A 59,693-nucleotide genomic window follows, 5' to 3' on the forward strand; every position below is an offset into this window, starting at 1 on the left:
CACCGTGGGAGGAGAAAACCAGAGCGCATCAACCGCTGCACTGATAGACCAGACAGACCCCACACTTTACTTTGCGATTGGACACTTGTATCAATTGAGAGTGTGCAATTTTAACTCTTTATACGAATTAAATTAATTTATTACGCCATAGAAGCGTCTCTTTCGCTTTTTTTTCCCCTAGACATACTTACCTCAAGTGACTCGCAAGACTACTATCAAGAGCAGCAGCACTTCTTTCTTGGCACCCGGGAGAAGGAACGGCTTAGTGATTAAAGACACTGTGCCATTCAGAGTGTGACCGTGGGCAAGTCACTTTATCTCCCTGTGCCTCAGGCACCAAAAAAAAAAAACAGCATTGGACCTTTTGTATACTTACTTTACTGTTCGGTGCTGCTATCACTATCTGCACACTCATGGTAACCCATGTATAGCTGTTGGTAATCTAACCTATACCTTATTATCAGTTACACTTCCCTCATTAGAGATTGTAGATATAGAGATGAGATTATAGATAGAGATGAGAGATACAGATTAAAGAGCTAGATAATAGATATAGATGATAGAGATGTAGAGATGAAAAATTATGGTGCTAGATTAGAGATGATCAAAATATATATATACACACACACACACACACAACTTTAACCCATCTTCAACAGGACTGATATATAGTTAAATATATAAGGACAACATGGCCCAGTTAGGCTGTGCTTATAGTGCCGGCGACGTCTGGCTACGGTCACTGGAAAAAATCAAATTAAGATGACTTCCAGCCGATCGCGACCAAGCCGCCGTGCCTACTATAAGTGCACGCGACGGCGGCAATGCATTTGTTTTGACGCGACATCGCATCGCTGTCGCCGGCACTATAAGCGCAGCCTAAGTCTGAACAATATCAACTGCAGTGTCAGGAACCCTTTCTTTTTTACCTCTGTTTCCTTTTGCTTATGCCAAGCATGGTTGTGTCCTGCACTTGGTAACACTCATTCACCCTCGTTCAGTTTAGTGACATGGTCTCACATCCAGGCCTCCCAATTCAAAAACACTGAACAAATTAGCTGGATCAAAAATCAGCAAAGAAATTAATCGGCTTTTATTATTACACAAAATCAGTGTATTGATAGAAAAACTGAATTGTGAACAACATAGCAATAAAAAAAATACATTATATTTGTTCACGGAGAAATATGAATTTCAGATAGGACAAACTAACATGGAAGTAAACTTGCCATTTCAGAAAAAAGTAGAAAAAAAGAAAAACATGCAAATTCACAACAATATATTTCCTGAGAATTACGGAAAAGCTATTTTACGGTGTCAGGCTGTGCAAATGTGGATTGCAGTAGGTCAGAAATGGTCAAGAAACAGTCAATAACAAATGCGGATGAATTTCCAAGATGGTTTTTTTTTTTTTCTTTTTGCAAAAAGAAAAACTATTACAGAAAAGTGAAGAACTTTGAAAGAAGTCATGTAGAGATGTAATAGAAATCCCCCCTAAACAGCAATAACCACCGATCTGAAGCAACTGATGTAAAAGCTGACAACTAGCATACACATTTCTCTTATAGGTAATTAAAAAGTGAAATAGCACATAAAAGGATCAATTTTACTTTTGTCTTAGGTAAAGCTTTCTGGTCAACATGGAAGCAAAACATGGGACCTGTTTTTTCCCAATTGCATTAGGATCGAGGCAGTTGTAGACGGAGCGCTGGGACACTCTTCTATTCACCAGTGTAAGCACTTCAGTCAGTTCCAAGGAAGAGCCGTGCAGTTTAAGAGCCTCGCATAAATCCTGTATGTACCAGGAGCCGTTCACTGTCTCTCGGTGAGAATAGTAGCCTGTAGCAAATGCAAAAAATAAAAAATGAAACGTGGGGGGGACGGGAGCGGAAGCCAAAAGGGTCTGAATCTTGAATGCCAGAACTGATAAAAGATTCAGGTTATGAGTATCTGTGTTATTCCCACAAGTGCATCTCTCTTCATTTTTATAAGTCAGAATCTTACCTGTATAGACACATTATTGGAAAATAAAAAAGTGGATATAATCAAAGCACACTCCCCGTTAAACCCCTACTGGTTCGGACATGCAATGCATTGCAGGATCATGGCTACGTACAGTGTAGTAACATACTGTACAACTGAGCACAGTTAACCTTGAAACCGTTGGCATCCAGTGGGCCCACCAATGCACTGTACTGCAATACTTCTGGCAGAGGAACAATTAAGCTGTATGTATTAGAGTAATACAAGTATGTATCCTCTGTATATCCTCTCTCTCATGATATTTCTTCTATCAAGCTAATCCCTATAGACGGTTTGTGTGAGGTGTTTTATTTATTCATAGCGTTGTATAGGCGCCTCAGTTTCAGACAGTAGACTGTTTGTATAGCACGATTGGTAACTGCACAACCAGAGTACTCAGTCTCACTCACTCCCACAATAAAAAGGTCCTGGAGGGATACAACAGACGCTCATCGTTTGCTATAATTAACCTGTTTCTTTCTTGCAGATGTCCACAGTTTAACATATTCATCAAAGAGGCATAATGTAAAAAACAAGAGAATGGGACGTCGCTCAAACCATAATATCAAAATAGTGTATAGAAAACCTGGTGCACGGGGAAAGGGCAATAATATAATGAAAGAAAGTGACAGAGGTCACCAAAGTCCCCTATTAGTTGCACTCACAGCAAAACGAGTGACGTCACTCGTGGGCGTCTGAGAGCGGGACTACTCGTGGAGTAGAGCAGCATCTGTTGGGAGTTACCTCTGGTCTGGGCATACACAGCAACATTAGGAGCACGGTTGTATCATTTTCGTTTGCCTACTACTTATGTTATTTATACCTTTGGGCCTATAAGGAGCTCTTTGACTGGGGATCGCAGTTATTTGTACCTTCCTAAGGCGGACCACTATGTATATACATAGATACATCTGGTACCTGACGAACTGATCACTGTATACTTACCTATTTAGGCTCCTTATTGTTCAAGTGTTTACCTTGACCTACCCACAGAGCTTGCACAGCTTCGGTAGCAACACTAGGGATACCATGAGATATATATACATTATTAATCATAATTGATTTGGTATTCCTCACTATATTGGTTGCTACCCCCCTCCCAGCCGCTCCCCTACAGGGGTATTTTAACATCACAATTTGTTTTATTTCTATGTCACTTGCTTTTCGGCGTTATATATGGTTCATTAAAGTTTTTTATTTTTTGGATTTTAATAGTGGATGTCATTGTTATACTTTAGGCCATTAGACATTTTCTGTGGACATATGGTCCTTTTATGGATTATGTTTATTTTTCTTTCAGACATTAGTCTCTGTGGATACTGTATCCTCTAGCATTTATTTCATTTCATCTGGGACTTTGAGTCCATACTGAAGATATTTATATCTTTTAGTTATGCAATTTGTTTTTGCCGTGAGTGCAACTAATAGGGGACTTTAGTGACCTCTGTCACTTTCTTTCATTATATCAAACAGGCAGCCAGAAACTAAAATAAATAAAACTAAAAATCAGTAGTACCTTCTGCTACAGAGTAACACATGAGGAAGTCCGCACCCGCGGGCAGTGTGTGTACTGCAGCAGCATCCACTTGGATTTCATTCGTTTCAGTATCAGAGCCGTCGATGGCATCAACAACAGTGACTGGTGCATCGTGTTTATCTCCTCGACAAGCCTGCAAGAAAGAGAGAGAGGGCAGTGCACGAAGGTCCAAAACTAGCCTTGGCCACTTAAAAGCAACAAACTTTCCCCCCACCCCCTTTTTTTTAACCTGAACTGGAAAACTCAATTCCCAGATATTTGTAATTTTTGTGTCGGTTTCTATTAGAAAAAGCAATGAACCATGCACTGATGAGACGCAAAAGGTTGAAACGGCTGTTTGCGAGTAGGTTTACTGGCTATGCTGAAAAGCTGTGTAATGCGGTAGGCATACGCTCATAGGGGTTCATGTTAAAATGGATGGGAAGTAGAGTGACACACTGTGCTGATTTGCATGCCATTACCCAGAATCCCTGGCTGCAGTGGAAGCACTGTTTGCTAAGCGATATTATGGAAAGACGGGGCTGCAGACCTGTCTGAGACTTGCAAATGCACCACAAGGGGTATTTTCATTTACTTTACACTGTATGATGGAGGGTATGTCACTTTTTTACCCATCATTTTCTTAATATAGTGTATAAAATTAAAAAAAAAAAAAGACAGCCAACATATGGTTGCGGGATCACCAATGGAAAGCTGGAACCTCATTTCCCGATAACGTTGTTGCTTTTCTTGGTCTCCAATATCACAAAAGATAATGTCAAATATCTAAGGAACAGGGGTTTTTTGGATGACGGGGACTGCAGAGCAAGTTCGGTTTTCTAACAGAATAAAAACAAAACTGAGCAGTACAAACGGCTGCTTTAATGGACACATGTTGGTAAATTAATGGTGTGCCCCCGAATGTCAGGATATCAGAGTACATTGCTTTTTCTATTTTTCCATCAGTAGTGGAAATATGAAGCTAGTGAAGTTACAAAGAACACATTTCTGTGTATCTCGCTTTCAAACAAGCTTCACTGTAGGGAAAATGAGCGGCTCAGGCTTCGTCCAGGGTGAGAGTGCGCTCGCGCGCAATCAAAACAATGGAAGTAAAATTCTAGCGTCCATGCTGCGCGTGTGCGTGCACGTGGGGAGGCGCGATGCTTGCAGACAACTTTTTTGGTATTTGTCATGCTTGCCCTGGTCACGTGCGCGGTTCAGCCAATGAGGGCGAACCTCTCACATGACGTCACGGGCACGCACGCAACTAGCTGGCCAGCAATCGCCCGGGCAAAATGAGCGCCTGATGTCACGGCGTTGGTTTCACCCTGAACAAGGCCTATGGACACTGATGTACCTCATACTCATTACACCACACTCACTCAACTAGCTGCCTGACCTACGGCTGCCATCCTTGGTGTAATTTGGCACAAATGATCTAGGCCAAGCAGTATATATTTGAACAAATAATTATTCTGTCTACTTCACTAAAATGAGGGACTATTTACTTGCTCCACCAAATCGAGTACAAGGATCCTATGCCAAACAGTGTACCAAGAAAAGTGGAAACTAATTACTACAATTACCTCCTTATTTGGAAGATTATCCAACAGGCCCACTTTTTCTATACTGAGACCATTTGCAATTAAGTCGCTCCATAAGCAAGTATATACACTGTCGCTATCCTAACAGATGATACATTCCAGAAAATAATTGCACTGGAAATTTTTCAACTCTTAAAGAAGTTTGTCATTAGCAGGTGATGATCATGTTTTCTTATGAAGTTAAAAAAGTACTGTCCCTCCAAAACATAATGTGAGGAAGACAAATGAGAACAGTATTCGTGCAAATATTCACCAAAAATGTCTCTTTAGAATTGATGACATGCGTGCTGAACCATCAACAAAATCATTAGTTTCTGTAGAGAAAAAGGCAGCCATTCTTGTCTATCCTTTAATATCTAAATAAATACAAACATATAATCACTGGAGCTCTTTAATATAAAGACATGCAAGCATAAAATGGGACATGCCCTTGGTGTGAAAGGAAATAAAAAAAAGAAGCTTACCTGGATTATGAATATCTTGGGTTTTCCAACCAAGCTCTGGCATTTGTCTCCCTTGAATAAATTGGTCAACTTCTGAATTTCAATTTTAGCATCGTAAGCATAAACGTGGTTATCTTCTCCGTGGCTCAGAAAAACGCATAGGAAACAGTCAGCATCACTGTGGTCTCTCACTGAGGCTGGGAAACACACATTGTTTGGGGTCACATATTAATGTTTTCATATTGGTAAGCTACACCCCAGGAGGAGGTACAGTGACTGCTTTTCACCCATTCAGTCCTAGAGTAGCCCCCCACCCACTCTCTCAAATCGACAAAGCTTGAAGTCAAAAATTTGTTTGTGCTACATTTCATTTGTTCATGTGTAATTCACTCAGCTCGGCAAGCACAGAAGGAAGTCTCGGGAGGTAACCTAATTTGGGCTAGGTGAAGTGCTTGGGAGCACTGGGGAAGTGCATGGACTCAGGTCAGGGGAACGTGCATTTGAAAAGCAGAGCCATTGTTCATATCCAACTCGGAGTGAGGTATGATGCTGAAACTGGGAACCGTGGCCTGGATCCTATCCCTGCGGGCTCGATTCCCATTGGTCAGTTTGAATTTCCCACTCTCCTTAATCCCGCCTCTGTGGGCTGTCCTAAAGTGGTCACCTCCCATGGCCCCGATTGGTCTGTCTAAGGCAAGTCCTCGCTCTCTGATCGGCAATGGTCAGCACGCATGTTTCCATGGTTTCAGATGGAGGCCTGTTTACTCCTTCATTTTGTCTGGTGCTTCCCGGTGTAATCGTCTGGTCTTCCATGATACTGGTCTATGCCAATTAGTAATTTTCTCTTTCATTAACCTAATGGTTTCTGATAAATGACTCATGCAAAGCCCAGACATGCCAAACTCCCCTTATAAAGTAAGGCTGCGTTGAACAATTAATTTGGATAAGCAACATTCAGAGGACACTGACACCCATGGGATATCTTTATTGTACCTTTTCTATGGAGACAAAACCTCTTGCTGCTGTAAACAAGTCAGTGCAGGTCCTGCTAGCAGTCATGTAGAGAGTGAGGATAGGACACCGAATCAACCTGTTCTACAGAGTTTCATTTGTGCTATAGACAGTGGCGCAGTCTTTTCAGAGTCACTGCTCTGTGGTGTCTCGCCGTCCTTCTCACATTCCACGCATGCTCTCAGTTCCAGGAAAAGAGCTGTGTCATCTAACATGGCTGAAAATCTTGTGACTATGTGACATACTTCAGAGTGGTGGAGATTAACAATACCTATAAAAAGCTATAGAAAATGTATACCGGTGGCTCTGTTGGGCAGACTGGTTCACAGCCTCACTAAATGACAGCTGTTACTGTTAAAGAGAGTTATCCTTGGCTACCAAATGTGCTGGTTTACGCAGGCAGTCCATATCTCTGACCAAAATACAACATGGTTTATAGCTCAGACAGAATACTTAACAGTTTTATTGGAGGGGCAATTTACACAACTAGAGAGAACTTGGAAACCTTGGTGTGATTTCTCTTGTTACCAGGGTGATTTCTCGTCTTTTTTCAGTTACTGGGAGGCCCAGTGGCAAACGGTTTAGAACAACTGCTATATCTTTGCAGGAATCTTTTATTTTGTCTGTCTGTCTGGTCTTACCCTCTCTCCCTCTCAGCCCTTAGGCCTGGGACATAGTGCCCAGAACAGTGCAGAGGCGCGCTGAGGCTCAGGGAAAGCGGTGCTTTCCCTGGCCTTACACAGCGCGCCGTCCGTGGACGTGTCGGGGGCGGGCCAGTGACGTCACGGAGCTGGTTCACCCTCATTGGGCGAACCGCTCACGTGACCGGCCCTGCGCTCCGGTGAGCGCCGAATTTCAAACCTCCGTCAGACACACGCTTCCCCCAAGCGTGCGGACGCGTGCGCGAGCCCCTGCTAAAGCCGCTCTCATTGCGGCTGCAGGGGCCCAGTCCCGAGCAGCAGCACGGGTCAGCTGACCAGCGCTGACCATGTCCGAGGCCTTAGATTCTCTGGGAGCTACCAACTGTTGAGCAGTTTGGTTCAGACCTGTATCCCATGAATGTTTGCTGTGGATATGAATCTGGGTAGTGTATCTTTTTTTTAAACATGAATCTATTGTTCAGTTATGCATGGTTTTCCAATTAAATTTGTTGTATTTCTTCTACATTTACCCAACTTCCTTTATTCTTTCTGTATCTCATTATTTCACACAAGTACGTCCATACATGTGTACTACGCATATGTCTGAGACATAATCCCTACATACCATCATGGATCTTTTGCAGCACTTCCTCTGCCTTGAGGTTCTCATAGCAGTGAACTTCAAAACCTTGTTCTGTTAACCTGAAACAAAGGGGGAGGGGTGATGCGGGATGAAACTGCGGCATGCACATAGAACATGATTTTTGTAACAGGCCCTACAATTCATGAGAAAGCAATATAGTGCTCGGAGTATATATTTCCTGGTTAAAAATGTGTAACTAAATTAAATGTTATATGCAACAATGAAGTAGCTGAAATAGGTAAAGTAAAAGTGGTGACAGTCAATATGCCTCCAATGTTACTGCGCCAGCCTTCTATGGATTTCTTTCCCATTTCAGAATAAGGTTGAAGACATGATTACGTTAAATTAGGAAACAAGACTAACTGGAACCTGGGTATAAATGGACTCTAAGGGGTAAACGCTATATGTGCTAATACGAAAAAATATTCCCATTGACTTGAATTGTGATTTTTGGCTTAAATTTTTCCATCCAAAATGTTACATTTCAAAATATTAAAGATATCAGGTAGAAGCTTTCTTTACCATAATTCCACCCTACATGACAAATATATAACATGTAATTACCATAAAGACATGACTTCTCCACAAATATACCTGGATCCAGGGAAGTCACAAAACAAACCTCACGTATGCCATCAGTATGACTTCATTTCCCAGAGCAGCCTATTTATAACCTGCGTTGGTTTCCCCCGGAGAATGTGAGCAAATTACTTGTCAGCTTTCTAAATCATAAACAGCTAAAACATGCACCTGTGCCCTTACTGTGAGGGAGGAGAAACCATGAGGAGGAAGAAGTACCCAGCAAGCTACACATTCACCCTTCCTTTACCAATGCCTCGAGAGTCTGGTCTTGGTGGTTATACAGAGAAATGCAAATGATGGACTAAGGCCCAAACAGATATAAAAGGTTTAGAGTAGATTTTAGAATGCATTTGTATTAATTGTTTTACTATGGAGGTGTGATATGTACCATTTGTTTTCTTTGCTAATTAATCCCGTCTAATCCACATTAGGCAAAGGATAGAAAAGCATAGCTTGTTACCCAAAGCATAAGATAAAAAAAGAAGGGCTAAGAGACATCACATATTAATCTGACTGTGCAACACATCCTGACCCAATGAAAAATGCTGGAATTTCAACAATGTTTACAATACAGTACAGAAAAGTGTTACTTTTGGTCAGTGTACTCAATACTGAACCGAAACCGGTTTATCTGCACTTACTGCTTGACAAAGCAAAAGCAGCGTCAGTTACGTATCCACTCGTGTAAGATTGACGTCTGTGCAGGTAACACCTTGTGAGTCTGTATGAACATAAAACCCCTGTAAACTGAAGGATATCTTTTGTCTACTCCCGGCATGAATGCCAAAAGCAGAGTTACCAAACAATTCCAAGTCAACAAGGCAAGACACCCTGCTACCTGCACAAATACGGTAAAAAGAAATATAAGAAACCATATAGCTGTATATAATGCCACTTACTGAGTCACTCGTCTAAAATAGGGGCAGCAGCAGCTATTTTGTAAAATAAATGGATTTAGATTTTTTTTCCCCTGCTCTTCCTCACCTTTTTCTGAGGTTCTCTCTGTCAGCGTTAGTGCCACGTCTCTCTGGCATAGTTAAGAACCAGTGGAACCATTCGTGGTTAAAGATCAAGGCCAAACCTCTCCTTTTATTGTTCATTTTATACTCTGCAGTTGGATCGAGTGTTTCAATCCTTTAGGAATAAAAATAAATTAAAAAGTAATGCTGTTAATACAGTGCAACCTTTCGATTGCTTTAGAATTCATGTCATCCAATCAATTACATGGTTTCTAATTATATGAATTATTTCTACAGTACATCAACTGGTATACCACACTTGCCTTGCTGGCAAAGAATCAGTTTCCATGATGTTGACATCTTGATCTAGGATAAAGAATAAGCAACATTAAACAAATGTGCACAGTGAAACTATATAAAGATTGGACACATAATACTCTGTGCAACCAATCACACACCGTTTTCTCAACCCACGTCAACTGATCAAGAACCAGAAGTAAAACAACCAATATTCATTCATGTCCAGAAGTTTTGCTAAATTAAAGCAAATAATGTGACGTTACCTATTCTGAGTCCTGCACATTGTGGCAAGTGGTAGAGACAAGTAGTTAACTCGCCCCCTTTAGATGCACACTGAGTCCTTCTTTCTTTCTGTTCTTTTATTGTAAATGTCACGGTAGCTAGTAACGGTATAATATACACCAAAATAACTGGGTTGAATTGAACACGACTTAGATATAATAAATATAGTTTATTCCTTAAAGAAGGTGAACACACAAGATATACAAATAACAGACAAGAAATTACACTGGTGGCATTGAGTGCAAGTCATTGGAGAACAATTTACTGCACCCAATCCCTCCTTGCCACCTCACTTGAGGGGCACCATAATACCTGCCCACTGGTGGATATTATTCCAATCAGGGGCTTATTTCCCTAGCCCCCCTCCCACAAGCCAGGCGTCTGAATGTCTGCTTTGGCCAGGAAACCCTTTGTTCCAGGGTGTGAAACACAACACTTATCTTCAAGTACCCACGTCCTGCTTTCTTTTGTGCTAGCATACACAAGCAGGGCAGGGACGCCTTTGATCAGGAGTTTATTGTAGACCACTTGTCTCCCCCTCTGCATTAACTTACCATATGGGCTCTTGCTTTTTCTACCAGACCCAAAATACAATACATTCTTTAATATCTACACATATTAAAATAATCCGTTCTGTGGGTCTGAGCAGGCTGAAATTTGCCAGGTCCTCATGCCGGAAGACCTTTGCCAAAGTGGCCAAGTTTCAGCCTTCCACGACCCCCAGAACCAGAGATACAAAAACAAGTTTAAATCCCCTATTAACTTTACTGCAGGATTCTCCGCTATAACTAAAATAAATCTCTGCTTTTTACTCTCCCATTGAAATCAACGGGCTCCGCCGCTATAGGCTTTCAATGGAGCAACTCCGCCGTTGAAGTCAATGGGCTCTGCCGCTATAGGCTTTCGATGGAGCAACTCTGCCATTGAAGTCTATAGGAAAACCACAATTTTTCACATTTGCCCATACTCCGTCTGGTTGATCAAAGAGGGCTGGAAATGGCAATGCAGTCATGCCGGAACAGTGACTACATGCGACCCAAGTCCCAGCCCTCTGGTCCTCACAGAACCGGAGATATGGGCTTACACATTTTACCCTTTTGGACTTAGCCGTGTTAAAGCCACGTGGCTTTTCCCCATTGGAATCAATATGGCCGGCGCCGCCATAGGATTCAATGGGACCTCCGCTCCGCCATTAGAGTCAATGGCGCGACCCTCGTGGCGAGCGCGACCCTTTACGGGGTCCTTCATTCCCGGACCCGGTGGTGGTCAAGTGTGGGGGTTCCTAGGGTCTAGGGGCAAAAATAATTTTATTTCTGGGTGCCCTAGAACCTAAGTTTCCCACGCCAATTGTGTTTGAACTTGAACTCAATGTGATCAAAGCTCTCTTTCAGATAATGTTTCCGCTCTTGCGGTCTGCGGTTTGGATGGCTGCCAACCCGTTCCTGGAGGTCGGCGTTGAGGAATCCCCATTGAAATGAATGGCTCAATTTTCTCCTTCATATTATGACTTGGGGGAGTTCCCGATTAAATACCTACTGCGCAGAAAACATCCTATGTGGGTAACCACAATTTATCTCATTTTCACAACGTGAGTGTGAATTTATTGATTCACATTTTCTTACTTGTGTGTGTGTATATCTGCACCAATTTATTTTCCTAGCGGAGAGTTTGTGCTTTGGAAGTTGGGCTTAACTTCTATTTAAGGGTTGTTGAGGAACACTCCTCTACCAGCTGCACCTCTCCCATAGGGTGATTATATAGTTATCACCACAGTGTTCACTATTCACTGTTTTTCACGTCAAGTGATTAGGTTTGTGCCTATTTCTATGTTGCAAGTATTTTGGGAAGCAGGAGGTCCCCGAAGCTGAAATTATTACAAAAATAAAATAAAAAAGGAAATGCAGCCTGGACTGCTGCTTTAACGGCGTTAACATTATGTTCCTTTAGTGGATAAGTGCTAGTAATAACGCAACGTTCATTTATATTAACATTATGCTAAATAGCTTGGTGCATCTGGACATCTGTTTTGCTCAGACACTTGTGACAATAAATAATTTAATGTCCACCCAACACATACATTTGAATGTAGCGAGGAGTGCAGAATTATAAATCGGGGTCTTTGACCTATAACTATGTGTGTTGTATTTATCATTATATATCACAAATATTATCACAGTTCTGTTATAAAACGAGGTGTACGGTTATAAAAAAAAAAAAAACTAACTTGAATTCCACACACAATCTTATGATTTACCAAATACAACAAAAACTCGGATCAAACAGAACAATACAGAGTATAGGGTCTTTGATCTTGTGCCAGAGTTGCTGTTTAAAAGCGCCCCCACTGATTTAAATGACTTGATTTAGATGATGCAACTTATTCTTAGTGAAGAATGGAACAATGCAGAAATGTGTGAGACTATCAAAAAATGGCTACACAACGTTCAAACGTGTCCCCTTATTCAGCCAATACATGCAAACTGATACTACACGTGAGGAAGCTATATACTGTAACTCAATACTGTACAGGGCAAAGTTAATCAGATGCTGTTACCAAAGCAAGACAGAAGCATTTTTAGCGGTGATATCAGCTCACATCGAATTTTGGGACTGGATGACAAAAGCAGAAAAGTGCCTGGATGTTGATGACAGCACAGACATAAGGCAAAGGCTGGTGGGGGCAAAAAAAACAAAAATGACTAGAGACGTTTTTAAAATGCCGATCCATATTAAAAAGGAGTAGCCCAATAAAAAAAAAAGTGTTTATCACTAAGAATCTCCTCATAGTAATTATTTAATAATTAGGACTGGTTCCAGGGTACTATGAGAGTTTCATGCTCTTACTGTCCCATTTCCTTATTTAAAGCTGGATTATTTATTGTGGTTTAGATATAAACTGAAATATATTATAGAACACTGTCGCTAGTTTCTTCCTCCTGTGCGTAGGTTTATTGCAGGTCGTAATACATTTCAATAGAGGTGGTGAGTGAGTCACCTTTCCTGCCTTACAAAATACATACTGTAAGAATGAGGGAGATGTATTTTTATCTGTAGCATATAGTAAACAAAATAATTTACCTTTGTCCTGGGAGACCTGTCTGCTATCCACTTTCTGTTGACCTGTAATTGAAAACACTGTTCAGGGTGTGTAAATAATCTTTACAAAACATTACTGTTTACCTTGGTACCCAATGGAAGAGATGTTCTCAGCTGGACAGCAAATGTCGGAGAGACAGATACCGCTTTAGCAGAATGCGATCACGTGTTATATTAGTTTGTGGATAATGTTATGTTGTTTGTTTTAATGCTATTTATTTGTACCTCCCATTTTGTGCTGTGGAACTCCGGAGCACCCTAAAAAGATCATTATATTAATAGTAAAACTGTGTCCAAGATAGACTTTATGAAACAGGAATTAAAACGTTTATCACAATAACACTCATGAGAATGTGGAGGCTTTGGTAGATGCCTGGGGCTTGTAATTCTAGTTGTACAGCACTGCCATAGGGGGGCTGGGTCTTGTCATTCAATTCTTCTGGTAGCGGAAGGGTAGTTGGACACCCTGGTATAGTCACAGTAGAATACTGATAAAGACTAACTGCTTAGATTGATAGATAATAAAGCGTAAATCAAACATTAATCCAGGGGGAAATATGGCCACCAAATCTCACGTTATCTGCCAGCCAATAAGAAGCTGCAACATCATCTGTTGCGGCTTCCTATTAGTCAGCGATTGCAATCATGAGGAACACCATAATGTTTGGGAGAGGGAGTGGGTCAGTGAGTAAAAAGACACTAACTGGCACTGAGGGAACCTGGTTCAATTCCCGTTGTCGGCTCCTTGTCACCTTGGGCAAGTCACTTTATCTCCCTGTGCCTCAGGCACCAAAAACATAGATTGTAAGCTCCACGGGGCAGGGACCTGTGCCTGCAAAATGTCTCTGTAAAGTGCTACGTATAACTAGCAGCGTTATACAAAAACATATTATTATTATTAACACCAGCGTCTTCACAGGTATTTATTCCAGGAACGGAGGTATGGGAGGCTCTGAAAATACCGTCCATCAGCACCCTGGGGGAACAAATAAAGGCCCCCCGTTCTGCGGAATTGGTACTTTAATTAAAAAATAGGTCCATTATTTAACATAAATTAAAAAGCCATGTTTTACAGCAGAGGTAAGAACAACGAACCAGTAAATATTAGGCATGCCTGAACTCTAGGCTTAATTACTTGTGAACATTTTTATAGTACCCAAGTCTCTAGTTCCAAATGGCAATTATATTAGTGCTTCGCATGGATGCCTGCTGGTTAAAGCAGAAATAATAATAATAATAATAATAATATTGCTCTCATCTAGTGCTCACAATGTGCACCACATACACAATGGGACATTTGCACTATCACGATCACTGAAATTGCTTGTTGAGTCTAAATTGGAGTGCTAAAAAGAAGCACAAACCTTAATAACATTTGCACGTGTGTAAGGTTATGTAACTTCTTACATATGACGCAAAGTTCGCTGGCTTTAATATTTGTCGCATTGCATCATGTTGCATACCCGATTGATACACAAATCCTGTTTTAACTTAAATGTTATTTTTTTTATTTCATGACCAATTTAAATATCAATTATTTGTGTAATATATTTGATAATAGCCATACTATGTCAATATCACATTTAATGTATTTAATGAAACGTTAAAAAAAAAACAAAGTTGATATATTGCAATTTAAGCCCTTGTAATTCTGCACTAACAATATAAGACAGGATTAACGCCAGTTTCAACATGGCGGAATTTGTCACAGGTTCAGCTATGTATTTGGCACACAGAAACCATTTTCTTATACATGTGCATCCCATTTGTTTCAGCTAATATATTTGACTTAAAAAAAAAAAAAGAAGGAGGTTAGAACACAAGAGCAATAGAAGTTCTGATTTTCATGTGTCAACATAACCCCAAATATTACATTTGCGACTCTTCGTACATAAGCCCTAATGAGTCTCTGCCCGGAAAAGAGACAAAGTAACCTGCCCAAGGTCACAAGATACAGACATTGGTATTCAGACTGGGTTCATCGCCTGACCACTAAAGCTATAAGTTACACATAACTGCAGACATAACATAAGTTACTCAACATTTATTTTAGTGCATCAGTTCCTTTCCACCTACTCTATGTATTACAACTAATCCATGCACTATACTTCTCTTTGGCTGTGAATGTAGATAAAACCAATACATTATACAATTACTATAATGAGGGGAAATTATTGGATGATTTCCCAGTGAAGTTACATAGTAGATGAGGTTGTAAAAAAAATACATCCATCAAGTTCAACCTGTGCTAAATTTAGATGACAGATACTTATCCTATATTTGTATTTACAGTATTTTGATCCAGAGAAGGCAAACAAAAAACAAAGAAATAAGCGGGAAAATGAATTCCTTCCTGACTCCAAGAATTGGCAAATCGGATTAATCCCTGGATCAACATCCTTCCCATGTTTATTATTTGGCATAGCCCTGTATACCTTTCCTGTCTAAAAAGATGTCCAACCTTTTTTTTGAAGATATTTATTGTATCTGCCATCACAGTCTCCATGAGTAATGAATTCCACATTTTTACTGCCCTTAGTGTAACCTGCCTTACCTCCTCCTTGGTGTGCGCCCCTCTCCTTACCTCATGCAGCGGAGTCACGTGACCCACGGTGTCATTTTACGTCACGTTACCATGGTGTCATTTGATGCCGCGTTGCCATGGTAATTAGTCCTGGAGCTGGCTGAACCTCGGTAAGTAGAGGTTGCAGAGGCCTCGCGGGGGAGAGCGCGGGACCTCTGCAACTGCTCACGCCCCCTGCCACCTTGTTTGCCACCGCTGCTGTAAAGAACCCTTTCCTTTGTTGCAGGTGAATTCTCCTTTCCTCCAACCTTAAGGGATGACCCCATGTTATTTGTACTGTCATTGGGATGAATAGTTATTTTGAAAGCTCCTTGTATTATTGTCCCCGAATATATTTGTATATAGTTATCGTATCCCCTCATAGACTGATCTAAATTAGCTAGCTTCTCATAAATCAGATTTTCCATACACTTTATTTGCTCTTCTCTGCACCTTTTATAGTTCCATAATGTATTTTTTATGGCCTGGTGCCCAAAACTGTACTCCATATTCAAGGTGTGGTCTTACAAATGCTTTATAGAGGCGCATAATTATGCTCATCACCCTTCCATCCTCCTGTTTAATGCAAGATAAGATCTAATTTGCCTTTGCAGCTACTGCCTGACATTGGCCACTATTACTAAGGCTGTGCTTATAGTGCCAGTGACGGCGCGTCAAAACAAATGCATTGCTGCCGCGTGCGCTTGGAGCGACGGTTTGGTCGCGATCGCTGGAAGTCGTCTCAATTTCATTTTTCCAGCGACCATAGCCTGACGTCACCGGCACTATAAGTGTAGCCTTTAGTCTGCTGTCGACAAGCAATCATTGTGTGTGATCAGGACCAATGAAATGAAGTGATGGCAATATTTAGATCTGCTAATTTACACACATGCAATTGTGGTATGACACACTTTGTAGTACACATGACTATACTACGTTTGAAAAATACAGAAAGTATCAGACAAACAAAAAAGGGAAGATGGGCCGATGATGGGTGTTATCCAGTCTGAACATCTATTTTATGCCTTTTTATAGCAGGTATCAGAACAATGTGTTAGGCAGGTCAGGGATAAAGGCTTTTATTGCTCAGGCAGTTTTCACACAACGCGTTTTTACTTGGCAAAGTCGTTGACTGAGCCATCTATGTGGAAGCTGGGATATGCTTAAAACCTGTTGGGGGGGGTCTAAAGGACTGGAGTTGAGGACCACTGAATTAGGGTAGTCTGTGTGAATACAACATGTAGAAAATCAAAAGTTGCTTACATTATAGTATAGGTATAGAAAGCTAAAAAGGTCCAGTTTTACCTTTTCTCGGGTAACACATAGGGGCAAATTGATTGATGACGCGATGCGGAGGGGGGGGGGCTTGGCAGACGGGTCACAAAGCTGGTTCGCCCTCATTTGCTGAACAAGTTCATGTGCGCTGACGTATTTTCTAAACGCTGCCGTGTCAACGCGCCTCTTCGCCAGCAGGCACCCAGGCACTGGGGTAACGTACATAGCCCACTACAGAGAGAGTGCTTGCCGGGCGCCCCCACGCAAGCGCGCTCACGCAGCGATGCCGGAACCATAATCTCAGCCTCAAGCATGATTAACCTTGATAAAGGGCTACAAGCCTGAAACGCGTAGGTGCTGTTCGTTATTTTTGATCCATTAAACTTTATTTTTTATCGTGGGAACGCACCTCTGTGTTTTTTACAAGTAAGCAGTGGATTTAGTGCTCCGTTTTTTCCTCCTTCTCTTCAAGCATGATTAAGCCCTTTAACCCTCTGGGTGTCCCAAGACGTAGTTACCATGCCATGAGGTTTGACACGCCAGCGACACTGGGACATGGGAGCTACTTCATGGGCTCTTTGCTGGTTTGCTCAGGGAGATTGTGTTCAGCGATTGTGTGGATACGTTGGACTATAGCCCCCTCGGTTAAGAGGAAGTACCTTTCAGGAGGTGATTTGACGACCATACTGACAGAGAGGGAATAAAAGAACCATTGCCTGTGTAGCCCTCTTTCCGGCTGATATAGAGAGACTACTTCTGTATGTACCTGCTGGCTCAGCAAGATCTGGGCCTCCGCTAACTGGGAGCCTGGGGTAACAAGATATTTCGTGGCAGCGCCTCCACTTACCCAGGATCCCCAATAAATGAGATTCCCCTAAGTAAGAATAATGATAACAATCCTCAACATTGTAACCTTTTACTAATAAGCAATAACAAAACCGTAGCGTACACCTATTAGGGATAACACACATATAGTACAGTACATGAATAGCTGATATTCAGTAAATATATACACCAGTGGCCTAGCCACTCTCCTCATTGAGTAATGTCACTTCCCACCACCGCGTGCACCCCACACCGTGTCCCTTGGTCACTCACCCAGTGTCCCCAAAGAACCCTCCCCCAAGGCGGGATCAGCGCCTGAAGGTACCGGTGTTGGTGCACTTAGTAAATACCTTCCGGCTACTCCAGTAGCCGGTAACAGACTTCGAAAAGGATCCGCCGATCCAGCGCAGTCTCTCACGAGTTGGAATGTCCAGCAGCTTGAGCCCAATCCACTGTTCACACACACAGCAGCTCAGGAAGAACACTGTGTCCCTTTCTGTTGCTACAGTAAAGGAATAGAATGTATCTTTCTCTATGGCTTTCCCTGCAGCACCACAAGCTAAGGCCTCGGCCAAGCTCCCCGCCGGCGTGCTGAGGCGCGCTGAGGCTCAGGGAAAGCGGGTGCTATCCCTGGCCTTGCGGGTGCTTTCCCTGCGCGCCGTCAGGGGGCGGGTGGGCCAGTGACGTCACGGAGCTGGTTTGCCCTCATTGGGCGAACCGCTCACGTGACCGGCCCTGCGCTCATGCAAGCGGGGAAATTTTACATTTCCCTAAGACCTACGCTTCCGCGCGCTTGCGGAAGTGTAGGCGAGCCCCTACTAAAGCCGCTCTAATTACGGCTGTAGGGGCTCAGTGCTGAGCAGAAGCGCGCCTCAGCGCGCCTCCGCCAGCAAGCAGTAACCTTGGCCGAGGCCTAAGGGTGACTCAGAGTCTGCACTGGGCCTGAGGGGGAATCTGACCTACGCAGGTGGGTCACTGACCCCCTGCACACACACACACAACCTCTCCCCTAGCTCCTCCGGTGCCCTCTGCTAGCGTGGTCTCTCCCCCACGCTTCCCTTTCCTGCCTGCTAGCAATCCCTGCACTCCTATTCGTTCCCTGGGGTCATGTGGCTCTGCTGAGGCTCATGGGGATTGTAGTTTAACTGCAGAGCCTCCTGGTGATTGGCCAGCCGCTCGCGCGCTTAACACTGCGCATGCACGAACTCACTCCATGCCTCCGGCCGCGCAGGGGTATTGCGCAATGCTCTACCAACATGGCGGTGCCCTGTGCTATCGGGCCGCCGCGGAACCTCCGGACACTCTACCAGCACCCCCACGGGAATGCACCCTGCAGCGGAGGTACAGAGGGGAAAACAGAACACCCCTGCACCTGCAAGAAAATAAGTCACCAAAAACCATGCGTGCAGCGCTAAAAGAGATCCAAGCGGAAAAGATCTTCTTCCGTTCGGTGCAGTGCCATCATGATACCGAGGAGCGATCACATGATCGTGACGTGCCACTCTGCGGCCTTCTGATACCGCAGCCCCACCGGCCATCAAAGATTACTCCCCCCTCCCCACAGTACTCGACATTTACATGCACATATATGAAGCCTTTTAATGCTTTCCGCAGTGATTGTGTTCCCCCTTAACCGCTATACTGCAGCACACCAGAAATATCGATATCATTAAATCTTCAATCTAAATACAAGTGTGCCCGATGCTCTTCACTGCAACAGGACTCCATGTCAGTACAAGATCTTGATCCTGTCCTTGTTTAACCTTAAAGTCCAGTGTATTGTGGTTCCTAACAAAGTTTGCATTTCTATGGAAAAATGGAGATTTGGAAAATTAGGACTGGACTTCGGTCTCAACCGGACATACAACTCGTTTTGCAAAAGGGCCACCTGTCTGGGACTCCAAATAGTCTCCTCTATTGTAGGAAAATATGTAGAGAAAGAAAAATAACCTCACTGTTCCTTAGCTCAGTGATCATAAATATTATCTTCTGGGAAGCAGCAAGTCCACACATGTCTATTGACACAAAACACCTCAGTGGCATTGCAAACTATTGCACCAAGTAGGCTGGGATAGTGCTGGTGTGGCTTCAAGAAACCCAATACTCCAGGCTGAAGCAGCTATTCCAGATATAGTTTATTAAACAGAAGATCATTGTCCTGTATTGTACACGCGACTAACCTCATTCCATGGAATAAACTGGATGAACATATTAACCCATTCACACTGCTGACGCTAAAGGGGTTTAGAAAATGACCCATGTATTGCCGCTTTGTACAGCGCAGAGTACATATTCATGAATGATAATATCCAAAATGTGCCAAAGATGGGTAGAAGAACATTGTTCAGATATAGTGCTCAAGTGACAGGATTTGTAATAAACAATAATTTCTTGATTGAAGGGAGTAGGCTGGGTTTAAGGTATATAATTGAGTGAGGTATATATGGGTGAGTGTGTAGTCTGAGACCTGAATAAATGTCCTGGTGAGTGTGGAAAATGGAGATATATGAGCCCCACCCCCTCACTGCCAATATGGACTGGTACTGACACTTTGCATAAACACACCAATAAAATACCTCTATGTACTGTTTAAAGGTACAACTCACGTGACCTTGCCCATTGTGCCTTCTGGAATGCGTGCTTCTGCTGGTAGAAATGATTCGGGTAGCCACAAATGTAGAAGTGCAGCGCACAGCAAAGAACTGGATCCACAGGACAGCAGCAGTATAATGAAAATAAAAGTTCTTTATTAGAAAATCATGGTGCAGACAGGTATGGGTGCAGTAAAAACCTCTGTCTCTAACGCGTTTCACGCCTTACTGGCGCTTCGTCGGAGAGTACAGTATGGTGTGCTATGCAACCATAGCACACCATACTGTACTCTCCGACGAAGCGCCAGTAAGGCGTGAAACGCGTTAGAGACAGAGGTTTTTACTGCACCCATACCTGTCTGCACCATGATTTTCTAATAAAGAACTTTTATTTTCATTATACTGCTGCTGTCCTGTGGATCCAGTTCTTTGCTGTGCGCTGCACTTCTACATTTGTGGCTACCCGAATGTGCCAAAGATGTACAGTTCTCCATATTTAGCTTCACAATATGGATTTTATATGCAGCCTCCTAAAGTGAAAACAGCACGCATAGTTCCCTTAGACACGGGGAAAGGGGGCTACATACTGTACATCACACTTAGAAATAATTAGTTTGTCACTTCTACATCCTGCTCTAATCTTTCCCTCCTCTGAATGACTTGCTGGATTCCCATCGCTTTCATTGCAGGTCAGGTTTGCAAACATATGACAGGGTTTTGCAATCTACTGAAAGGCAAGTGTAGGATGGGGGAGACATATGGGGTCAATTAAGGGCTCAGCACATGTTGTCCCTATTTGCAGCAGTCACCCAGCATTTCACTTCTGTAGCAACAACAAGACAAATCCCAATTTTAAAAGCTTGGTGGGACATTTAAATCCACATCCCCCAGTGGCTGCACATGATTACAAAGGAACACCCAACCGCCCCCACCTTGTACAACATTTACAGGCTACAACATGGGTGGGCAACTCCAGTCCTCAAGTATCACCAACAGGTCAGGTTTTCAGGATATCCCTGCTTCGGCACAGGTGGCTCAATCAGTGCTGAAGCAAGGGATATCCTGAAAACCGGGCCTGTTGGTGACCCTTGAGGACTGGAGTTGCTCAGTCCCAGGGCAACAACATGACCTTCAATATGACACTTCACCTAACTGGAGTTTCGAGTGTAGCTAGTTTAGACTTATATTAATAGATCTGCTGTTGTCAATAACGTAACCAAGTTAAGTAGATATGCAGCCTCGAGGCAATGCGTGGTTACAAGCCTGTGATGCCCTATTAAAGATAGCAATAATATAACGGAGAATGGCAATACGCCGATCTCGCCTTATTTTTAAGCTGCCTACATGATATCCCATAAAGGTAATTGCTAGAAACCTCCGCCGGTCTTTGTCCCTCTGCCCTTTGTCTGTTTTACCCCGGGGCAGAAGACCTGGTCCTACCCACCTGCTGAGTTATGCTGCTGTTGTGGTGGCCGATGCGAGCTTGCCATGGTGAAGCCTGGTCAGGTGTCCCCTCCTGAGCCTGTGTTTAGCTGCCCAGGGATTTGTGCTGTAAGGAAAGTCACTGCACCTGATGGCAGCAGCTAGTTTCCCAGTAACCGGGGCAGTCAGTAATACTGTATGTCACTGTTTTTCTCTTCTTATTTTCGGCTTCTGCACTTCCTGAAACTCCAGCCCCCACCCAGTAGTACTCTCTCCTCCCCCTCCTCTCAGGGGGATCATCCCCTTCTCTTCATTTCCTCCCTCTCTCAATATAACCTCATTTGCTTTCAGTTGCAAACTACCTATTCTCTGTTTGAGTTGAACTTTTGGCACACACATTGGCTGTGAGGTGTGTGTTTTTATTATTCATAGCATAATATACAAGACCTAACATACAGGGGCGTAGCCAGCACTCTGCCTGAGGTAGGGCATTTTGGGTTGGTGGTGGGGCACTAATGGCACGATGCAGAGGTGACCTGGCATTGCACAAATATAGTCTGGTTATACACTGACAGAGTATAGACAAACAGGAGAAACACGGAGCGCAGCAGCGAGTAAGAACTCAGGGCTGGATAAAAGTGCTGGTAAAAGTAGATATTTTATTCCAACATCAGAGGTACAAGGCAGATGAAAAAGACCCGTGATGTGTCATTCAAGATACACCTGTATATTAACTGCCCCATATATGTCTACAAATTCCAGATATTGTGACACTCTTTGAGCACTATTTTTTTTGGGGGGGGGGGGGGTGTGCCAGTTCCCTGTGTTTCTGACATACTGTAGTATAACCTGACACAGGGTTTAAGTCGACCACATTATACCCTGACCCAGTATAACCTGACCTCACTATACACTGAAAAAGAGTACAAGTGAGAAGGCTTGATACTGGGAGAGGGGGTAATGTGGGGTGGGGAAGTGACAGGGGGCAGTAGTTATCTTCCCCATGCTTGCTCGCCACCGAGTCTTCCTCCTTCCTGCACCACCCATGTGTACCTCTCACTCTGCTGCCTCTAAATGAGGCTGCGCATCACGGCAGTGAGAAGCTCCGTTCTGGTCAGCCAGCTCATCATTTAAGGTAGGGCGAAGGCGGTTGCAGAGGCCCCACGCTCTTCCCCAAGGCCTCTACAACCTCCACTTACCGGGGTTCAGCCGGCTTCAGGACGCGTGACCATGGCAACGTGGCATCAAATGATGCTACGGGGTCATGTGACGTCACGGTTGACTTGGTAACGTGACGTCAAATGATGCCGCGGGTCATATGACATAACATGACGTCGCAGTGTCATTTGACACCACTCGAGGTAAGGAAATGGGGCTCACAACGGAGGAGAGCAGGCAGGGGGGGCGCAGCAAAAAAAGTTTGCGCGCCCCTGATTTAGGGGACAGGTTTTGTAGTCCGGCTTTTGGGGTTAGAGCGGGTCTTGCCTGCTCAGGCGCTGCCCTGGCCACAAAAATGTGTCAAACCCAATGCTAATATAGGCTACAGTACTGTACATCTGTTGAAATTCTTCAAAGTGGAAAAAAGCAACATTTCCAGGAATTGTGTGCTAATTGTATCATCCACCTTAAAATGATTAAATCTTGCAGAGCCATAGCGAACTCTAAGCTGTTATGCTGCAGTCCCATCCATTATGACAGAAATACTAGCACTGAGGTTTACTACACCAAGGGGCTTATTCTATGCGGACCAAAGCAGATTTCAACCAAGAACGGAGCAAACTCCTTTCGACTTCAATGGGAGTTTTTGGCCAATTATGGTGCGAACGACCGCTTTGGACTATACAATATTAGAAATTAAATTCCAACCCCACAAGTGGGCAAGAAAAGTTTGTGTTTTTATTACAGACCTGTTTCAATGTAATTGGCACCCTTAGAATCAATCCCCCATAAAGTACGTTTTTCACCTATTTGCTTCTTGTGTAAAAATTAGTTTCTATTTCATTCCAATTTCATTTATTCCTAACCTTGTGTTGATCGTTGTTCTTTCCCTCTACCTCTTTGACTAATAATGGCAGCATACTTGTAGAACATGTAGGCATAGGTTGCCCGTTAGGATGCACCCTGTCCGTCACGAGTGCCGCCACGCCAGGGTTTCCTCTGGCGTACACGTCATGTCATGCTACTATGGTTCGTTTTCAAAGATTAGATCGTGTTCTGGAGCTCTGAGCGCGATCAAAATGGAAGTGGAACCCCTCCATTTTTGTTCACATCACTGGGGTCCAATCTCGAACAGGTGGTTGCGATCCCTAAACACAGGCAGCAGAAGGGTTAACAAAAAACCAGGACACAATTCTTTTTTGGAGAAATGTTGTAAAAAAATGTTTATTTCTGCAGGGAAAACCAGAATTGGAAGAACCCGCTCAGCCTCCTGGTAATGGGTGGGCTGGAGGTTGCACGAGGTGAAAGATATGTGGACAGAAAATATCAAAGCCCCAGATACTCTTTACAGAGTATGGAACACATTGCGTCATCTTGATACATCCCCCAGGAGTATCTCCAGTACCTACAGCGTAGCAAGTGACAACTGAGGAGGCTAAAAGGTGAAATACCACTTAACAACACGTTGTAGTTGTAATAAATTGAATGAGCTTCATCATAAAATACGTTCTCCAACATTAAGCTATTTTAAAATGGGGCTTCAATTAAATGCATAAATCTGAACTATTAAAACATTATCATTTTTGTTTTTAAATGAATATCATAAAATGATAAAATAATGTTACAGAAATATCCATGTTGCAGTGATGCAGAGCTGAGTTGTAAAATGATTCCACAAAATCGGCCCTGCAGAAATATGGACAGAAAATATCAAAGCCCTAGATAATCTTTAAAGAGTATCTAGGGCTTTGCTATTTTCTGTCCATATTTCGAATCATACAAAAAGTATGTGAGTTAAGCAGCACTCCACTATAATGGATTATGTCAGCAGACAAATTACTGATCTGGTGCACGGAAACAGAAAGGGCCCCCTGGCCTACTCAGAGCAATAACTAATATATGTGATGGTGATATGATATGGTTCAAATCATATTGTGTTTTAATAGTTCAGCTTTGTGCATTTAATTGAAGCCCCATTTTAAAATAGCTTAATGTTGGAGAATGTATTTTATGATGAAGCTCATTCAATTTATTACAACTACAAAGTGTTGTTAAGTGGTATTTTACCTTTTAGCCTCCTCATTTGTCACTTGCTACTTTGTAGGTACTGGAGATACTCCTGGGGGATGTATCAAGATGATGCAATGTGTTCTATAACATGGTGCAGAAAAATAGTAGATATATCGGAGACTGCAGCTCCTGGAAAAATGGAAACTCACCAGCAATGAAAAAATACTCCTTGAGAAAACGCCATAGGGGGCGTGAAACGCGTGGGAGGAGTGTCCTTAGTTTTGTTCGTGTAACTTTTTATGTAGATCAATAAACTTTTTTTATTTTTTCAATTGCTGGCGAGTTCCCATTTTTCCAGGAGCTGCAGTCTCATCGACATATCTACTATTTTTATGATGCTTACCATCGAAAAGACGCACTCGGTGGTTACTGAGGACTTAGAGACAGCTGATCGGCATGTGAGTTCCATCAGCTGCAGGGGTGAGTGATTGTGAGTAAGCTGTTACTCCACACCGGGCATACTGGAGACACTGGGGTGTTATAATGCAGAGCTTTCCAAACTTTTTATGTTAGTGACACACTTTTTAGACATGCATCATTTCGCGACACAGTAATTCAGTTTTACTAGCAAACCGGAGGTTAAACTAACCCCTAATAAGAAATATGGACACATACATAAATTGTAATAACTAAATGTATGGGGACACAACATATCTCATGAAAACCTTTCATTTATATTTTTAAAAATATAGCATTTGTAAGATAATAACATACATTTCCAAGATTGTTGTCATTTATATGTGCAAGAATGGAAAAAAATTGAATAACACCAATAACTACTTACCACTTTAATGAGATGTCTGAGGTTGATGGGATGAACACAGCTTTTGAATATTTGGTGGAATATTAGATAAGGACACTCGCATTTCATCATCAAGCATTTTTAAGCTTCTACGTTTGTGTTCTTAAGTTTGTAATCGTTGAAAAGGATACTTCACAAATGTATCTAGTAGAAAACTGCAGATTTTATTTTTTTAATATTTAACGCTTTTTTACCTATGTTTGGATGCATTTTTGAAACGCGAGGAGAGAGAGACAGAGAGAGAGCGTGACAGACAGAGAGAGAGCGTGACAGACAGAGAGAGAGTGACAGAGACAGACAGAGAGAGAGTGACAGACAGAGAGAGTGACAGAGACAGAGTGACAGAGAGAGACAGTCTCTCACTCTGTCTCATTCTCTCTCTCTCTCTGTGTGTCTCTCTGTGTGTCTCTCTGTGTGTCTCTCTCTGTGTCTCTCTCTGTCACTCTCTCTGTCACTCTCTCTGTCACTCTCTCTCTGAGTGACAGAGAGAGAGAGGGTGACAGAGAGAGAGAGAGGGTGACAGAGAGAGAGAGAGAGGGTGACAGAGAGAGAGAGGGTGACAGAGAGAGAGAGGGTGACAGAGAGAGAGGGTGACAGAGAGAAAGAGGGTGACAGAGAGAAAGAGGGTGACAGAGAGAAAGAGGGTGACAGAGAGACAGTGGGTGACAGAGAGACAGTGGGTGACAGAGAGAGAGTGGGTGACAGAGAGAGAGTGGGTGACAGAGAGAGAGTGGGTGACAGAGAGAGTGGGTGACAGAGAGAGTGGGTGACAGAGAGAGTGGGTGACAGAGAGAGTGGGTGACAGGGTGACAGAGAGAGAAGGTGACAGGGTGACAGAGAGAGAGAGGGTGACAAAGAGAGAGAGGGTGACAGGGTGACAGAGAGAGAGGATGACAGAGAGGGTGACAGGGTTACAGAGAGAGGGTGACAGAGAGAGAGGGTGGGTGACAGAGAGAGAGGGTGGGTGACAGACACTGGGGTGCGTGGGTGGGTGACTACAGTATGACTGACTGTGGATTGGTGTCTATATTCATTCACACACTCACACAATCTTACACACACACACACACACACACACACACACACACACACACACACACACACACACACACACACACACACACACACACACACACACACACACACACACACACACAATGGGGGTCAGACACCTGGGGGGCGAAATCAGAGCAGGGGGGCAAAATCAGAGCAGGAAAAAAAAAAAAATCGGAGCACGGAGGGCCAAATCGGACGAGGGGGGGAGGCCCAAATCGGACTGGGGGGGGGGGGGGGGGCAAAATCGGGCATGGGGAGGCAAATTCCCTGCACTAAAAAACACCCCAACAAATCATCCTCACACATCCTCTTTCTATCTATGCTTCTCCTCCTGCTTCTGGGGATATTTCTCCCAATCCTGATCCCTGCCTTATTCCTACATGCGCTCGTCCTCCCCTGCCAATTGCAACCTCTACTCCTTCTGGTGTCAACCCCTCCAACCTCATACCCATCCCCTGCCACCCTCCCTCCTCTATACCTTTCTCCTGTGCCCTTTGGAATGCTCGCTCCCTTTCTAACAAGTGCCTCTCTGTGCATGACTTTTTTTCTCTCTCACTCTCTGCTCCTATTTGCTATAACCGAGACCTGGCTCACTCAGTCTGACTCTGCTCTGGCAGCTGCCCTCTCTTATGGTGGCCTTTCTTTCTCCCACACTCCGCGCCCTGATGGCAGGCGTGGAGGCATGGGGCTCCTGCTCTCCTCTCTCTGACGTTACCGAACCCTTCCTATTCCTCCATCTCTTGCTTTTCCCTCCTTTGAGGCTCACACTGTCCAGATCTTCTTTCCTCTCCCTGTCCATGTGGCGGTCATCTATCGCCCACTTACCTCTACTCATTCCCCTTCTGCCTTTCTCTCTCACTTTGAATCCTGGCTCTCTTTCTTTCTCCTCAGACTCCCCTGTTCTTCTCCTTGGGGACTTCAATTGCCACATTGATGACCCCTCTCGCCCTTGGGCTTCCCGCTTTCTTTCTCTAACCTCTTCTTTTGGCTTTCATCAGTGGACTGCAGCCAGCACCCACAAGAATGGCCACTACTTAGACCTGGTTTTCACTAAAAACTTCTCTCTCTCTCCGATTTCAACATTTCCTCTCTCTGACCATCACCTCATCTCATTCTCTCTATCTCATCTCATTCCCTTTCTCCACCTCCATCTACCCCCCGTTTCTGTAGAAACCTGTGCTCTATTCACTCACCTGACTTTGAGTACACTTTACGCTCCTCCCTCTCCTCTCTCAGCTCTGCTACAGACCCTGACAACCTGGTCAGGAACTACAACTCTGCCTTGTCCACCTCTCTTGATCTACATGCCCCGCTTTCTCTCCGCCGCACTCGCCCTTCTAACCCTAGACCCTGGCTAAATTCCCACACGTGCATGCTGCGTTCCTCCACTCGTTCCTCTGAACGCCTCTGGAGGAAATCTCATACTCTCTCAGACTTCCTTCACTACAAATTTATGCTATCCTGTTTCAACTCTGCCCTCTCGCAAGATAAACAAGCCTACTTTTCTTCACTAACCAACATGCACAAGTCTAACCCACGCCGACTGTTCTCTGTCTTTGATACTCTACTCAAACCACCCTCAGCTGTCTCTCCTTCCTCTATCTCCGCTCAGGACTTTGCTGACTATTTTAAGGAAAAGGTGGAATACATACGGCAGAACATCCCCTCTGTTTCTTCCTCCCATTCTATACCTCTTCCTAACTCTCCTCCTGCCTTCCTTGACTCTTTTTCCACTGTCTCAGAGGAGGATGTGTCGCTGTTGATCACCTCTTCTCCCTCTACCACTTGCTCTCTTGACCCGATTCCCTCCCATCTCCTAAAACCTCTTGCTCCTATTATAATCCCTACGCTCACACACATTTTTAACTCCTCCCTCTGCTCTGGAACCTTTCCATCCTCCTTCAAACATGCAACAGTTATACCATTACTCAAAAACAGCAAGCTTGACCCTACCTGTCTTTCTAACTATTGACCTGTCTCCCTCCTGCCTTTTGCCTCTAAACTCCTTGAACGTCTTGTATTCTCTCTCTTGGTCCATTTTCTCAACACCTATTCTCTCCTAGACCCTCTACAATCTGGCTTCCGCACTGCTCACTCCACGGAAACAGCCCTCACTAAAATAACCGACGACCTCCATGCTGCCAAAGACAGAGGTCATTACACTCTACTCATATTACTCGACCTCTCTGCAGCATTTGACACCGTGGACCACCCTCTTTTCCTTCACATTCTCCATACTCTTGGTATTCGGAACAAAGCTCTGTCCTGGATCTCATCCTACCTCTCCCATCGTACTTTCAGTGTCTCTTCTGCTAACACCTCCTCCTCTATTGATCTCTCTGTGTGTGGGCGTACCCCAGGGCTCTGTCCTGGGACCTCTTCTCTTTTCTCTGTACACACTCTCTCTAGGTGACCTAATAACATCTTTTATGTTTAAATATCACCTCTATGCTGACGACACACAAATGTACTTTTCAACACCCAACCTTACACCTGCTGTACAAACCAAAGTTTCTGAATGTCTCTCTGCTATATCATCCTGGATGGCCCTCCGCCGCCTTAAACTCAACATGGCTAAAACAGAGCTCCTCATACTTCCTCTCAAACCTGGCCCTACTACCTCCTTCCACATTACTGTTGGAACTACAATCATTCACCCAGTAGCCCAAGCACGCTGCCTAGGGGTCACGCTCGACTCCTCTCTCACATTCGCCCCTCACATTCAAAACATATCTAAAACCTGTCGCTTTTTCCTCCGCAATATCACAAAGATACGCCCTTTCCTCTGTTGCTCGACTGCTAAAACTCTGACTCAGGCCCTCATTCTCCCCCGTCTTGATTACTGTAACCTCTTGCTGTCTGGCCTTCCTGCCTCTCACCTGTCTCCCCTACAATCTATCCTAAATGCTGCTGCCAGAATCACTCTACTCTTTCCTAGATCTGTCTCAGCATCTCCCCTCATGAAATCCCTCTCCTGGCTTCCAATCAAATCCCGCATCTCACACTCCATTCTTCTCCTCACTTTTAAAGCTTTACACTCTTCTGCCCCTCCTTACATCTCAGCCCTAATTTCTCGCTATGCACCATCCCGACTCTTGCGTTCTGCTCAAGGATGTCTTCTTTCTACCCCTTTTTTATCTAAAGCCCTCTCCCGCCTTAAACCTTTTTCACTGACTGCCCCACACCTCTGGAATGCCCTTCCCCTCAGTACCCGACTAGCACCCTCTCTATCCACCTTTAAGACCCACCTTAAGACACACTTGCTTAAAGAAGCATATGAATAGCACTGTGGCTATTCTGAACACGATACATAAACCTTGGCCCCTGCAGACGCACTTACCAGAACTCCCTCCTACTGTCTCTGTACGTTCTCCCTACCAATTAGACTGTAAGCTCCTTGGGGCAGGGACTCCTCTTCCTTAATGTTACTTTTATGTCTGAAGCACAATCCCATGATCTGTTATTTATATTATCTGTTATTTATTTGATTACCACGTGCATTACTACTGTGAAGCGGTATGTACATTAATGGCGCTATATGAATAAAGACATACAATACAATATCGGACCGGGGGGGCCAAATCTGAGCTAAGGCGAGGCATGGAGCTGTACTAACCTTACTCACTCCATGCAGGAAAAGGCGCCTCCTCACTGTACAACTCGGATAGAGATTGGCTGCGCCCAACCAATCAGGTGGGGGGATTTTTATTTATTTATTTTTCCCCAGCGCCCGCCTGTCACCCTGTGGTGACCAGTTTTGATGATGGGAGGGCGCACGGTCCGGCAAACCCCCATTGGCGGCCCTCACCCCCTCCCCAGGGCCCCAGTTTGCGCACCGCTCAGAGGTTTCGCGTGACACACCTACACACTGCAGCTGACACACTAACGTGTCGCGACACAGTTTGGAAAGCACTGTTATAAAGTGTTGGACTTACACTGAGGAATTTATCTAAAACCACAGCTGAGTGTTCGAACTTCTATATTTCACAACTACCCATTGATGTGTCTCCTCCTACATATCTATTTATACCTCTTAACCTGATTTATACCCTCTTAACCTGATTTATGCTCCACTTTCATTAATTTACAACTTCAAGATCTTTGATCCTAAGGTCTGTATTTCCTAGAGCTTATATTCGTTTTTCTACACACAAAATGGTGCAACCGTTTTTGTATATCAATTTGCACAACTGGCACATTGATGCAAAACACCTTGTTAACGTAATATGAAAATTAAGTACCAGTTTTGCCTGATTATAAGGCAAGGTTTTTTTTAAATAAAGTTAAGTTGAAAGGTACATACTCACCTTCCAATCGGGCCCCATCCACTTTGCCAGCTAAATCAGCAGTCGGATGTATGACGTAGGAAGGTAAAACAGGACGCTCCACCTTGGGGGCCTGAAGCAGCCATGCTGCTTGTGGCAGAAAGCTCAAACCGAGACAGAGATAGACACACAGGCATATACAGTGTGTGTGGGTACTTTTTCTTTCCAGCTACTATTGAAATTATGGGGTCTCCTTATTTTTAGGGCCACTCTATAATTGGGCAAATATGATATGTAGTTGTAATGCACCTTACTCATTGGAAAGGATCAAAAGGAAAGAAGGGGCAGAGGCCCTGACTAGGATAATAGCCACCCTAATAGGCATTGAAGCTGCCCCATAACGAATGCAATGCAAGACAAGCGTTCCTCCATACATGCACACCCCACATTCCAGCCGCTTCCTCCTCTCCTTTATCCCAAGTAGTGTATCTACCCTGCAGTGCAGCCAGTGAGTCACCGAGACACAATGCAGAAACATGTTTAATTAACAACCTAAAATCCACTTCTTATTGCCCAAGGTCACAAATAGAGATGACCAAGTAGATAGAGGCAGAGAATTTCAGGTGCACACAGACTGCTTACTTTTAATAAAATGGGATTGTTCTCAAAGTAAATTAACCTTAAATCTTTTGTTCTGATCCAGTGGTAAAAATCACTGAACATAAAGGTGCAGAATAAATTAAGGACAGTGGCGTATTTAATAGGTTAAATGGTTTGACATATTGCTGTGGAAATGGTAAGTTATAAAAATGCTCGTGTGTGTCTCCATATCAAAGACAAATTTGAAAGGTTTTTACATTCAATGTTCTAGGTGGTAAAACAGTTCCAGACAAAACGTTATACATATTAATTTTTCACAAGGTACAAACGGGTAAGACGATTACTTTAAGGGCAAATTATATTTTTCTAAGGAAGACCGTTACATTAATAGGTTTTATTAACCCGTTAAGTTGAACTGCTCCTATAAAGTCAGTGAACTTGGTTTAAGTCCCAGTATGAGATACTTGTGAAAATCCCTCAGCTCCAGGCACCAGATCATACACTGTATGGGACAATGGCATATGCTGTTCTTTCTACAGAACTGTGAAAAAGATCATTATTAATTTCTTCACAGAGGAACCCGTGCTATTTTTATAAACTGCAGAGACATCTCTCAATTTGCATGCGTGTTAAACAGCATCATACTTACAAATAAGTATTAATGGCTGACATCAATCGTTCTATTAGTTAAAAAGAAATCAAATATTGTCAGTATGCTCCACACACTGAAGACAGAGCGTTGCTTTTGAAAAGTGGTCTTTAAAGAAACTACTTGGTTCAAAAACTAAAAATTATCTCCTAGTTTAAGTGCTTGCTTATTACTTATTTCCTCTGAGCTCAGTGAACAAACAATTACAGTTCGAATTGAAGAAGCAAAACGCTGGCAGAACAATCCCCCTGCTCTGAATCTGGAGGGTAAAAAAGGTAATTATCTCCCCAACTATGACAGAGGATGTAGTTGTAGATCTATTAAGCCTCAAACATATCATAGAATTCATTTCTATATTAGCATTTAGAGTGTTTACAGCTCTGCACATAAAAAAGGATTTACAGGCAAAATAATGCCGCTACCATATTACGATGTTACAACTTAAATGTTGGTGCCTGGGGGCAAAGAACGATAAACTTAAATTAGGGTTAAGGAGTGTGATAGAAATAACATAGTTAAACGTACTAGTTAGGTAACATATTATACGTACATTACACATAGTAAATGTAATGGAAGCGACCTCTGCACGCAGGCACAGAAGCAACCGCTGCACGCATGCGCAGAAGCGACCGCCACACGCATGCGCAGCAGCTGTAACCATTCGCATGTGCAGGAAAGACCGGCGCCGCACGCATGCGAGGGAGCTGCATCAACCCGACACAATGGGGAGAGGGAGACAGACCACATAAACCGAAACATACACACAGACACTACACACACGGAATTCAGTTACTATAAATAGAGAAGTGCAAATAGCTAAAACAGGGAGTGTGTGCCGAGCATGCGCGTTCCAAGTCAAACTTCCTTGCGTTGTCACTAAATTTGTGCTTTGATTTTTAATTAAAAACATCACCATCACAAATACAATTTCTGTGACAAAAGAAAGAAGTTTCACTTAAAATGCACGTGCTCGTTACACACTTTTTTAATTTTTTTAATACAGCAGTCAATGTTAGATCCCTTCTTTTTATCTGAAAACGTCTTTCCCAATTATCTCATACATATTGGTTTCATTTCTCCTCTCCCGTCCAAGTAATACATCTCACTGTGAAATCATCCAGCAGCTTCAATTCCCGAGATAGCAACATAAAAATAAAAACCTAAGCCCACAGCATTATGTATTCAAAAATACAAAAAAAAAAAAACTTACATTTATTCAGTCAAATCAGCAGCAGGAAACATGACAACAAACAAGCAACGTTCAGGTTACAATGACCTTTAGAGCTTGAGAAGGGGTCATTGTGACCTGAACGTCGCCTGTTTGTCGTCATATTTCCTGCTGTTGATTTCTCTGAATAAATGTAAGTTTTTTCTGTTTTTGAATAAAATAATCCTGTGGACTTTCGTTTTTATTTTTATGTTACAATTTGGGAGGATGGGAGGCACTTCCTAGTCCGACCTAGAGGTTTCTTGTAGCAACCACTTCTTTGAACGTTGCTATGTTTTTGTATAGCATACATACCTTTCCCATCTCCATTTTTTTTCCCTGAAGCTGTTTTTACTCCTTTTTTGTTAATACTGGAGATAGTGATATAACATTGTGAGGCCTTCTAAATAGGCCCAATTATAATAAATGAAATTATTTGTTGTGCTTTTTAGAGATATACAGTTTTTTAAATGTTAAAACCACAAACCAAACATTATCAATGCTTAAGGGCTAAAACACCAGAGTGCTTTCAGCTGGTTGCAAACGTATTATGCTGGCAAAAAAGACAGGCGCTTTAATGAGTAACTGTTGGAAATCAAAGTGTCAAACTAGATCAGAATTTGTTCCCCAATGTCAGATTATATTCAGTGCTTATTTTACTGAAAATGTATTTAATGTTGGACTGTTTTTGAAAATTACAACCCGACAGAGGATCATCAAAGTTAGACCAAGTATTCTGGGTTCAAATTATGCTCACAAATGTGTGCAGAATCATTACTAATATTTGTTAGTTTCCCATTACAGTTTGATGTTCCCTTTGAGATATTCGCACATTACAAAACACACCAGTGTCATTGCACAATCTAGTTACGCGACATCAAAAGGACTCCAAATACAGCATACAATGTGGCAAACACCGATACCAGTGGGATTAATTGACTAGAACAATGAAAATAAGTATTTCACTCCATTGTAGAACAAATGCTTTAAACATAATGCATTAAAAGTGCCAGAATCCCTGCTAAAACAAACGGATACCTCCGATACTGCTATACTCAAGGACTATCCAATTTACTCCGTAACTGAAGTTCATGTCGGGGGTAAGGCAATTGGGAATGTTTTGGCCCAATGCGGCCCGAACAGCCGCGTTGGGCTATATAGAATATGGCTCTTAGCCTCATTAAAAATAAAATATTAACGTTAATACTTGCATAGATTAAACTTTTAACAGAGCACAAACCAATGACTTACTCCCCCTGCTGGTTGGTCTTTATGGAAATAACCATTAATCACAACTCTGGAATATATGCTCAATATTTCAATATCCTCCGGTATTCAGCCATCTTGTACTGTATGTATGTATGTATGTATGTGTGTCTTTATTTGTATAGCGCCATAAATGTACATAGCGCTTCACAGTAGTAATACATGTCATATAAATAACAAATATAAATAACAGATCATGGGAATAAGTGCTTCAGACATATTGTAAAAGTAACATTAAGGAAGGAGTCCCTCATCCGAGGAGCTTACAATCTAATTGGTAGGTAGGGAGAACGTACAGAGACAGTAGGAGGGAATACTAGTAAGTGCGTCTGCAGGGGGCCAAGCTTTGTGTCATGTGTCCATGATTATCCAGTGCTACTCCTATGCTTCTTTAAGCAGATGTGTCTTAAGGTGGGTCTTAAAGGTGGATAGCGAGGGGGCTAGTCGGGTATTGAGGGGAAGGGCATTCCAGAGGTGTGGGGCAGAAAGTGAGAAAGGTTTAAGGCGGGAGAGGGCTTTAGATACAAAGGGGGTAGAAAGAAGACATCCTTGAGAAGAACGCAAGAGTCGTGATGGTGCATAGCGAGAAATTAGGGCTGAGATGTAATGAGGGGCAGAAGAGTGTAAAGCTTTAAAAGTGAGCAGTAGAATTGAGTGTGAGATAAGCGATTTAATCGGAAGCCAGGAGAGGGATTTCAGGAGGGGAGATGCGGAGACAGATTTAGGAAAGAGTAGAGTGATTCTGGCAGCAGTGTTTAGGATAGATTGTAGGGGAGATAGGTGAGAGGTAGGAAGGCCGGACAGCAGGAGGTTGCAGTAATCGAGACATGAGAGAATGAGGGCCTGAGTCAGAGTTTTAGCAGTTGAGTAACAGAGGAAAGGGCGTATCTTTGTGATATTGCGGAGGAAAAAGCGACAAGTTTTAGAAGCGTTTTGAATATGAGAGGAGAATGAGAGAGAGGAATCAAGTGTGACCCCTAGGCAGCATGCTTGGGCTACTGGGTGAATGATCGTATTTCCAATAGCAATGTGGAAGGATGTAGTAGGGCCAGGTTTGGGAGGTAGTATAAGGAGCTCTGTTTTTGCCATGTTAAGTTTCAGTCGGCGGATGGCCATCCAGGATGATATTCCAGAGAGGCATTCAGAAACTTTGGTCTGTATAGCAGGTGTAAGGTCAGGGGTTGAAAGGTAAATTTGTGTGTCGTCAGCATAGAGGTGATATTTAAACCCAAAAGATGTGATTAGGTCACCTAGAGAGAGTGTGTAGAGAGAAAAGAGAAGGGGTCCCAGGACAGAGCCCTGGGGTACCCCCACAGAGAGATCAATAGAGGAGGAGGAGGTGTTAGCAAAAGAGACACTGAAGGTACGATGGGAGAGGTAAGAGGAGATCCAGGATAAAGCTTTGTTCCGAATACCAAGAGTATGGAGAATGTGAAGGAGAAGAGGGTGGTCCACGGTGTCGAATGCTGCAGAGAGGTCGAGTAATATGAGCAGAGTGTAATGACCTCTGTCTTTGGCAGCGTGGAGGTCGTCAGTTATTTTAGTGAGGGCTGTTTCAGTAGAGTGAGCAGTGCGGAAGCCAGATTGTAGAGGGTCTAGTACAGAATAGGTGTTGAGAAAGTGTAGCAATCGAGAGAATACAAGACGTTCAAGGAGTTTGGAGGCAAAAGGCAGGAGGGAGACAGGTCGATATTTAGAAGGACAGGTAGGGTCAAGCTTGCTGTTTTTGAGTAATGGTATAACGGTTGCATGCTTGAAGGATGAAGGAAAGGTACCAGAGTAGAGGGAAGAGTTAAAGATCTGTGTGAGCATAGGGATTATAGAAGGAGCAAGAGGTTTTAGGAGATGGGAGGGAATGGGATCAAGAGGGCAAGTGGTAGAGGGAGAAGAGGAGATCAGCAGTGATACATCCTCCTCTGAGATAGCAGAAAAAGAGTCAAGAAAGACAGGAGGAGAGTTGGGAAGCATTGTGGGATGGGAGGAGGCAACAGATGGGATGTTCTGCCGTATGGACTCCACCTTTTTCTTAAAAAAGTCAGCAAAGTCCTGAGGTGAGATGGAGGAAGAAGAGGAGGCAGCTGAGGGTGGTCTGAGTAGAGAGTCAAAGACAGAAAAGAGACGGCGTGGGTTAGACTTGTGTGTGTTGATTAGTGATGAAAAGTAGGTTTGTTTAGCCTGAAAGAGGGCAGAGTTGAAACAGGATAGCATAAATTTGTAGTGAATGAAGTCTGCGAGCGCATGAGATTTCCTCCAGAGGCGTTCAGAGAAACGAGTGGAGGAACGCAGCATGCGTGTGTGGGAGTTTAGCCAGGGTCTGGGGTTAGAAGGGCGAGGACGGCAGAGAGAAAGTGGGGCATGAAGATCAAAAGAGGAAGATAAGGCAGAGTTGTAGTTCCTGACCAGGTTGTCAGGGTCTGAAGCAGAACTGAGAGAGGAGAGGGAGGAGCGTAAAGTGGAATCAAGAGCTGGTAGGTTAATAGAGCGCAGGTTTCTGCAAAAACGAGGGCGAGATGGAGATGGAGATAAGCGAGAGAGAGAAAATGAGATGAGGTGATGGTCAGAGAGAGGAAAAAGGGAAATGGAGAAGTCGGAGAGAGAGAAGTTTTTAGTGAAAACCAGGTCTAAGTAGTGGCCATCCTTGTGGGTGCTGGCTGCAGTCCACTGTTGAAGGCCAAAAGAAGAGGTTAGAGAAAGAAAGCGGGAAGCCCAAGAGAGAGAGGGGTCATCAATGTGGCAATTGAAGTCCCCAAGGAGAAGAACAGGGGAGTCTGAGGAGAGAAAGAAAGAGAGCCAGGATTCAAAGTGAGAGAGAAAGGCAGAAGGGGGATGAGTAGAGGTAGGTGGGCGATAGATGACCACCACATGGACCGGGAGAGGAGAGAAGATCTGGACTGTGTGAGCCTCGAAGGAGGGAAAAGCAAGAGAGGGGGGAATAGAAACTGTTCTGTAACGGCAGAGAGAGGAGTGCAGGAGCCCCACGCCTCCACCCCTGCCACCAGGGCGTGGAGTGTGGGAGAAGGAAAGGCCACCATAGGAGAGGGCAGCTTCCAGAGCAGTGTCAGACTGAGTGAGCCAAGTCTCAGTTATAGCAAAGAGAAGCAGGGAGTGAGAGAGAAAGAAGTCATGCACAGAGAGGAACTTGTTAGAGAGGGAGCGAGTATTCCAAAGGGCACAGGCGAAAGGGAGAGAGGAGGGAGGGTGGCAGGGGATGGGTATGAGGTTGGAGGGGTTTACACCAGAAGGAGTAGAAGTTGCATGTGGAAGGCGAGGACGAGAGCAACTAGAAATAAGGCAGGGACCAGGATTGGGAGAGATATCCCCAGAAGCAAGGAGGAGAAGCATGGACAGAAAGAGAATGTGTGAGGATGATTTGTAGGTGTGTGTTTTAGTGCAGGAGGTATAGCTGTATGGTGACAGAGGGCGCAGGTAAGAGAGTAGTTCATGTGAACTGAGAAGTGGTGAAGTAAGGAGAGATGGTGAAATATGAATAGAGTTAGAGACATGATGAGGCTGGTGGAAGGAAGTGCATAATTTGATAATAAGTGAGGTTACAGCAAATATAAAAAAGAAAAGGCGGCATCACAGCAATAGTAATGTGTTGAGATGTGCAGTGTGGGATGATAACCTCCTTTCCAGCGTAGTTCAAATGCAGGAATCAGAAGCAGTAGAATGTGTCCACTTTTTCCACTTCTTTTTGAACTTCCTTTTTAAAACTTCCATACTACTTTAAAGATTTCTACTTAAAAGCATTTCTGCTTAAGAGCAAAGGCTGCAAGCAGCAATGGCTGTTGTAAGTTAACTTATATACATTTAGAAAGTCACCTGGTTGGTACAACAAACTTAATTAGCACATGTGAGGGTAGTTAAACCAAATTGTTTTTCTAAGGTGGGTGTTGCCTTGCACAAGTGTGAAAGATGAATTAAATTAAGGCAATAGGGGGATGATTTCCATACAGACAATTTGAGATGTTTTTACCTAAATTGAACTAAAATGAGCTAAATAGACAGCAGGGTATGAGGATTGCAGGACACACAGACAATTTGAGATGTTTTTACCTAAATTGAACTAAAATGAGCTAAATAGACAGCAGGGTATGAGGATTGCAGGACACACAGACAATTTGAGATGTTTTTACCTAAATTGAACTAAAATGAGCTAAATAGACAGCAGGGTATGAGGATTGCAGGACACACAGACAATTTGAGATGTTTTTACCTAAATTGAACTAAACTGAGCTACATAGACAGCAGGGTATGAGGATTGCAGGACACACAGACAATTTGAGATGTTTTTACCTGAGAAAAGACAAGAGATGAGATGAGATGCAGATCAATGGTCCCAACTTCCCTTTTTTAAACTTCCATACTACTTTAAAGATTTCTACTTAAAAGCATTTCTGCTTAAGAGCAAAGGCTCTTTAACACTCCTTACGCCTATAGCTTGCCTAGAATATTGGTGTGGTGGTGGGTAGAGCTCTGTCTTTAGGAGTTGTGTTACGGTTGTAAATCTGTATGAGAGCCATAATACAGCATTCACAAACACGTTATCTTTGGCGTTCAACATCAGTATTCCCTTGATGCACTTGTGTTTTTATCATTTTTATTTTCAGTGTAAAAATACTATACATTCAAAAGGAAAACAAAAAAAAAACAAAACAAAAAAAAAAAAAATCGGTTTCATTAATTGAGCCAGAAATTGTGTGTTAAATCGTCCAAGTTTAACACCACATGCATGCTTCAAATGCCTTTCCAACTCATTGAATACAGAAAGTTTCAGTTATCACCTTCTTGGCAACATTCTGCAGGGAACAAACCAGAGCCCAGTCTCAACTAGCTACTATTAGGAAACCTCTTCCATGGCTCTTATTGGGGGTTATTCACCATGGCCTGTTGCAGGTTAAGGTGGCCGATTCAGCATTATCGGGCACTCAAGTTAATGGCAGTCAGTACCGGATTCGGGGCAATACCCATAAAGGACTTGGTAAATAACCCAAATTAACATTATGACCAGAGCAGATCTGTGGCATCTAGAACCGAGCTCCCCTCAGTGTCACAATTTTCGTTGCATCCAAGTTAAATACATTTGGTAAAGAAAGTGGTATTGTAGCACTCAGCCTCCTAGTTTTCACATTTCACATTTCTCCTTCAGCTTAACGGTTTAATTTGCAGTCTTTTTAACAAATGAACTCACACTGCAGTAAACATTTTGCTTTCTCTCCATTAAGCGCGTATGTGTTCATGTTTTTCACTTGAGTTCCCATTAAGCCAAGCCCACCTCTGTCCAAAAATGCTAAGCTACAGCTTCCATTTCAGAGACGCTGCCGGTTCCCAGAAACTGCTACTGGTTGTCTTAAATTCTTTGAACAATTGGCTATTTCAGTCAAATAGTACAAAGCTCAACCCAAGTCTAGTGGATAAAAGTTTCTGAATATTAAAGTATAAATACGATTATTCTTTTTATACAAAGTGCAAAAAAATAAGTCTTGACAAACTATCCCCCAAATTCATAAGTCGAAAATAGATTATTCTTTGTAAAATACAAACGTTTGTTATTAACAAGTAGTTAATGATTTAAAAAAAAAAAAAAAAAAGGATTGTTTAACAGTCTAAGGCACATTTGCTTTGCTACAATTACTGCCGCAGATTCCAATTGTTCCTTTATAGGTCAATCTTTTCCTCATAAGGACACATGCAGGCAGCTCTTTGACTCTCCATGTAAGGTTTGCACCCTAAATGTATGACGGCATCAAACAGAAGTGCTACTGTTGATTCACAAGCTGAAAGACGAAAGTAAAAAGACCACAATCAGCAGACAAAATATGAAAATAAAGTAAGTGTGTGAGATGTCTACAAAAGTGATACTGTATATTAATCAGGGTGGTAACCATCAAAGCCGATGTGCCTGTGTATTCTGCTCTGCAACTCCCAACTTACCCATTATATCCACGCCCCTGAGAATTTCACCCATCTGCATTGAATATTTAGTCTAATAAAAAGGCGTTTTTTTCTTCTTGTTCTGTAATGATTATTGAAAAAGGTTCTCATTCCCCTAACTCCCCAGTTATTCTTTCTGCTGGAGAAGAGCTTCGTACCACTCATTTGAATGAGGCGGTGTCTCTCCATTTGAGCAATAGCCAAGTTTATCTACGTCCTATCACCACCTCCATTTATTTACTCTGACTTATACAACATAAAAGCCGCATCACAACTTCAAAGCCTGTGGTCTACAGTGAAAAGAACTGCAGATTCTTGAAAGGGGGCATCAAAAGCTCAGTTTCCTGCAACTAAAAACATGTCACTTCAAAGTGGAAGAAAATGAAGCACTCATTCTAGTTGTTAATAGAACATTTAACATGCGAGACATCATGTATGGTAAATGCCCAAACAAAATTACTTGTCTAATGTACGGTTAAACATTGTTATATTAAAAAAAAACAAAAAAAACAAACACATGCAGTAGCATCTAACTGAAACACAGAATGGAATGCATACCTTTATATATAAAGTTGGTTTCTAAATTGGTCAGGTGCGCGAACAGGATGTAAAAAGCAAAAAATTATATATTACATAATATGTCTATATAGTTTGAAAAGTGAATAGTACAATATTAAGCCAGGGACACCATGATGCAACTTCAGCTCCTCATTGCACAGTGTTTTAATTGTAAGTGTGATCCTTAGAAATAAGCGGTTTCAAGTGACAGACCTACCCAGCCATACTGCCAACAAAACACAACCCAATATTTATTGTCGAATTTTTTTCTGCACACAAATGACATGTTTGACCGACAGAGTAAAACATGCAGCGCAGTATGGGGACATGGATAAAATAATAGTTGTGCCACCCTTGCAAGTTTGCTAGTCAATTTTGGGTGGTTCCTCTTTAATTCATTGTACTTACAGATACAATGCTGCATTGTATTTGTTATTTAGCACTACACTGTGTAAAAACGGCACATTTTGCAGTCATGGCAAGCCCTTGTCCTGAAGAACTTACACTTCAGTTTGGTTTCTACCATTGCAAAGTCAGTGATTTCCCACTAGCCCAGACCTTCTTCCTACCACAGCTGTAGTACATAACACCAAAAGCTCTCTCTTCATTAGGAAATAAGATAGCCTACTGGTGTTTGGATGGCGGTAGAATAGATTAAAACGATTGGAAAATCGGGGTTATTGTCTTCGAATGTTTTTCGGTCTATGTTCTTCAAACAGAACAATTCAAGATTTGGGTGCGAGTATTTAGCCACAGTATTGCTCCATATCAAAACAGGTTCATATTCAAAGGGGACCCTAAAAAAAACTGGGTCAATGTTTTTAACGTTCCTAGCCAGCATGGTGCTTGCTTTTGTGGTTCATCTACTCACATGTGAAATGAGATTGCGAAACACCATGTGTTTGATGTCACCCATAAACACACCGTGACAAATAGAGGAGTTGTTCAGAAAACCCAACATGGATTGAAAATCCCACGTAGCAAGAAAAAAAGATAGCAGGAGCACTTCTGGTGGAGTGAAAAGCTCAGAAAATATTGCAATGTCCCTATTGATGTACAGGTAGGTATAGGAAGTGATCTGTACAGACCCAAACGTTATAAACACAAAGTGTAGGAACTTGGAGAGCATGCAAGCCTATAGTGTCTTTCACACAACCGATTCCCATGTGTTTTTCTGCATGTCTAGATCCTACCTTGCACGCTTTCTGCTATGCCCAGGGTTTTCTGCACATCTCTGCAAATCTTGGAGAGGCAATTCTGAAATTGCTCATCACACTCATTCTTCTTATTGCCACAGGTATCGTAGCAGCGGTCATGCTGATTGCAGCACCTGGTCATGGAGGGAATTCCTATATCAAACTGGGAAGGAAACATAGCACATTTAAAGTTTACCATTTGGCAACAGCACAAAAGCACCTAAACGCTAAACTGGGTCCAAAGTGCAAAAAGAGACAAAAATTAACCGGATGCATTGCACAAGTTATACATATACCACTTGCTACTACCACCTCCGCAAAGGAAACACCATAGTTCAGTACATAAGCTTTATGTACTGTCCTTTATAGCTTATATCCACGAGGAATTGCTCCCCTATTGTAAGCATAGTGACAGAGAATTGGTCAAAGCATTATTTTTTCTTTTAAGTGCTCCGTTTATGGACACTAAGAAGTTTATATGAGTTCTGATCTGTAAACAGCGTGTTAATATGCTGAACAGATGCCGTTCTGCTTCAAACAGTGGTTAGGATAGATAATTACCAAATAAAAGACAATTATTCAAAATATCACTAACCACAGTGTTTAAGGATGATGAGAAAGGAAATTAAATTGAAAGAAAGATGGAAACTGACAAATAGCAAGATTAGAGGAGCAGTGAAGTACCCCCCCACCAGACAGGGTTAATATGAAATTATCAGCACACCAAAATATTATTATTTAGAGCCAAATATTTAGACAAGGATATGTCTACACTGATATAGTTTCATAGTTATTAACAGTAACGTTTTACTTTAATTATTGGAATATGACCCCAAATAAATACTGTATAAGGTAATGAAGCAGTAAGAGTTTAAAACCAAGAGTCTTTATGGACAAGTGTTAGAAACATAAATAAATAGTATTTACATGGACACCAAAAACTGGAGAACCACATCCATTTGGTGGTGAGGGCTTGTAGCCATAGCGTGGAACCGGCTTGGATCCTGTAGATGAAAAACAAAAAAAAATCGCTTGAATACAATGCTGACTTTTCAGAATGGGAAACCTTTAGAAAGTAAATTTATAACAGAGCCTAGCGCATGTGTCAAGTAAGGGAACCATGTCCACACAGTGCCACTGAACTTCATACTATACATGCGTATAATGGCAATCATACTGTAATAACATTATATTTCCACAGATCCGCAATAAAGGCAGGAGTTACAAAATTATGTTCGCACCAGACAAACACCTGATTGAACTGTGCCACCAATACAGATCTGAAAATGAAAACATTATGCATACAAGTGAAAGCCCACAACAGCCTTTGTGCTAAATGTACAGTATGCTTGTGCAGCTAGTGGTCCAAGCTCAGTAATCATTACATTGTATGGCAGAGCACATGTCATGTCCCATTGGGCACTTGCTCTTGTGGAGTATTAATGCAGGTAAACAGCATCGGGTCAGCACTCCAACTTCTGACAGATTTATTGCCCTGTATGTTGCCAAGGCCAATGAGATGAATTAAAAAAAAAACAAAAACCTTCAGTATGTAGTGAGGAAAGTTAGGAACATTTGGCATACTTGTTAGACAGGCAATATGGAGGCTATGCAACAAAGAACATATTGTAAAAATCTGTTTTATGTTATACCACCAGACATTTTACACCTGCGTCTTTTATTGTTAACATATGAAACGATTTTGTACCTATTAAGCTTCACTTGTTTCTGCCCCAATTTTGGAAGTGGGTAGGGAATAGTTACGGTGACACATTGTAATAAGATGCCTCAAATTCTTTATAAAAGTTGTATGTTTAATACATACGCCTCAAAACTTGTTGGACCTAAACGTCCCAGTACCAAGAATTAAAAGTTTCAAAAGATCAGCAAAATGCTACTTCACACATGCAAATTAAAAAGGGTTATTCACTCAGGTCCACTGCAGGTTATTATGCCTGTTCTGGTGTTAACCTACATTCAAGATAGGCAGGTAATGCCAGATCAGATGTGTTAACCCACAACGCACCTTAATGAATAACCCCCGTAAAGCATTATGAACCAATCTAAAGAATGAAGGACATAAAATAGCTAGAAATAGAGCCGCCTAAATGTTTAAGAGGGGAAAAACCTGTCGTCATTGACCTTATCTAAATACCTAGCTACTTATAATTTATAAAATGTTTTGCCAGGAAGTAACTCAGAACATCCAGGGGGAGCATATAATGGGTTGAGAAAACAAAACAAGATACACAAATATAAGTGCAGACGTAATGCAATCAGTGAATAAATGTGGCAGTGTCTTGGCTCATATAGCTGTAGTACAGCTATATGAGCCAAGACACTGCCACATTTATTCACTGTTTAACTTCTTCGTTGCCAGAGGGCAAACATTTCCTTGCGGACATTTTGGCGGCGGGGGGGGGGGGGTGTTTAATAATAGTTTGCCCAAAAGTTCCTAAAAAATGCAAAAGTATGTCTCACTTCTGTTGCTGGCAGTGGATCGATTAATCCTGACGCAATTGATTGCACATAGCAATAAAGAATACATCATGTAGGGAAAATCAAGCTCCCTTCTGTCAGGACATTACCATCTCTGCACTTATACTGACAAAGCCCGTCCTCCCCTCCCAGCAGGTCCAGTGCAGCATTCAGGTACATGTCAATCTTGTGCACCCCATTCCTGATGGTCTTCAGGGTCATCCTCCAGTCGGGGGTCTCAGGCTGCTGCTCCTGATGGCTGTGACCCAGCATGCCGCAGGCGATCAGCAGGGTGAGCAGGGGGTACACCCAGTGGCACATTGTGCGTGGGGAGAAAGTGAAAGGATCAGCACGCGGAGGGGGTTCAGGTTCCAAAGCAGGGGGGCTTCAGGAAGACAGACCCCAAACTCCAGCACATTGGGCAGGGCAGGCAGGCACCAACCAGCAGCTGCTGTGAAGTCACCCGAGGGAACCGATCTGGGTAAGCGAGGCACACAGCTGCTGTGTCACCTATATAAAACATCAGCACAGTGCCACCTATATAAAACATCAACAACTCGCAGCAGTGCCAAATCCGCCAACCCTTAGGCACCCACTAAGTACATCACAGGGGCCATGCGGGAGCACAGACACTTGTAGTGCAGTCCACTGAACAGCAACAGGTCCAAGCATGGCTGCACTAATCCTCCTCAAGGGAACAGCAGCAGCATTGCTTTCCCAGATCAGCAGCTCCTGCACTTGCCTAAAAAACAAACAAAAGTGGCTTAATGTTTGTGTGCTACACCTTCTTCCTATGACATCATCAGTGTAGGACGTCCGTGATAGTGCAGCCCGGCGTGGAGCTTCACACTGACTTCCTATGCAGATATGATAACCGGAGGCACACATCACATGCAGGCCTGTCACCAATAGGCGGCCCGCTAGGCTGACATCTACTAACAGGCAGTTATACAGTACATGTATTGTCTGGTCGCAGGAGAGAGACTAGTAATACGTGTACAAATTGTTTCTTTTAGTGTGTTGCAAAAATAGAAATTATTTAGAGCTCCTTACAAACAATTGCATGGGCAACAAAAACATAGCTTGTAAGCTCACCTGGGCAGGCACGGTGTCTGTAACTATCCTATGTGCGAGTTACTGTGCACTATACTGTAATTGTGAAGCGCATAGAGTCCCTTTTGGGAGAAAAACGTTATGAAATTAAGTTATTATTACATATGATATGGTAGCTATTAACTCTGGTAAAAGAGCACCTGCGGCTTCCCTATTCAATTAGACTACCCAAACTACTTATAGTGTGTCTGAAAATGACATGTAGAGACATGTGCTGTTAGTTTATGTGCTCTGTGCTGAATATTTAAACGTCAGGTAATTTTGATGAGACAATCATGCAGAATACATAATGTCACCGTATGGCTAAGATGTATATAATTTTATTTGTATTGTGTCAACAATGTATGCAGCACTTTACAAAATTAAAATAGAACGGGAGGAGGGGGAGTAGCGGTGAAGAGGGGGAGGTGGATGAGGGGGGGTGAAAAGTGGTACAGGGGTGAGGAGGAGGGAGGGAATAGGGGGGAGTGGAGAAGGGGGGGAGGCGAGGAGGATAAAGCAGACATCAATAGCCTCAACATCCCTACTTTGTATTTCTGTTACCTCCATGTCATCCCCTCACGCCCATCCCCAGTGTCCTCGTCGCCGCAGGCCGTGTTCACCTTTCATACCGATTTTTATTTATATATCAGTGAAACATCTGCCAATTATGTCTCATAAGAGAAAAACACTTCATCTGACTCCAGTAATGGCAATCAGATTTCTCCCCGGATCCACATCCTTTTTATATGTGTAGCCCTGGGTAGATTTGGGCTATAGGTCTGCCCTCCTCCTGGCAGTAATACCTAGTAAGGGAAGGTTGCCAGGAGCAATCATGGGTTTTCCCCACACGTGCAGTGAGTCAGTGAAGGTAGTGTCATCAGGTCTTGTGTCCAATTAGAGACACGGGTGGAGCTTACTGGAGCTGTACTTCCTGATTTAGCCAGTTGATCTCTACCTTTGAGAGAGACAGGTTCACCCGTACTAAGCTGTCAGGGTTCTGGCAGGCTTGAGGCCCTCCGGGGAGAGGTGGGGAACCATACCTCCTATCCCACAAGGGGATAGGGGAAGAGCAAGGACCTCTCTCGGTGCCCTTTGGCAGGGAGTAGGATCCAGGGACATCCTGAGGGTGGATACCCTAACAACTGACTGTTGTAATCTGTGGCTGCTGAATCAAGGAAGATCAAAATAAAGATCCTGTGCTTTTACCTATACCTCCTGGCCTAAGACTGAAGTCTATTAGGAGGAAGGGGACGAGAGTTCTTTTGCAGAGACTTCACCCCATACATCTGCGGGCTGCATAAGATGGAGGCACAGCAACTGTGAGTAGAATTTGGGCAAGACCCCAGAAGCCTGTCCTGTTATTCCCCTTTACCATCATGCGGGAGACCCAGGGCCCCCTGTTACCAGCAGGTATGCACCACACAAAGCCATGTAAGCAGAGTAGCATTTCCCCTAGGAGACCCTATGTGAGATTGGGTGGGGGAAACAGGGTTACATATGGACAAAACATAAAGAAGGGAACCCGCACAATCAAAAAGAGAAACAAAGAGGGTATGTGAATCAAAATGATATTTCACTGAAATAAAGTATAAACGACACCATACAAAGTGAATACAAATATCCAGACAAGTGATCTCAAAGAGAAAATGAGGCTAAGAATAAGTCAAGGTTAATGTAAAGAATACTTATCATAGCTCATTATTATGGCCGTAGGACCAGGGAAAAAATGGTACAATGGTAAATAGAACAGGTGGGTCACACTGGGGTGGGCAAGTTGGAAAAATGGGGAAAGAAAAAAAAGCAACTGGGATGGGGAGGAATAAAAAAACAAAAACAGGGAGAAGGGGGAGGTTGAAAGGGGGAGGATAGATAACAAAAAAAAAATATTAATCAAAGGGGGGCAACGTTTTGGGAATTGTCCCGTCTTCAGGCCCGTTCCCAATGGTTCTAGGCCACCACAGTACTTCCCTTTAGTGTGTGAGAGCCCCCAACATAAAATGTTACCAGTTTGCCAGTATAGAAGCCAAAATGCAGCAAATTCAGCGATCAGAAATGAGTGTACTACTCAGGGAGAAGTCCGTCCAAAATGCAGCCTGTCACATCCTTTCTATGTTGAACCTATTTGGCATATACCTTGTATATATGTGACATCCCTATATACCATTCCTTTCTCAAAAATATATCTAACCCTTTCTTAAATATATCTATTGTATCTGCAGTGTCACAGTGTCCATCAGTAGTAAATTCCATATTGTAACTGCCCTCCCTGTAAAGACCACTTTCCTTTGCTGCTGGTGAAATCTCCTTTTCACCAATCTCAAGGAATGACCCTGTGTCATTTGCACTGTCCTTGGAATGAAACGTTCCCTTGAAAGACACCCACGGCAGCCACCGCCCCCAGCACCTTGGTTTTTTGGCATTCCATCCACAGAACCAGATGAACAGTGAATTCGGCTACATCTGAATCACTGGTGGCTTTAAGTCTTGTTAAAGCCTTAGGCCTCGGGCATGGTCAGCGCTTATGCGCTGAGGCGTGCTGGTGCTTACCAGGGAGCCCCTACAGCCGCAATGAGAGCGGCTTTAGTAGGGGCTCGCTTACGCTTCCGCAAGCGTGCGGAAGCATAGGTCTTATACAAAATTTAGATTTGGAGCTCGCTGGAGGGCGCCAATGAGGGCGAACCAGCTCCGTGACGTCACTGGACGAGCGGTGGAGAGAGTTACAGGAATAAGTCTGTGTTGAGACTTGGGAAATGAAGGGCCCACTAGTGCAGTAACTAGTGGCCCATTTCTACATCAAGCCTGACAAGGCCACACTGTGTCCAGGGACCTGGCACACGGGTGATCTCCCTATGGGGAGAGGCGATCCCACTCCATTGGGAGTGCGTAACTTTTCAAGGGACAGTACGGCGAGATGTGCGGCTGAGCTACACGCTGCGAGGGGCAGTCTGTCCATACCAACATCAATAAAGATGCCCTGTTCAAAGACAACCCCACTGTGTGAGTGTGAAGTTACTCTCCAGTGGACGTCATCACCAAGAAGGAGTTCCTCATCAGACCCATCTCCCTGCGGACGCAGAGATCCTGATGAGGTGGAGGCGCTGCACGTGATATAGGTAGGACTCGCACACACTACCTCAGCTGCCTGTCTGGATTGACAATCCCCGAACACCATCATGCGGGAGACTCAGGAGTCCTGTTGCCGACAGGTGCACCACCAGACACGACCATGTAGTGGGGGCTGGATAGACCACAGGGGCCAATATGAGATTGGGTGGGTCACACCAGAGGGAATACCCGTTACACAGACAAAATGTAAACCCAAATTTGAGTTTAGACAGAATATTTTATTCAGATTAAAATAAAAAAAATATTAATGGGGGGGGGGAGGGGGAATGGTACAAACCACTAACTCTGAACCTTTATATAATCATTTATATGGCCATTTTGGCCCTTACCTTAGACGTTATCTTAGTACTGAGTATTCTGCCATGGCTCCCATATTTGATAACATTTGTCCTTTGAGTGTTTCAGGAATGCGGTTAGCAGTTCCATTAACATAACCTTGTTAATTCTATGTATTACCCTTGATCTTTAGGGGGGTAATAAGCATTTCGAAGCAACTGCTTTTTCGCATCTAGCGGTGGTTAGAATGTGTGATACTAATCTTTGGACTGTGTGGCTCACCACAACTGGTTTAGCCAGTACATAAGTCAGAGGATCTAGTGGGATTTTAAAACCTGTTATCTCGATGATCCCCTAAACTACTTTCCAATATTTTTGAACTGCTAGGCAGTTCCACCAGATGTGGCCCATATCTCTGACCTGCCCACACGCCCTCCAACAGAGATCTGAAGCCTCGGGGAAAATCTGCTTCAGTCTCGCCGGTGTGAGATACCATTGATAAAGAATTTGATAAATATTTTCTTTTTTAGTTGTGCATATAGAGGATTTGGCCGCATTATCCCAAATGTCTTCCCAGTCCTCCCTGTCTATATCTATCTCTGGGTCCTTAGCCCATTTGGTCATGTACCTGTGGTCTGCGATGTTCCCCGCCTTCTCTAATCCTGCGTATATCATAGTAATTAAGCCTTTTTGGTAGCTTTTTCTTTTACATAGTGTAATAATGTGTTTTTAAGATTACTTTTTATTATTTGATGCAGTACAAAAAATGGTCATGTGAGTAACATCTATCGAAGGTGAAAGAAGGATAATTCCAACATGGAGATGTTCTTCATGTAACTCCACTTTAATAGTGTAACAGAAATGAAGTCTGTTTCTGTCTGTGATGGTTCATGCTTGTGTAGTCAGGTAGCCTTCGGTCTCCCCGCGCTCCCGTTTCCCCCCTCCTTACCCTCAGTATGTATGCGGGTGAATAGAGTTGCCGGTAGCTCTCGCCCCAGGGTGCCGCCATGTTAGGTGTGCGCATGCACGAGCGTAGAGTCGCACATGAGCAGAAGCGGCAAAGGCCGGAAAGAGCTTTGGAAGGTTGCGTATGAGCGGGGCAAGGTCGCGGCGGCCATGACAGTCGCGCAGGCGCAGTGTCCTATGCGCACGCGGTCACAATGTTAATCAGGCAACTCAGAGACTACAACTCCTATGATGCTTAGGGAGAAAGCTGCCTGGTGACTCACGAGAGCCAATGGAATGGCTGGACTGCTTCACAAGGGAGGAAAGACTATTGCCTGCTGGGAGAGGAAGTGAGAACTCAAGACCAGGAACCTGAAGGAGCAGGTTAGGTCCACGGAGCAGTGCTCCAGGGGCTAGGCCAGCGGTATGCCCCCAGGGCCCAGTTAGTCCCCTGAGACACTGTAGATAAGTGACTGTTTGGTGTAGGGAACTGCCTTATGACAGGGACTCCTTCACTTACTCATAGAGAGAGATGATGCAAGACAGTTGCTGGCTGTCAGCACAGCGTGTAGCTGAAAGAGGATCTGACTCCATAGCAGAGACTATTGGAACAAGGGATCATCCGGCTGGGGATCCCTCCCCTGGGGAGTTAGCATGTGTATCCAGTTCTGCAGGGAGCAGCGTAGCTCATCATGGGATCACGTTGCGGAGCGGTTGATTGTTCAAGGATTATCCTGGTTAAGACCATAACCAGGAAGGTAGTATATTAAGGGCACGAACTGGCTCCAACAGAGGGAAGCGCTATCCCCACATTCACATTAACTCTATAGCTGGTGGACACTCAAAGGTTAAGTGCCCTGGCACATTGGTACCCCCAACCCCAAAGGGTGATGCAATGAATGACATGTGATGTATTGCTATGACTGCTATGCGGGGTGATATCCTGATGCTATTGATGTAATAATGTTATGCAATGATAAGGTTACCTAAGTAAAGTATATGCTCAGTAAATACTGTTCTCATACAGTAGTGTGTGTATTTACTGTATGGTTGTTCTGGTGAGGGCACACTCCCACCACGTTGGGATCCCTCATCAGTGGAGGCGCTGCACTGAGTGTAAGTATACCCCAGGCTCCCAGTGGCGGAGGCTCAGGCCTCTTGTTAGCCTCACAGGTGACAGCAGTACCAGTAGTTATAGTACCCTAGGGGTACACCCGCTACACTTGCAAATATTTAGTCAACGTTTTTGTTTAACTGTTTTAGTTAAGCCTAGGCTTCAGAAACAGGTGGAATGTAATGAGTGGAGTTTTGTTGTGTTTCTGATGGATGAGGTGTATGATGGGTTAACTTTCATCTCTTACTAAAATTTCTAATATGCTGAAATGTAGTTGGTTTTGCTGTGAACAGAAAGCAACTATGTAAAATAACTGCTACTGTCTGAAAGAGGTTGTTATGAGAAGCTTTAGAAGAGCAGGTGACTCCCCTACTTTTCTCTAGCTGGGCTGTTGGCTGAATGCCTGAATGTGTTCCCTGATAGGTCTGTCCAGTACACAGAAAATTACACCTTCGACTGCAGTTGGAGGTGTACTCAGCTCTGCGCGTAGTACAAACGTGATCACAGGAATATATTTACTAGGCAGTTCATCTTAACTGATGATGGGTGTCCTCTGGTTGACATTGGGAGCGATATCTTGAGGCCCATAAGATGCTGAATTCATACTCGAAGCTAAGTTACCAATAAATAAATGCTTCAGCTGCGGGTTCCTAGGCAGCCGCCTATGTTGCTTAATGGTAGAGCCTTCATATACACTACATATTATGTAGCACACCAATATACCCCAATATTTTAATGAAAGATTCTTTCTTTATTCCAGATCAACATTTTGGTGTTCGTATTACACCTTCTTCAGGACCCACCCCTAATAGATATATCCAGGCTGTGTAGTATAATTGTCTTTTTTCCTCAATGTATCACATTTAGGATGCGCCATGCATTCAGATAACAGACATTATAACGCTGAAATCCGGCACCTGGTTGTATCAACTCTAGAGCAGGGGTGAGCAAACTGCAGGGCACGTGAAATGTTCTGCAGGGTGCGCAGCTCTTACAGGAGCCCCACACTCTTTCCCAAAGCATTTAAATTAAATGCCAGGGGAGCGCACTAGACCTCTGTAAGGCTGCGGTCCCAGTGACTGCCACAGCGCACGCCTCGGCCCCCCAGTCACTCAGGGCCGAGTACATGCGTCGGCGCACATTTAGCAGCCGCGCTGTACTGCAAGATTCCACACACTCAAAAACATTTTGTGTGGAACTTGCGACGGCGCCGTGGCCACGCCCCCACCGGCGGTTCAGCCAATGAGGGCGAACCAGCCGCGTGAGGTCATGGCCACGCCCCCGCAAAAACCTGACCATGCCCCCTCCCGTCGCAACCTCTCCTTCTCTCCTGAAGATCGCGGTTAGCGCTGTGCACGCGCCGCCCCCCCCACCCGCCGGGCGTGCGTGTCACAGTGATGACTGGGACCGCAGCCTAACTCCCTTAGGTTGTCTCCAGTGGCTTCTGGTGACACGTCGCCATGGCAACGCGGCATCAAATGATGCTGTGGGGTCACATGACGTCCGAAGACGCTGGAGAACAGGTATGGGGGAGGCAAGCTGGGGAGCAGGGGGGTTCAGACGGAAACGTTTGTACACCCCCTGCTCTACAGTAGTCCAGTCTTTGCTCTAGGTTACCTCTTGCTTTAGCTGCAAGCACTGACTGGATGTCTCCATATCACAGAGCTGTCTGAGAGACTTGTGAGAAAGTAGTGTTTTAAGAGTTATTTTTACTCGAGTAGCAAAATTATTATTTGGAGGGTTCCTAATTTGTCAAACATATTTTGATGTCTTAATTTCCTGTATTACGGTGATCTGTTTATTAGGCAGCCTATAGATCATACTTTTGATGTTTTCAGTCAGATGGACGAATGTTCAATTGAGAGAACCAGCACATGGTAAATAATTAAATGTATAGTAGCCTTTGTTTTAAAGTCTGCCGACTGCAAAATGTGGCCGCCTGCCTAAGTGCAATTTACCTTCATAGGGGGGAGCATAGGGGCAAATGATGCAACTAAGAATAACAATGAAAAGGACCAAATAAATATGTAAGAGTAATAGTTTTAATGAACTGCAATGTTTAATGCAGCATTGAAAGTCAGGATGTACATTGGTGTTGTTCTATTGCATTGGCTTCACTCCACAAACAGTCTCTTGCAATGTTTGTCTAAGGGGAGGGAATATATTTATTTAATATGACTAATGAGGAAGCCACACTAGCTATCACGGATATGCGCTGATTCCTTAACAGGACTCTGTTGTGAAATATAGCAGTGGTTTGAAGGATTTCACAGTTATTTAATGGAGATCGCAGTTAGCCTCAAAAGGGCAAGGTTTTATCATAAGAGGAAAATGATTTAAAGTAGGGATTTCCGATCCATGGCCTACAAACTGATGCAAAGGCCAAAAGGATTTAATATTCCTCTTAACATTGCGGATGAGCCAGTTAATTGACTGAGCAGGTGAGCTGGACTCGGCTCGTCCTAGAATAGTGCAGATCATTTTGGAAAGGTACATACGGTAGCTAGATTGTGTTATAAATAAAAGGTCATTGCATTGATTGTCCCCCACAAAGATAGCCAGACTTAGGACATTGGCTTATGCACTGGGAGGACAGGGATATCTTCACCCAATAAGCCAGATGCATTAAGCTCCATTAAATCAGGGCAAATAACGTCTTGTTACCTAAATAGATAACAGAGGCGTTATCTCCCTGCGGACCCCGAAATATGGGTTTTGGGAGAGAGACCTATTTTACAAGAGCCACCCTCTCTCTCTCGCCCTCCCTCTTCTCCAAAACCCATATGTCAGTGTCTGGATGGAGATAATGACTAAATAACTTCAGGTTGAACCCCTGTGCTAACCTGAATGGTCTTTAGTGGATATGTGATGTTTGGGGGAACACCTCTTTTTTTGCAAATTATTAGCACTAACGGCCAGAAACATAATAACCATACATTATTCAAGGAGTAGCACTGGGTTAACATTAGGTTATTTGCTTTAGTGGATAGGCGTTATAATTAACCAAACGTTAATTAGGCTAACATCATGTTAAATTGCCTAATGGAGCGTAGTGCACCTGGCACTGTGTGTTTTAGAGGGTCTGAACAGAGAGCTCCTGGTCCTTCATGCTCAACATGTCCACCAGCACACAAGCCTTTGGCTAATCCCCAACAATATGTTAAAACAGGAGCTGTTGTCTGGCAAACACCAGTATCCAAAAAATGGGAAAAGAATTCCTAATTGGTGCTTCCAAAACTGGGAAAAGAATACACCAAGGAACCCCTCATAACAGAGAGGCCCCTGATGAGTATCCCGACCACAACCCACAACTCCCACAAATAGGAGCTAAGTAGACTGTAACCACACTGACTGATATACGAAATGAACAGTCCCACTCTGTGATATAGGTACTCGAGTACTCACGGTACCATCTCCTGAATAAATCTTCGTTCCTGGAGGCGTGCTTCAGTCTTGGAATCCCATGAATGTAAGTAAAAAGAGGTGGAAAAAAAGAGGCACCGCAAAAAAGGTAGGGCTGGAGGCAGTGGATAAAATATACTTATTTAATAGGCATTATAGCAAAACAAAAGAAAAAATGTCCCCTGACGCGTTTTCCGCCGAGTGGCGCTTTATCAAAGCGTGACCTGTACATCCGTCTGGCGTCCTTAAATACAGGTCTCGCGATCGGAGGGCGGACCTGATCCCACAACTCACCCAGATACCAGGTGGAGGTGCGTGGAAAGAGGCGAGCCCAGGCCGCTACTCTGCCGGGAGATTACCATGACGACGACTAACAATAACACGGATGTAGATACAATGTTTCACAATTATGCTAATTTATGACACACAAATATAGCGATACATAATGTCCCATGAATTACAAACTTGGATATTAAAGTGTGAACTAATGTGAACCCAAATGGCTATATAAAAAAACCTATGCATACACATATATGAAGGACATGACGGCTGAACAACCACAAACCTGTAATGAACATAAATACAAAAAAGCAAAACACAAAAAATATATATGTAAATAAAATGAAAATATATATGACAAATATGAAAATAAAAAGTATATTTGTAAATGATACTAATGAAAAGTATCAATAGGTAATGCTAAGACACACCAATATAATCTTGTTGATAATAGATAGATGAATCCAACAGGAGGTAAAAAAATATATTGTAAACTTGTACAGGGTACCATTAATGTCACACTTCAAATACTGATGTCATAAATAGCAGAGATAAAAAAAACCATACAATTGACCACTGCTAACCTGTGATCAGTCATGGTCATATGGAAAAGATCTGACATAAGATCATATATTGTTGAGATTGGTACTTTATACCGTAGGTCCAATATTTGACCATCCATTTAAGATGTTGAAACCACTGTTATAAAAAAAAATGGATGGATTAGTCCCATGATGATGAAAAAAAGAATAAAGTATAAATGCCATTACTGTAAACAAATAAAGGGATATGATCTATAAAACAACATTAGCTGTTCAAAATTAACTTTAAAGCATACAGTATGCGACCCGTAAGAATTGATAGATTATCAATATATATCTAATGAAAGACCAATACATGTGAACCTTATGCCATCCCCAAGTGTCATGAGTAAAAGTACTGTATATACAGAACAAAATTGACATCTACGATTATTTATGCATATAATTTTTTTTGTAATTTATGAAAAAATGCATGAAACCACATCAAAACGCCACATCACATCATACCCCACGGTGCCAGATTGAGAATGGGGTTAAGTATGTGGTGGATCTCTCGCCAAACATACTGTATGGAAAATTACAGCCCTCAGAAATACTCAAAAATGCCAGGCGAGAACATGAAAGGAACCATCATGTCACCCTGATCAAAGGGAGGAACATGAATGTCACGCCACTCCAGCTTCTATATGAGACTACTATAGTGGATAATGGTAATATAATTCCTAAGAAACGTTTAAGCTCCCATTAAACATTGATACCTGAGGGATATAATGTATCTAAACTAATATACAGTATCCCCCTACAGTATCCCCCTACCTTGGAGATAGTCATTGGTTGATTGATAGCCCTTCATATGAAGAGACTATTTTACTATATATAGCTGTTTGTGCAATTCCTTTCCACTGAAAATAATATTATAGCAGCTCTGTTTCACCCACATTAAAAATGCACTTACTTCACCTGTATCAGTATCACAAGAGAGGGATTCCCAGTCTCTTGCTATTCCATTGCTGCCAGAGGCTCTGCTTTCATCTACATTTACACTTCTTAAGAGGTGACTTCACTTTTGGGGCACGTAACGTGTCATTTTAATACATTGCGTGAAGCATTGTTAAAGCTGTGTATCAGTTTGTGCTTTTTGAAACGTATGAGTTGTTCTGGTGAATAATACAAAAGAGAGAATCCTATTTTTGTTACATCCTTTATACAATACATGGAGTGAGACCGTTGTACAAATCTGAACACACCTGAGATACCTGTGGAATATGCTAATTGGGGCACGCAACGTATATTACAATGAATACAATTTGCATATTTCCCAGGTATCAGGTGTGTTTAGTTTTGTACACAGGTATTGTATGAAGGAGTGTTTTAGGAGGTATAAAAGTCGAGGGGTATTATATTTTCCTCTCCTCCCACCCATTGTCTCCTCCGAAATTCATATGTCAGGGTCTGGATGGAAGTAACACCACCTTTTATGTATGAATTCACTAACGTCATGTTGAGTCCCTGCAGTAATACAGAATCTGAATGTAATCCCGTGTGTGTGTGGTCACACAGCCCCCTGGCAGGTTCCTCTCTAACGCGACTGGTACGGACATGAGAGCAGCCAATAATAAAGGCTTTGGAAGAGGAGGGATTAAGAGGGAGAGGAGCCTTTACAAGGAAGGCAGCAATGTTGGATTAGTTCTGCGTGGACCCGAGCACAGCAGGTTTGTTCGAGGTCTGCAGAGAGGGAGTGCACATGTGCACATGGTGACAGGAGCTGAGAGTTACACTTCCACAGTGGAAATGAGATAACGCACCGATGGAGGGGACAAGGACCGGCTATAAAGACACAGTAGTACCTTTTGAAGAACAGGCCTGCAACAGGTTCAGTACAACATGAGCTCCCACTCTGTGCCGGCACCATCATAAGCCAACATATCCAGGATTGGGTGACTACTACACCACTGACACGGACTCGCACCCGCGCAGCGCTATTTGGGGATCATGTTGTATATATGTACAGTGTGTAGTGATTGTCAGCTGAGGATCACAAGGTGCCTGAGTTTAATAAATGTACAGTAAACTTAGTGAATTACACGGACTATGTTTGTATTATTCCTGCCGTTGGACCGTAAGCCACGTGTGGCCCAGTAAGTGACAATCAGGCCCCAGCCTGAAACCTGTGTGAGGCTTGTAGCTATACTCTGTCTTGAGTTTTTTCTGCATTTATTTTGAATGTGGCAAAGTAACCCCAAATAGGCAACAAAAAATGGCCTTTCTCATTGCTTTCTGCATCCTGCGAATCAAGGTAAAATCTACATCAGGAAAATCCCAATTCAAGTGACTAGATTTATACTAGTACTGGCACCACACTTATTCTTTTATTTTTATTTTTTATTACTTAAATTTTTTATTGATCATTGTTCAGAAATAAAGAAAAAGGGTACATAAAAAGGAATAGGGGGTGGAGGAGTACAATGATACATGTAATCTGGTAATATCACAATGGGGAGGAGGGGATTAGGGGAGAACGGAAGGGTACAGCATTTGTACTAATATAACATAGTAAGCAACCGTTTAAATACATCATAAAACACTCAGTTCAGAATATTTTAGTCTAATATGGGGATATACCTGCATGACGGAACCAAGGGGCCCAAATTTCCGAAAATTGTGAGGTGGAGCCGTTCAGGTAAGTCTTAAAATGAAAGTTTTTCCATATAAACTATACTGTATGCCAGATTTGATTGTTTAATTGGTTTAGAGATGGAGGGGCAGCTTGTTTCCAGTTCTTGGCAATTGTGCACGTAGTAGCGTTTAAAATTTGGGAGACAACTTTAGCTTCTTTTTTGTTATAATTGGCCATTGGTTTTCCTAGCAATATATATAATGGATCATGTGGGACAGTAATCCCCAGGATCCTGTGTATTAGGGCGAACACTTCCCTCCATGCTACAGTAGTTGGAATTTTGGACATGACCAAAATATATGCAGTATATTCCCCATTTCACCACAGCCACGCCAACAAAGTGGGGAGACACCTGGAAGAAAAGAATGTAACCTCATAGGAGTCATATACCCTCTGAATATTAACTTGCAGATATTCTCCTTAATCACCCAGATATCTTTCCAGATAGCAAGATCCAAGCTGATATTTAAATCCTTCTCCCAGGAGATCATATATTTATCAGGGGTTGGGCTACTTTTGATAGGAGTCAGATTATCGTATATGTTGGGACACACTTATTCTAATTTTCCATGACGTAGTACAGCAGGGCCCTGCTTCTCGGCGATCCGCTGATACGGCGGCACCAAGAAGGGGGCTGCCATGATGAATTTAAAATCGCACATGCGCAGAACGGACGGGTGCGCCCGGCGTGCATGCGCAGACTGCCGGTTGCGCGCGCAGACAGCAGGTCGCACACATGCGCAGAACGGCAAAAATGCCGGTTTGCGCATGCGCAGCACTTAAAATCGCCGGATCCGCTTTCCGGCGATTTTCACTATACGGCGGGCCTCTGGAACGGAACCCGCCATATACCCGAGGCCCTGCTGTATTCTTATTTAAGCAAACAAAGAAAAATCATACAACCAATGTCTACTTGTTAAACAATCCATATATTGCTGCATGCCCAGAAATTGAATTTCAGGATTGCTTCAGCTGGTAGTACAAATGACGTGAACATTTTTTTAGTTATCCAATACCTTCTTATTACAGTATTGGATGATTCTTCATGTTTTAACCTGCACAATTAATACCCTGTGTGGGAAAAATGACAACTCTATAGGTAGTGTTTATGGGTCATCCCATCATAATGTGGTATGCAACATTTTGGCGAGGGGTCAACCGAGGGTTAAGGCTTCAACATTGAAAAGTGTTAAAAAAAAGTCTGACAGTTTATAACTGGCATA

At 43.1% G+C, this 59,693-nt stretch overlaps 2 protein-coding genes across 2 annotated transcripts; both read right to left on the reverse strand.

The window, feature by feature from the left end:
* Window positions 1-1,078: 1,078 nt before the first annotated feature.
* On the reverse strand, window positions 1,079-22,023 carry CASP6 (caspase 6). The gene is made up of 8 exons (XM_075617150.1): window positions 21,798-22,023; window positions 13,082-13,123; window positions 9,745-9,787; window positions 9,447-9,596; window positions 7,863-7,939; window positions 5,607-5,782; window positions 3,539-3,692; window positions 1,079-1,839 (listed from the first exon to the last, which is right to left on the reverse strand). The coding sequence occupies exons 1-8, from the start codon at window positions 21,841-21,843 to the stop codon at window positions 1,607-1,609; spliced, it is 921 nt and encodes a 306-aa protein (XP_075473265.1). The 5' UTR covers window positions 21,844-22,023; the 3' UTR covers window positions 1,079-1,606.
* An 18,395-nt stretch (window positions 22,024-40,418) lies between these two features.
* PLA2G12A (phospholipase A2 group XIIA) lies at window positions 40,419-45,865 on the reverse strand. Its single transcript, XM_075617151.1, has 4 exons — window positions 45,125-45,865; window positions 43,464-43,540; window positions 42,534-42,699; window positions 40,419-40,625 (listed from the first exon to the last, which is right to left on the reverse strand). Exons 1-4 carry the CDS (start codon window positions 45,333-45,335, stop codon window positions 40,507-40,509), a joined length of 573 nt encoding a protein of 190 aa, XP_075473266.1. The 5' UTR covers window positions 45,336-45,865; the 3' UTR covers window positions 40,419-40,506.
* Between the last annotated feature and the right edge of the window lie 13,828 nt (window positions 45,866-59,693).

The sequence above is a fragment of the Ascaphus truei genome, chromosome 1 (genome assembly GCF_040206685.1).
Source record: "Ascaphus truei isolate aAscTru1 chromosome 1, aAscTru1.hap1, whole genome shotgun sequence".
Lineage (NCBI taxonomy): Eukaryota > Metazoa > Chordata > Amphibia > Anura > Ascaphidae > Ascaphus > Ascaphus truei.

Excerpts from the sequence above, each read along its gene's own strand:
- CASP6 (XM_075617150.1), bottom strand. The coding sequence starts at position 21,843 with ATGGCAAGCTCGCATCGGCCACCACAACAGCAGCATAACTCAGCAG. Across the intron at positions 13,124-21,797 it reads ACAGCAGCATAACTCAGCAG|GTCAACAGAAAGTGGATAGC; the intron begins GTGGGTAGGACC and ends TTTCAATTACAG. Across the intron at positions 9,597-9,744 it reads ACTGATTCTTTGCCAGCAAG|GATTGAAACACTCGATCCAA; the intron begins GCAAGTGTGGTA and ends TTATTCCTAAAG.
- PLA2G12A (XM_075617151.1), bottom strand. The coding sequence starts at position 45,335 with ATGTGCCACTGGGTGTACCCCCTGCTCACCCTGCTGATCGCCTGCGGC. Across the intron at positions 43,541-45,124 it reads TCAGTATAAGTGCAGAGATG|GATCCAAGCCGGTTCCACGC; the intron begins GTAATGTCCTGA and ends TTTCATCTACAG. Across the intron at positions 42,700-43,463 it reads CTCCAGTTTTTGGTGTCCAT|TTTGATATAGGAATTCCCTC; the intron begins GTAAATACTATT and ends TTTCCTTCCCAG.